General features: G+C 45.7%; 2 protein-coding genes across 3 annotated transcripts; both read right to left on the bottom strand.

Annotated features, from left to right (window-relative positions):
- Positions 1 to 13738: 13738 nt before the first annotated feature.
- itpripl2 (ITPRIP like 2) lies at positions 13739 to 16570 on the bottom strand. Its single transcript, XM_033040248.1, has 3 exons — positions 14958 to 16570; positions 14593 to 14902; positions 13739 to 14497 (listed from the first exon to the last, which is right to left on the bottom strand). Exons 1-3 carry the CDS (start codon positions 16265 to 16267, stop codon positions 13982 to 13984), a joined length of 2136 nt encoding a protein of 711 aa, XP_032896139.1. The 5' UTR covers positions 16268 to 16570; the 3' UTR covers positions 13739 to 13981.
- Positions 16571 to 23087: 6517 nt separating this feature from the next.
- LOC116986028 (carboxylesterase notum2-like) lies at positions 23088 to 48338 on the bottom strand. Of its 2 annotated transcripts, none has more exons than XM_033041224.1 (15): positions 48145 to 48338; positions 47008 to 47119; positions 46592 to 46933; positions 46293 to 46345; positions 44507 to 44602; positions 43345 to 43405; positions 39569 to 39627; positions 39384 to 39486; positions 35893 to 36081; positions 34207 to 34307; positions 33976 to 34123; positions 31744 to 31791; positions 24283 to 24619; positions 23564 to 23791; positions 23088 to 23254 (listed from the first exon to the last, which is right to left on the bottom strand). In XM_033041224.1, the coding sequence occupies exons 3-13, from the start codon at positions 46918 to 46920 to the stop codon at positions 24316 to 24318; spliced, it is 1491 nt and encodes a 496-aa protein (XP_032897115.1). In that variant the 5' UTR covers positions 46921 to 46933; positions 47008 to 47119; positions 48145 to 48338; the 3' UTR covers positions 23088 to 23254; positions 23564 to 23791; positions 24283 to 24315. The 2 variants fall into 2 exon arrangements, with proteins under 2 accessions (XP_032897115.1, XP_032897116.1); XM_033041225.1 differs by having other exon boundaries at positions 23564 to 23805; positions 24297 to 24619.
- Positions 48339 to 71235: the final 22897 nt, after the last annotated feature.

The following is a 71235-nucleotide window of genomic DNA, read 5'->3' as shown; positions in this document are numbered from 1 at the left end:
TTGAATGCTGCAATGTTTTCACAAACTCTATTTTACAAGTTGTAGCAGGAACAGTTACCTGGGCTTGAGGGCTTGAGTTGTCGGGAGGCTGGGACTTTATTTTGTGTAGGAGGCTGATGGGTGACCTGTTGAGGTGTACAAGATCGTGAGGGGCCTGGATAAAGTGAACGCTCAGACTTGCCCACGGTGGAGGATTCTAAAACTAGAGGGCATCAGCTTAAGGCGAGAGGAGGGAGATTGAAGAGATACATCAGGAGGAACTTTTTTCCCCGTCCATATCTGGAACAAATAAGGTATTGCAGTGGATACAATTACTAGTTTTAAAATACATTTGGACAGATATATGTCTGGGAAATGTTTAGAGAGATAAGGAGCAAATGCAGGCAAATGGGACTATCCCTGAATGGCAACTTGGTTGGTAGTACAAGGTGGGCCAAGGGGGCTGTTTCCCTGTTACTTGAGTCTAACGAGGTCTTGAAAGAGGAGGGAGGATACTGAGGTTTCCATTGGTCCTGAGCTATTTTCCCATGTCCATTTATTTGATTTGACGAGTGACCTCCTGGGAAGATTCCCGTCCCCAAAGGGTCAACAAAGCTGCTGCTCTAGTCTGAAGAAGGGTCTCGGCCCAAAACAGCACCCATTCCTTCACTTCATTGATGTTGCCTGTCCCGCTAAGATATTCCAGCATTTTGTGTCTATCTTCGGTTTAAACCAGCATCTGCAGTTCCTTCCTACACATTCCATCAGAACCAAGTTCCCAATTCATAACAACATTTGGACAGAGACATGTATAGAAAAAATTGGGAGGCATATGGGCCAAATGCTGCCAGATGTGACTACTGTAGATGGGGCCTCTTGGTCTGCATGGGAAAGTTGGGCTGATAGGCCTGTTTCTGTGATATATGAACCCAAAATCAGACCAGGTCAGTGATTAGCTCCAGGAAGGATTATTTCAAATTGCTGAAACCATTAGAGCAGCAGAGGGCAAACGGCATCTTTTGATTGAGGCTGGGCACTGTGGGGAAGCAGTGAAACTCCTCCAATGGAGATCATTCAGTTTGATGAAGGTAGAGGAACAAAGGGCAGAAAGTGGCCATTCCTCGTCACTGACCTCGAATGGGCAAAAGGGATGGAGAGAAATCAATGCTAATAGGACATGAGAAGAGGCCTCTTTCTAGGCTGCTCATCTTTAGACCATTATCCCATGAAACATTCAGTGGGAGACTTGAATGAAAATCAAATCTGTAAGCTGGCAGAAATACATGTACAATTTCCAGAGGCTAAAACTATCAACCAACTCAAATACCAACCAAATATCAGTCTGAAGAAGGGTTTCGGCTCGAAACGTTGCCTATTTCCTTCGCTCCATAGATGCTGCTGCACCCGCTGAGTTTCTCCAGCATTTTTGTCTACCTTCGATTTTCCAGCTTCTGCAGTTCCTTCTTAAACACAAATATTAACCATGTTGGTGGAGAGTCTGTCCGATACTATTATAATGGAATAGGTAACTGCGATACTGTCCCAACTTATGAGAAAAACATGAACAGCATAAAATCGTGAAAATCTTGCACTTCATCAGACTCTTGTGACCATTAATGAATAATGGACTCTAATTCCTGGGTGGAGGTGTCACCGATAATTGGTCCTGGTCTAACCACCTTGACACCATGGTCAATAAAGCACATTAAACCTCCACTTCTGCAGAATATTAAGAAAATTCAACATATTTCCAATAACTCTTGCCAATTTCCACAAATGCACCTTATAAAGCAGCTGATCGGCAACAGCTCTGACCAGGACTGAGTTGTGGTTACAGCCCAGTCCATCACAGCCACTGACCTTCTCACCATTTACACTTCTTGATGCCTTGGGAAAGAAGCCAACATGGTCAGTATAATATAATCATACTGCAGGAGGAGGTAGTTGAGCCAGGTACTACAAGACATGGATCAGAAAGATTTAGAGGGACATGGGCGACATCAGCAATTTGGGGCGAAGGACCTGTTTCCGTGCTGTACGACTCTATGGCCACTTACACCCAGGTCATCCCGCTCCTGCCCTCTCCCGCCAGGTTGAAGATAAAGAGGCTTGAACGTACGTGCCAGCAGTCAGAGCAGCTTCTTCCTCATGATTCACTGGACGATCCAGACACAGGCGAAAGCTGGAGGCCCTGCAGCAGCCTGGAACTCGCTTGGATTAGTCACTGCTTCAGATGACCCAGCACGTGGACCGGCGACTCTGGCATGCGATCTCCATGGGCTATTTCTGTACATGTTGCACTAATTGTATGGCAATATTTTACTGAACGGAATGTTAAATAATTACACTGTATGTCGGTACATGTAATAATAAAGACCTATTGACCATTGACTGTCATCAGACTGAGCGGTCCTTTTATGAACCAACACCGTAGCCTCAATCTTGCAGCCTACCTCATTGTGGCTCTTGCACTTTTTATACCTACACTTTCTCTGCTACAACACGTTAACACTCTACCCTGTATTTCCCTTTGCATCACCTGTCAATGAGCTCATGAATGCCATCATTTAACTGGAGCCCATGCAAAACAAGCTTTTTCACTGAATCTCGGTACACGTGACAATAATTAACTGGCAATAACTAGTTCTGACAAAAGCAACTGTGATTGTTGCCAGCTACATTTATTTTTAAATTAATAAAAATATGGAAATTATGTAATAATCCATCCACATGATTTGAAGGTTGAGTCAGGATACATTTCAAAAGTAAGACAATTCCACATAAGCGGCATCAATAATATTAACAGACAGCATTGTACATTGACAGCACGTCAGGCAGCAGCTGTGGAGAGGGAATCGGAGTCGGCATTGTGTGCAACAGAGCGATGGTTTATCTCTGCTGATACTATCTGACCAGAATACATCTTTGATTTCAGGTGGAGATGAGAAAGCTCAATATAAATTCAGCAAATGCAAGTGGAACAAACAGCATTTGGAAACATTCAGGTACTTTCATTGGAAGCCAGTCTTTGGCAGAGCTGAAGGGGAAAGAGAAACACAAGGCAGGCAACCAGGAAGCTGACTGTAATGGGACCAGGTCCAGGCCCAGTGCAACACTGGCCTCTCAGAGACGTGGCTGATCTCTGAGACAGCTCTGGAGCCTCACCCACAGGACATCAAGGAAACTCCCTGAGACAGAAACACTTGGCTCATTCAATCACAAACCTTAAGCTTTGTATCAATGGGATGAAGCTTCTCAATCACCCACTGGCTGCACAAGGATCTACCAGTGCAACAGACAGGGAAAACCAAATATCCCTCAGCACCACTGCCCCTAAAGCCCGGCTCACCACCTCTCTCCCCAGTTAATTCCTTTCTGTTAAAATACCAGCTTGATTCTTCCTCTGGATTCTAATTGGAACTAACTGGTGTAACAGTTGGACAGGAGACAGGTGGAAGGAGCTGACTGTTTTACCTTTATAACTTCAATCATTCACTTTATTTTTAAATGGTTATACTACATATACGAGCATGTTTAGCAGTCTTAACTGGACTCGATTATAAGCTCTTTTCTCGTTGCATCAGACTACAGATCGCAGTGTGGAACTGTGGCAGGAAAGTACAGGCCCTGCTTTCTCCTTCTTTCCCCTCCCCTTCCCAGCTCTCCCACAGCCCACTGTCTCTGCCTCTTCCTTTCTTCTTCCCGCTCCCACCCCCCCCCCCCCCCCCCCCCCCCCCACATCAGTCTGAAGAAACGTTGCCTATTCCTTCGCTCCATAGATGCTGCCTCACCCGCTGAGTTTCTCCAGCATTTTTGTCTACCGGCAATATTCACAGTAACTTTAGCCATTTCCTGTTTAGCTCTAAGTCTTATCTGCCTACATTTTTCTGTGTGATTTTAGCACCAGTTATTAGATCAGTTTGCGAGCAAATGGAGAATAGTTCTGTTGTAGGGAAGCTCTGTTTGAAATCAGCTGCACAATGTGAATAATTAATATATGGATTGTTTGCATTATCCAAGAATTAAAATGTACATTAATTCAGGAATCAAGACTTGGGTTAAGTTAGGATTGGCTTGCACGTTATTAACCAGTTATGCATTAATCAATAAATGCCAGCAACCAATAATGGGAATAATACATTAATAAGTTACATTAACTAGTGATGAATATGTTGATTATTGAACTTGCTCTTTGCTTGAACTAAAAGCCCATGAAAGACGAGTTCTGCTGCAATAATTAATCTTAAATGTCATTTGCAACACATTGCTAATGAGATGAACCACCCACCACATTACTCATGCCACGATTATGTGCAGATAATAATGATCTGCCATTAGGCTTTGTTGACACTCTAGCTGGGACTGGGAGCTCACTCACAGTGAAGGAAAGCACAAGTGAACAGTCTGGGGCAACGAGGCAGAGGTAGACAAATCCCACTACCCTGCAATGACACTTGTTTGCCCCTCTTGCTCTGGGATGTGAACCTAATTGCAGATCCGGACAGTGCGTCTAGTGTGTTGTCCACACTCCCTTCATGGTCGTAGCTCAGAATGAAGCATCGGCTTTGTGTGCCGCTCTAACTTCTGTAATCTATTTCCCAGTAACAGGTCTATTTCAGTGCAGTGGGCATCAACTGACATGCCATCTATACATCGTTGATGCTCTAACTCACTTGGAAGATCCTTGTAAGCCAGGAGTATGTTTGGTGTTATTTCACCAATGATTATCTGAATACCACAATATCGATAAGGAAAAAGGTGAAAGTGCATCGAGAAGAAGGCATTGGTTGGGTCATATCTTGGACAGCCATTCCAGCAGCTAATTCCTTTCTAAGTACCTCAGTAAATAAAACGCTGACAGCACTTCAGGTAAAACCATTATTCTGAAAAAAAGAGCTTCTGACATCAAGAGCTGCTGTCAAACTGATATTACGAAATAATCCCTTCAGTAGCAAAAGCAGTTGAAGGGATGAAACCCCAGTAAAGGAGACTTGTGAAGACAATAGTGGAGAGATATTGGAAAAAGAAATGAAGCAGAAAACTTGAAAGAGCAAAAGCCAATCATATTTCACTAAAACTTGGTAAACATCCAGGAAGCATTTCTTATTATTGGACATGATTGAATTCTGGAACAGATCACCAGACGATGAGCACAAATTGAATGCAGTTCCTAAAAGGGAATTACATTCTTGTAAGAAGATAGCTCCACTTTCTTAAGATTGGCTGGAGTCACAGAAATCGTGTATCCGTCTTTTAAGGCATGACCGACTTCAAGTGAGGAAATGCCCAGAATATTTGATCACTCTTAGAATTAGTCTAGTTTAAGCTATCACAAGGTCTTATTTGCAGTTTCTTTTGCATGTATCAGGAGATTATGCACTAGTGTAGAGCAAGTTGTGGAGGTGGCATACGAACTGGGCTGGGGCAGAATGCTTGGGCTACAGAACCATTTCAGAACACTTGCAGGCATCTGAGGAAACATTTTAAGATGAGTTAATATAACACAATAACAGGGCATCAACGACATCCGAGTATCATATGAACTCTCCTGTTCTCGGATTTATCATTTAAATAAAGTTATTTACAGAGGTTCAGCACCACTCCCACAGCCAGAGAGCAGCGTTGAACTACGAGCTACCTCTTTGATGACTCTCGGACTATCCTTGATCCGACTTTGCTGGCTTTACCTTGCACTAAATGTTATTCCCTTATCATGTAAATGGATTGATTGTAATCATGTATTGTCTTTCCACTGACTGGTTAGCACGCAACAAAAGCTTTTCACTGTACCTCGGTACACGTGACTATAAACTCAACTGAAGTGATCTTTTAAAGTACAGGCCATTCTCATATATTTTGTAATTTATGTTTACAGATGAATTAGATAATTAGACCTCCTTATAAAGACACATGAGACTGCAGATGCTGGGATCCTGAGTGATACAAAATGTACTGAAGGAACTCAAAGGGTCAGGCTGCATCTATAGAGGGAATGGACAGACGATGTTTCAGATCGGGACCCTTCTTCAGATCACCTTACAGATTTAGTTAAACACTCAATGTCTCTCATACATTGATGCCTGACGTGTTTGTTGCTCATCCGGTAGTAGTGACGGAGCTCATTGTCACACCTGGTTACTTGTTGGATAGCGGGTGATCAGCATAGTCCAAGTTAGAATATGTGGAAGATAATGTGGCCGGAAATGTATAGGTGTTGTTACATTCATAGTGCAACTTATTTCACAGTAACAGGGCATCAATGACATCTGAGTATCATATGAATACACTGCCAATTGAAACACAGTCTGTCAGGAAAAGCAGCCCAAAATATATTTAAATTGATGATAAGTTCAACACTGTGAGAGTGCTTTGTCCAGAGAGACTGTGGTGGATCAAAGCTGCTCAACATGACTACTGCCCTCAGTGGCAACGACTTCCATAAATGAGTTAATAAAATAAAATGAATAACATGAGTAAAGCAAACCTGCTTTTCATTCCATCTTCTTGGGGACTGTCTGGTCAGCTGGATATTTTTGTACACAAATGGTGCAATGTTTTAAGATATATCATTAGAGCATGCAGAGTGAGCTAGCACGATTACCACATGCATGGGACTAGCGACACTACGCTGGGTCTCCACATTACCACAGCAGTTAGAAGTCACAAATCTCCAATAAGTCAATCTGACGCAGGCTATCTTCAGCGCCAGGGCTGGCGATATATTTATTCATGAATTTCAACAGCAAATGCAATCTGCTTGCCAGCCTGTCTGAGTCCTCCTCCACTTTAAACTGTCTCAGTCACGGATACAGATACTGAATGTAAATCAATTGAATCTTTCCTGTTCCTTTCAACATCATTACATTTTATTCACGTGAATAAGTTAATTGTAAATAATAACCTCATTAAACTGCATATTAATAGTCCTGAATTCAGACAGACAGATATATGAAAATACATGGATTACAAGTTTACGGACCTGGTGCATGCAGAGGGGATGGGTCTGTGAAGATGTGGTCATCAAGACCTGTCCCATGTTCCATGTTCTATGTTCATGTTGAAACATTTCACACATGTGTAGAACACAATCGCTGTGAAACCTGATGGTGATGGCTCAGCTCCCAACTAATGATGTGGGGCTGCATTGGAGTTTAGACTGATCCCAGACGCTGCAGTTGGATCTGGAGGTTGCAGTGTAGGTTAGACCTGCCTGTTGCCATGCTGGGCATGTGGCTACTAATATTCAGTCTGCAAAATCAAAATAGTCAGCATTGACTATTCACCTCTGAATCCTTGTGCAAAAATCAGCATGATAAAACTCAGCACTGTTGCCCCAGTGACAGTGAAGGACAACTGATGTATTCGCAAGTCAGGACAGCGACCAGAGGCAGCAGGGCATGACATTCCCACGCCTTCTTCTCGCTGCAGGAGCTTGGATAAGTAACTGTGGAACATATTATGGACGTTACACATCACAGCCCATGTACACCAGTGTGAAAAGAATATTTAGCCCATCAAGCAGGCTGCTTTTCCTGAATGGTGTTGAGTATCTCAAGAGATGTTGGCATTGCACTTGTTCACAACAGTAGACATATTCCAACATACTGCCCTTATAGATGGTGGAACTCTGTCTGTCTGTCTCTCGGCAAGATACCAGCCCTCTGATGCCCTCTGGCGGCCACAGTAATGTTAATGAATATCCACTACAAATTAATTAAATCCTGATTGTGTTATCTGCCAATAATCACCAGTCTGGGGACCTTTGTCACAGACAGATCAATGATCAGAGTCACCAAATACCATCTGACAAGAATCACAGTGACTACAGCATGTACAGAGCTTCTCTCCCAGTCACAGATGTGGTTTAGTAACCAAACTATGAGCCTGGTGTACACTGAAATACTCTCCATCACCCCGACCCCACCGTCTTGTAGACGGTCTTTGAACTCATAAGGTCATAAGGAATAAGAGTAGAATTAGGCCATTCGGCCCATCAAGTCTACTCTGTCATTCAATCATGGCTGATCTATCTCTCCCTCCTAACCCCATTCTCCTGCCTTCTCCCCATAACCCCCGACACTTGTACTAATCAAGAATCTATCTATCTCTGATTTATAATCGCTGATAGTCAGAGCCAATTATAAACTATACAAATAGACATGTCATTTAGAAAGGGAAAAATATTAAAACAAATATAAAAAATGGAAACATCTTAAAATACTAGAAATTAATTAAATTAAGTAAATATCAGTAAAACACCTATCATTCAGATAGATGCGTAAATGGGACGTTTACTTCGTTGAAGCAGATGATATCTGGTCCCTGAAGCCCTGTCCAACTTCAGGACGTTTTCCCGACCTGCTCCTTCCCAGAGGGATGGACAGTGGGACCAGATAGTCAGCGGTTACGTACAGACCACCAGATAAATGCTGGCAAACTAAGTGTAGGAAGGCACAATGCTCTGTGACAGCTGTTCACCATTCATCTATGTTATCAAGGTGGAAACAACAGTTTACAACCCATCTGCAATCTGCAGGGAAAGGTTTTCTGTTTCAGTTTTCTGGAGCCATGGCATTGTTTAATTTAATATTAGGCACAGTCCCGATCACTAAGATTGTAATATATACAGAACACAAAGCTGAACCAGGGGAAATATCTGACATCTAAACTAAATAATTGTGGTCTATGGTTACAGTAAGTCATTCTCGTTCAGCGTATGTATTTGAAATAACAAGATGTCAAACAAAATGCAACACAAGTCAGCAGATAATCACATTGACTAATGTAAGAAGCATTATACTTCCGTAGATTGTATTGAGTCATGGAGTGATTCAGTGTGGAAATAGGCCCACCTGCCCGTGTTTGGTGGGGGTGGGGGTGGGGGTGGGGATGGGGTCTGGGAGTGGGGGTGGTGGGAAGTTGAAGGTTTATTGGAAGCTGAGGGGAAATGTCCTACAGGAAGAATGATCCAGTTGCTGGAATCTTCATGTCCAGATTGCTCAGGGTCCGGTCACTCTGGGCTCGTGTAATGCAGGAATCACCCCTCAGTCTCCTGTTAAGGCCTCAAAATAAAGAAAATGCAGATGCCAGAAATCTGGAATAAAAACGGGAAATGAGGAAACACTGGCAGGTCAGGCAGCATCTGTGGAAGGAGAAACATGGTTCAAGTTTCAAACCTGCTTCTGGGTTGTGGACGGATTCCAACATCGTCTGTTTTTTATATCAGCCACGGCTCGTCCCCCCAGCCACTTCTTCTCACAGAGAGTTGTGAGTCTGTGGAATTCTCTGCCTCAGAGGGCGGTGGAGGCTGGTTCTCTGGATGCTTTCAAGAGAGAGCTAGAATAGGACTCTTAAAAAAAGCGGAGTCAGGGGATATGGGGAGAAGGCAGGAACGGGGTACTGATTGTGGATGATCAGCCATGATCACATTGAATGGTGGTGCTGGCTCGAAGGGCCGAATGGCCTACTCTTGCACCTACTGTCTATTGTCTATTGTCACCTGACGTCAGTGGAGCGCTCTCACCACCCCAGACCCCACCCACACCTTGACCCCCACCCACACCTTGACCCCCACCTCTCCCAGCGTGGAGGCAGTCACTCCCCGGGGTAGAGATCAGGGTTTGGATCTCATGGAGTCGCCTGTGGGACCAAATGCTGCAGTGATCCCTCCCCTAGACCACGACTGACCCCTCCCCGCTCTCTCCCCCTGACCCCTCCCCATGACCTCTCCCCCTGACCCCTCCCCGCTCTCTCCCCATGACCCCTCCCCATGACCCCTCCCCGCTCTCTCCCCATGACCCCTCCCCATGACCTCTCCCCCTGACCCCTCCCTGCTCTCTCCCCCCTGACCCCTCCCCATGACCCCTCCCCGCTCTCTCCCCATGACCCCTCCCCATTACCTCTCCCCCTGACCCCTCCCCGCTCTCTCCCCCCTGACCCCTCCCCATGATCTCTCCCCCTGACCCCTCCCCGCTCTCTCCCCATGACCTCTCCCCCTGACCTCTCCCCCATGACCACTCCCCCCTGACCTCCCCCTCACCCCGCAGACTGCCCGGTCATTGAAGCTGTAAATGGACTTGAATGTTTGTGAATGTTTGAAAACTTTGAAGAATTATGAAACCAACGCAGGCAAAACCTTTAAAGACATTATTTTCCGACTAAACATTCAGCATCGTTCACACCCACATGTGAGAGACCCCTGGTAGACACACACCCCGGGTAGACACAGACCCCTGGTAGACACACACCCCTGGTAGACACACACCCCGGGTAGACACAGACCCCTGGTAGACACACACCCCAGGTAGACACAGACCTCTGGTAAACACACACCCCGGGTAGACACACACCCCGGGTAGACACACACCCCGGGTAGACACACACCCCGGGTAGACACAGACCCCGGGTAGACACAGACCCCGGGTAGACACACACCCCGGGTAGACACAAACCTCTGGTAGACACACACCCCGGGTAGACACACACCCCGGGTAGACACAGACCCCGGGTAGACACACACCCCGGGTAGACACAGACCCCGGGTAGACACAGACCCCAGGTAGACACAGACCCCGTGTAGACAGAGACTACTCCCCGAGCATGGTGACCGGGCGGGGACTGCGCTTACACCCGCGCTCGGGAACTGCCGGCTCCAGTTCCGTGTTCGCAACAGCGGGGTCACCACAGAGGGTGGTGGGTGTATGGAACAAGCTGCCAGAGGAGGTAGTTGTGGCTGGGACTATCCTATCATTTAAGAGACATTTAGACAGATACACGGATAGGACAGGTTTGGAAGGATATGGACCAAGCACAGGCAGGTGGGACTAGTGTAGCTGGGACATGTTGGCCAGTATGGGCAAGCTGGGCCGAAGGGCCTGTTTCCACACTGTATCACTCTGTGTAGTGTAGCTGGGACATGTTGGCCAGAATGGGCAAGCTGGGCCGAAGGGCCTGTTTCCACACTGTATCACTGTGACTAGTGTAGCTGGGACATGTTGGCCAGTATGGGCAAGCTGGGCCGAAGGGCCTGTTTCCACACTGTATCACTCTGTGTAGTGTAGCTGGGACATGTTGGCCAGAATGGGCAAGCTGGGCCGAAGGGCCTGTTTCCACACTGTATCACTGTGACTAGTGTAGCTGGGACATGTTGGCCAGTATGGGCAAGCTGGGCCAAAGGGCCTGTTTCCACACTGTATCACTCTATGACGGCTGTACTGTACCGTGGCCAATGTTTCTGAATTGTATCTCCTGGTTCCACCGCCCTTCAGTGGAATCTTTCCCTCGCCTGGTCAACATGAGCAAGCAGCCACGCTGGGACTTGGAGAAACGGGATGGAGTGGTTCGTCTGTCCAGCAAACGGCGGCTGTTCGGGAGATGAAGGGAGTTGTTTCTGAGCGAGGTGCCATGGAGATGCAGAGCCAAGGGGACAATGTCTTACAGCCCGCTGAGTTACTCCAGCATTTGGTGTCTATTTCCTGTCACATCGTGCCTCTCCCTCCACACCAGGCGACTGGATGCCTCAAACTGTGAGAAGGCAGAATCTCTACTGACACATTAAACAGTTATGCATGATTCACTATAAGTCTTGTCCTGCTGGAGAAAGATGTTTGTTTAATGACTGACCCACTTTTGTAGTCTCACATCACGATTTAGCAGTTATTAATTTGACAAACATAGGTTAATTATTTAAGCATAGTTTATCGTTGAGGCTGATGCAGTTTGACCATTTGCTGTAACTTCTCATTTACGTCTGCACTGTTGCAAAATATGATGAATTTGGAGAAATATGAAAGAAGATATATTTTTGTGTTGGCCTCTCTGTGATCACACTTGGTCTACTGACATCAACTGAACATTTCTGGCTCGCTGTGTCATAGGTCGCGGTTCCTCCTTTTACAAAAAGGGAACTAATGTGACGCCGCCTACTGAGAACACAACTGGCGGCTTCTAATTAACATTGTATATCATCTACTTACAACATAAATAACCATTATCCTAGCAGGAGGGAGTCTTCAATTGCACAGTGAGTGCACTTGGAACGCTTTCAACAATGCTGCTTCAGACAGTTTAGCTACACCAGACTTCAGACAGAGTGGTTAGAGCATAAATGGTGAGAGAGGATTTCCTGTTTTCAGCTGAAGGATAAAATCCCACTTCTCTTTAATAGGTTTTGGTTTCTAAAGTTCCTTTAATTTAACAGATAATCATGGAGTTGTTGATACATTTATAGGAGTCCATAATTCCTTCGCTCCATGGCCACTAATATACAATGGCTTTCAGTGAGAACGTCACAACTAGGGCGTTGCTTTCATTTGTGTTCCCAGCATCTGTCTCTCACTGCCACCCTCACCTTTATGGCACTAGTGTCCAGCATCAACCCATTGGTGTTCAAAAGATTTCTACTTTTTGTATTACCATGATCAAAGCCATTCAGTTATTAGTTTCAGAATTATACCTACTTTTGACGTACACAGACTTATTCTGCCTGAAAGAGATAGTGTCACAATCCATTATTGGATGAGATTTTACACTGAGGACCATCTGTTCTCGAGGTGACTGTAAAAGACAAGATGGAAAACTGCAGGGAAGTTATTAAAGTACCTAACTGGCTACAAAGTGTTTCAAATATCCTACGGTGATGAAAGATACAATATAAATAATAGTCTCTCTTTAGAAATTCACCTGAAGCTGTTTCAAACGGTGTATACGATGCAATGCCAGAACTGTAACATTGTCACTATTCTGCCTCAACAACCCTCCTCTACACCCACTTCTCCCGAGATCTTTAAAAAAAAATGTCATCCTCACTCAATTAAATCATTCGCCACATTTAATTCTTGCTCTTGTTGCCCTGTAAGGTTTGGGATCCCACCTGGTGATAACTTTCCCTCACTCTTGGCCCTCCTGCTCCCTGAAGCTTCAAGACACGGATACTGCCCGACCTGCTAAACACTCCTCATAATATTGGCTTTAAATTTATACTTTCATAATTCAAACTATGTATCTATGGTTGAATTTGATAGCATGGTAACATTTACAGAAGCTAATTAATCATGGGATGAAAGTTGGTTCATGGCTTCACATCCCTGCCCACTGTTACATAGTCATTTTAGTTATCTACTTGGTGAGCAAAGCTGATATAAATATGGAGACTGCAGAAATTAATCTGCTTACACACCTTGTACAAGAGAGAAAAGTCCAGGTTTGAATGGTGTCATTCTAAGAGTAGAGTAACAGTAACACAAAGTGCTGAAGATTATCTGGTGTGAAATGTTCTCAGTTTATAGAAACTGTCAAAAGGGAAAGAGTGGAAGACAAGAATGTAACCGTTGGAAGAATTAAAACGGAACTTAAAGCAATAGTTTGGAGCCCTGGCCTGCAATGGTGAAGGGGGAAGAAGCCCTCGTTACAGGGGAGACCAGGAGAGCATTGAGCAACAGGCAAGGGGAGGAGTCAGAGATAGACACAAAAAGCTGGAGTAACTCAGCGGGACAGACAGAATGTCTGGAGTGAAGGAATACGTGACGTTTCGGGTCGAGACCCTTCTGCAGGGTGATCTGTAACATCAACCATCTTGCAATGTCCCGTGATTTTGTGGATTCAATCATTCATCTCCCTGGTGCCAATTAAAACCTCACATGCCAGAACCCCACTGAATACTGAGCCAGTGAAACAAAGTCAACCACTCCTTGCAATGAGCTGAGGGAAGTCCTCAAAATTAGAAATTTAACATTATTATAATAAAGTTAAAAGCAATTCATTTAAATAAGTATTTATTAACAAAATAATAAATTAGCTAGAAATTAAAAATGTACAGAATAAAAGCTTTCAATATTAATTTGCATCTTAGACTGCTGCTTGGAACGAGAGCAACTAAATAATACTCTGTGACATTGTCGAAGCAGAAGCAAGAATTTCTGAAGATTGTGTCACTGAGGTTGAAATGTCCAGTCTACAGTCTGACAGATATGGATCTGATATCCACACACAGGACTTTGCCAGACTAGTGTTTCCTGAGCCAGTGTTTATGAGGATTTAACTTCATTATTACATGTGCTGAGTCCCATGTATTCAAGAGTTGGAAGGAGACCATGTCCAAGAGTACAGTGTCAAACCCAGCCAGGAGGTTTACTGGAGCCGCCTCCTTGATTTTCTTTGGCACTGTCAGAAAATCTGGCACATTTTTATTCCCCAGGAAAAAGTGCATCAGTTCCTGTTTCTGCAACCGTTCCCTCCAGAAAGTAACCAAATCCTCCAGTCGTTCCATCAGAAATTTCTCATCCCAAGCTTCCAGGGGGCCTTTCAGTAGCAAATGGAAAAGTGCTGTTTTCATGTTATAAGAGCTCAGTATTATGTTCCATTGATCAGAGAATTCCCGGCTGCAATCCTTGCAGCCCAAATCCCGAAGAGCTTTCAAAATCTGCAGGCACTTGAGATGGCAGGAGGTGGCTGGTGTTTGCATCTTCAGCCAGTTCAGAAACTTCTGCTCATGTTTGGGCAGGTAGATACACCAGAAGGCCTCTGGTTGCAGTGTCCGGAGAATGGGTGGCATGTCCGGCATGTCCTGGGTGCTGGGTGTGCACTGGGTGCTGGTCACAGACTGGGTGCTGGTCACAGACTGGGTGCTGGCCACAGACTGGGTGCTGGCCACAGACTGGGTGCTGGCCACAGACTGGGTGCTGGTTTGAACCTGGGAGTGGGGACAGCACTGTGAGCTGGGCCGGGACTGGGCGTCTCGATTGTCCTGGGTGCCCGGCCGGTGTTGAGAGCTGGTTCCACACTGGGTGCTGAGTCGGGACTGGGTGCTGAGTCGGGACTGGGTGCTGGTCCTGTTTTGCCTCGTGGTCCAAGGGTGGGTGGGCTTCCCAGACGGGGTGCCGGGTCTGTCCCGGGTGCCGGGCCCGTGTTGGGTGCTGTTGCCAGACTGGGTGCTGGGCCCGTGTTGGGTGCTGGTCCGGCTGTGGGTGCCGTTTGTAGACTGGGTGCTGTTGTCAGACTGGGTGCCGGGTAGGTGTTGGGTGCTGGTCCCGCTGTGGGTGCCGGGCAGGTGTTGGGTGCTGGTCCCGCTGTGGGTGCCGGGCCCGTGTTGGGTGCTGGTTTCGCTGTGGGTGCCGTGCCCGTGTTGGGTGCTGGTTTCGCTGTGGGTGCCGGGCCCGTGTTGGGTGCTGGTCCCGCTGTGGGTGCCGGGCAGGTGTTGGGTGCTGGTCCCGCTGTGGGTGCCGGGCAGGTGTTGGCTGCTGGTCCCGCTGTGGGTGCCGGGCAGGTGTTGGCTGCTGGTCCCGCTGTGGGTGCCGGGCAGGTGTTGGGGAACCACCAGGTACACTGAGTCTCCCACAAACAGGGCAGGGATGAGACGGACGGACATGGAGAGATGGCAACACATGTAGTCGGAGCGGGGCCGTAGACGGAGGACCAGATGCCCCCGGTTTGAGGACAGGGTGAGGTCGCAGCGCCGTTCACACTGGAATCGGATGACGGCCAGACAGCGGGTCACCTCATGCTGGAACCAGCGGCGAAGTAGCGACCACGACAGCGCAGCCTCGCCCCCTAGCCTGACACAGAAGGCGGCGTGGAAGCGGCGGGACATCGGGGCGCCGGTAGTGGAGCGGAGACGACATACGGCGGTTCCCGGGAAGACGGATCCCGGCTCCAGAGCAGCCTCGGCCCGCAGCAGCGGCGGCAGCTTCACCGGGATCAACAGGTCGAAGCAGTCGGGCCGGCGGATGCCGTGTTGTTCGCGGCTGCCGCCAACGGGCAGCGAATCCCCGCGGAGAGACAGTGAGTCGGGGCCGGGGTTGGATCGTCCGGCCCTCAGTAGCTCACACACAACTTTACTGACATGTGAACGGCTGTGACCCAGGACATGAGGTGACACCTTCAGCCTCGACTCGTAGTAGCTCAGCACCGCGGCTCGGCGATCAGTGGCCCGGGGAGGCGGCGACCGGCACCGGAGACCGGCCCGGCTCACACACAGGCAGAAGAGGAGGGCGAGGCAGAGGCCGAGCAGCGGGCAGGCGCCGTCCCCGGGACCCCCGGCTTCCTCCGGCCGCGACCCCCCGTCTCCCAACCCCGGCCCCCCGTCTCCCCCGTCTCCAACTGGCCCCGGACCCCCCTCTTCCAGCCCCGGACCCCCCGCCCCCAGCCCCCCCGCTCCACCCGGCTCCGCCTGCGGCCACCGCTCGCCGCTCAGGGCGTGAAGCAGGAAGAGGGCGGCGGTGCCGACAGCGGACAGCAGGAGCGCGGACACTCGGCCGCTGGGAGCCGCCGCTCGCATGGTCTCCGCCGGCATCAACCCATCGGCTGCCCCGGGGAACTGCGGCCCCGCACAGCCACCCAACTCCACTAACTGCCCGCTAACTTTCCGCTAACTTTCCACTAACTTTCCACTTACTTTTCGCTACCAGCTACAGTCCCGTGAACCGCTAATCTCCCGCCCGCACACCCGGCCCGGCCTCTCTCCGCTCACACCGTTACTTGGTTTGAAACTTCCTCTTCCGAGGGAAATGGATCCGCGTCACATCTGGCGGTGAGGGGGAAGCTCCGGGACTCTGCTCCAGCTGCGGCTCCTGTAAAACATCAGCCCGGACCCGCTCCACCGCGACAACCCCCACCCCACCCCCCAGGATCACAGCGGTACCCTGTGAGGCCACAACACCCCGGCCCGAGCCCTGTACAACAGTCCCTGGAAACTGGAGCAAAGTACAGAGTGCTGGAGTAACTCAGCGGGTCAGGCAGCATCTGTGGAGAACATGGATAGGTGACGTTCTTTAGACTGTGAAGGGTCTACTGACCACACTCCAGCACTTTGTGTCCTTTTGTGCATTAAACAGTATAGACCATTCTTTGTGTCTGCAGAAGCAGGCCCTTCGGCCCACCATGTCCGTGCTGGGTCCCATTTGCCAGCGCCCGGCCCTTGCCGGCAACGGCTTGGATTCCAGTTCGCATCCAGATGCCGCTTGTATGTCGAGAGGTCCCGTCTCCACTATCTCTCAGTCTCTACAGTCATTCTCGAGGTAAAATATTCTTCCTCAGACCCGCTCTAAACCTTACTGCTTCATTCATACCCATTGCCTCTGGTTTCAAACATCTCCACATACCTGCCCCTCCGCCACCTCTTGTGCGGCAAGGAAAACAGACCCAACATCTGCTTGTGACCTCGTCTCAACCTCATTTGCAAGAGTCAATTCGCACAAACGGGCCCTTTGGCCCAATGTGTCCTTGCCGACCAAGATGTCCCATCTAAGCTAGTCCCATTTGGCCCATATCCTTCAATCCCTTTCCTATCTATGCACATGATATGTTTGCATTCTGTTGTATAGAGAGGAGGGGATGCAGAATAATGTTTAATGTCTGTTTAAAGTCAACCCACTCTGTATGATTGTAAGAATGAAATGAACATATGTTATTCAAGTATTTCCTGTCTAGATGTAATTGCTCCTGATGCATATACACGACTTCCTCGCTCTCGGCGGACAGGGCTGTTTGCTCTGCACTGGGGACTGTTTGTACATTTCAGCATCATTAAATGCTCTACATGGTTGCAACCCGCAGCAATTAAGTGATTACGTACACAAACTGATCCAGACCTTCTCCAGAACTCCCAAACGTCCTCACAATTCCCCGACCAAATCTTTCATGTTCTAACAGTTTCCAGCAAGCAGCTCTGGTGCCGATCAGGTCGTCACCTCTTTAACCTAGTCATCTCATCACCATTCTTTAAAGACAACACCCTGAATCCCATCACTCACCCTGATGAATTTTACAAGAGGCTCCTCAAAACGTTTTGCAAAATATTTACTTAATTGCATCTATTTTTATTTATATTTAAAATAAGGAAACGATTTATTGTTCCTGCAGCCTGGGCCGAGTCAATCTTGCTGCCTCTGAGCAAGTGGCCTTAACTTGCTGCCTCTGAGCAAGTTCTTTCTTACCAAAGTTTGCTGCCCCCCCCCCCCCTCCCCCACCCACCCCGCGGTTCATTTATCCCAAGAAGCAGAGACCCTGTGAGTAGTGACCAGGAGTAGAAACAAAGAAACTCAGCGGGTGCAGCAGCATTTATGGAGCGAAGGAAAAAGGCAACATTTCGGGCCGAAACCCTTCTTCAGACTGATCGCTGGTGGGGGAATCTGAAGAAGGGTTTCGGCCCGAAACGTTGCCTTTTTCCTTCGCTCCATAGATGCTGCTGCACCCGCTGAGTTTCTCCAGCTTTTTTGTGTTCCTTCGATTTTCCAGCATCTGAAGTTCCTTCTTAAACAACAGTAGAAACAAAGAACTTGCTGGTTTATAACAAAGACAGATACAAAGTGCTGGAGTCACCTAGATTTTCGGAAATCTTTGATAAGGTGACACACGGAGGCTACTAAGGAAGATGAGAGACCACGGTATCAAGGGAGAGATTGCACGGGTATCAGGTTGGCTGGATGGCAGATGACAAAGAGTGGCAGTGACTAGTGGAGGGCTCTGCTGGGGCCCCAGCTCTTCACGTTGTATATTAATGATTTGGATGAGGAGATTGAAGGCTTTGTGGCCAAGTTTGCGGATGATACGGAATCAGGTGGAGGAGCAGGTAGTGTAGAGAAAGCAGGGACTCTGCAGAAGGACTTGGACAGGTTGGGAGAGTGGGCAGAGAAGTGGCATATGGAATATAGTGTAGCAAAGTGTGGAATTATGCATTTTGGTCGAAGGAATAAAGGCGTAGACTATTTTCTAAATGTGGAGATAATCCAGAAATCGAAGATGCCAAGGGACTTGGGAGCTGGTGCAGGATTCCCAAAAAGTTAATCTGCAAATCCAATCGGTAGTAAAAAAAAAACGCAACGCGAGCATTTATTTTGAGAGGGCTTGTATACACAAACAGGGATGTAATGCTGAGGCTCTATAAGGCGCTGGTCAGGCCACATTTGGAATATTACGAGCAATTTTGGGCACCATTTCTGAGGAAGGATGTGCTGGCTCTGGAGTGGGTCCAGAGGATGTTTACAAGAATTATCCCAGGAATGAGTCAGGGTGGTGAAACTGTGGAATTCTTTGCCACAGAAGGCTGTGGAGGCCAAGTCAGTGGCAGAGATAGATAGATTCTTGATTTGTATAGGTGTCAGAAGTTATGGGGAGAAGGCAGGAGAATGGGGTTAGGAGGGAGAGATAGATCAGCCATGACAGAATGGGGTGGACTTGATGGGCCGAATGGCCTAATTCTACTCCTGCCTCTTATGACCTTTGAGTTACTCCAGCATATTGTGTCCATCTTACATTTATGGGCAAATGCGGCCGTGTTTCATTAATTGTTCAAATTGGTCTTAAATGTAAATGTAAAGTAAAGATGTTCTTTAAAGGAAGATCACTGAGGATATGGTCATAGGCAGCTGAGTACAAATGCGATCGGCGCTTTATCTGTGGGACAGGCTTAGTCTGGGTCATGGGAAAGGTTATTCTCAGCCACAGTGTGGGAGGAAACCTTTCTGGATCACGAATCCCTCAGGATTCCTCATGTTACCCAGACTGGACAAAAGTACACAACTGTCTCTCTTCTCTCTTTCTTTGATATTTAAGATTACTCTCAAACACTGCGCGTCGAGGGGAAGTGCTCCGTCAAACTGCATTTCACTTGCTGCCATTATCACATCGAGTGATGTCGTTGATTACATTAGGGGGGGATTTTCACAAGTCTATGTTGAGAAACTCCTGGACCATGTGGTTCTGGATCATTTCAGATTCAGGTGGCAACGGGAGAGGTTGTGGAAGAGCAACGAGTAACTTCTGTTTTATCAATCGAGCTCGAACGACACCGTTTTCTGTTAGTGCTTAACTTTAACATTTAATAATAAATACATGACTTCCCCTTTTGTGTGATTAACTATTTAATTGCCAAGGAGTCTGCACACGAGTTTACTACAAGAGGCAGTAAATCCTAAATAGTTCTTTATGACCCCGAAAGGTCACTCACTACAACAGATCCTCAGTTTATCCTCAGAAGCCTTGACATCTCTCTGAAGATTTAGATACGAGCGACTACAGATTATATTATCAGGAGCTACAAACAAACTGCTGGAAGAACTCAGCCGGTCAGGCAGTATCTGTGGAGGCAGAGGGATAGTTGACGTTTGGGGTTAAGATGTTTCTGAATGTTTTGTGCACACTTTTTTTTTTACAAATTACACTTCCCAACTTCCCACGTTCGGCCCTAACCACCGGGCATTCTCTGCCTGCGCTATAGTCCATCTCAGTCCCTCTACATACACGACCAGTTAGTCTAACATCGGTAGTGGGGAAACTGCTAGAGTCAGTTATTAAAGATGGGATAGCAGCACATTTGGAAAGTGGTGAAATCATTGGACAAAGTCAGCATGGATTTACAAAAGGTAAATCATGTCTGACGAATCTCATAGAATTCTTCGAGGATGTAACTACTAGCGTGGATAGGGGAGAACCAGTGGATGTGGTGTATCTGGACTTCCAGAAGGCTTTCGACAAGGTCCCACATAAGAGATTAGTATACAAACTTAAAGCACACGGCATTGGGGGTTCAGTATTGATGTGGATAGAGAACTGGCTGGCAAGCAGGAAGCAAAGAGTAGGAGTAAACAGGTCCTTTTCACAATGGCAGGCAGTGACTAGTGGGGTACCGCAAGGCTCAGTGCTGGGACCCCAGCTATTTACAGTATATATTAATGATCTGGATGAGGGAATTGAAGGCAATATCTCCAAGTTTGCGGATGACACTAAGCTGGGGGGCAGGGTTAGCTGTGAGGAGGATGCTAGGAGACTGCAAGGTGACTTGGATAGGCTGGGTGAGTGGGCAAATGTTTGGCTGATGCAGTATAATGTGGATAAATGTGAGGTTATCTATTTTGGTGGCAAAAACAGGAAAGCAGACTATTATCTAAATGGTGGCCGATTAGGAAAAGGGGAGATGCAGCGAGACCTGGGTGTCATGGTACACCAGTCATTGAAAGTAGGCATGCAGGTGCAGCAGGCAGTGAAGAAAATAGAATGGTATGTTAGCTTTCATAGCAAAAGGATTTGAGTATAGGAGCAGGGAGGTTCTACTGCAGTTGTACAGGGTCTTGGTGAGACCACACCTGGAGTATTGCGTACAGTTTTGGTCTCCAAATCTGAGGAAGGACATTATTGCCATAGAGGGAGTGCAGAGAAGGTTCACCAGAATGATTCCTGGGATGTCAGGACTGTCTTATGAAGAAAGACTGGATAGACTTGGTTTATACTCTCTAGAATTTAGGAGATTGAGAGGGGATCTTATAGAAACTTACAAAATTCTTAAGGGGTTGGACAGGCTAGATGCAGGAAGATTGCTCCCGATGTTGGGGAGGTCCAGGACAAGGGGTCACAGCTTAAGGATAAGGGGGAAATCCTTTAAAACCGAGATGAGAAGAACATTTTTCACACAGAGAGTGGTGAATCTCTGGAACTCTCTGCCACAGAGGGTAGTCGAGGCCAGTTCATTGGCTATATTTAAGAGGGAGTTAGATGTGGCCCTTGTGGCTAAGGGGATCAGAGGGTATGGAGAGAAGGCAGGTACAGGATACTGAGTTGGATGATCAGCCATGATCATATTGAATGGCGGTGCAGGCTCGAAGGGCCGAATGGCCTACTCCTGCACCTAATTTCTATGTTTCTATGACACCTCTCATCTTTCACCAATGTTTCCAGTGTAACCTGCTGGTGGCCTGTGTTAGGCCAAACATCTGTGTTGTTCTGAAACCTCTGCCGTTTCCTGCTCCAACCAAATGCACCCAGCTTTCACAGACACAAGATGGCTTTAACCGTGTCCAGACACAATGTCCTTTATGCACATTAGCAAAGTATTCTTCAGACCGAGTGGGTTTCCGACCCGAAACGTCACCTATCCATGTTCTCCATAGATGCTGCCTGACCCGCTGAGTTACTCCAGCACTCTGCGAAACGTCACCTATCCATGTTCTCCACAGATGCTGCCTGACCCTCTACACTCTGTCCTTATCTTTTCTGTGAGAGAATGGTTAACACAATTAATATTTCCAGATGACATTTTATGTCTGAAACATTCGACACTAATAAAATATTACCTTTGCTGTTTTCCTCACAGACCCTGATAGACCTCAAAGAAACGACTCACCGCCAGCCATCGGTGCCCCACCTGTCCGCCCCTCCCCCACTCCCTCTCCCCACCCCCACCCATCCGCCTGCAAGCAGGAACGATGGCCCTTGTGTAGCGCGTCGCCGTGAGTCTGCCCAGACACAGTCATTGACACACCAACCCTCCCGGCTGCAGTAACTTTATTTGAAGTGATATCACAAGTAACAATTCAGACAATCACAGCAAGTTGTGAAACTATCTCGTTACATGTACTTCATCTGAAACAAGTCAGAAAAGTTACTGAATCACACATACGTAACATAGCTTGATAATAGTGAACATTACACTTATAATGCATGTTAATGGGAATATATGTTGTTAGTTTGAGTAATTAGCACATCATATTTGAAATAATTGGTTTGATGTTCGCACAATTATAGTATCATTATTCAAATCTATCACCTAAATTACTGTTGCCAAATGTAATTCTGAGATAGTGGTGAATGTAAAGAGTGAAAGATAGACACGGCCACAAAGAAGGCGACGTTTGAGGGACTCGAACGAACGTCTGGCCCTTATTTGTCTTTTCAACGTTTAATTAAAATCATTACCTGGGAAAAAATGCTGCTAATATGTGATTTTGGAAAATAGGGCGAGGCTTTATATGACTGCGATGCAAAGACTGGTTTATACGGGAGTGGACTTTCCCCCCTGCAGTAGAGACCAAAGATCCTATAGCGGCTATAAGATCTTTGGTAGAGACCTCTGTTCAACCGGCATATTTTGGTGGCGATGGACTGAGTGATTTGAGTTTAGTTTCGTTTCTGGATTATTGGATGTTTATTTGCCTTTTACACCCGGGGGGGGGGGGGGGAGACAACAGTTCTGACAGGTCGCTCGACCACGGGAAACAGCACCTGGCGAGTATAATGGGACGGCACCAAGCCGCGTGTAATTTGCCCGAACTCTCTGAGAAAACATGTTTCATTTTAGCTCTGCGGGCAGTTCATAAAAACAGTTAGAATTGTCCTTTTTCCCCGTAAATCTAAATGCAAACAGCAGCAACAAAAAGCTGGAAAGTATAAGTGATAACAATGGGTGTCTAAGTCGTCAACTGCCTGAGATAAAGATGTGGAGAGCGAGTCAAGCATTCCCACAAACACACACGCTGTTGTGTTGAAAGATACTAGAGCACTCTGATCTCTGGTAGACAAAAAAGCTGGAGAAACTCAGCGGGTGCAGCAGCATCTATGGAGCGAAGGAAATAGGCAACGTTTCGGGCCGAAACCCTTCTTCAGTCTGAAACATGTTTTCTCAGAGAGTTCGGGCAAGTTACACGCGGCTTGGTGCCGTCCCATTATACTCGCCAGGTACTCGCCAGTCTGTAGAAGGATTTCGGCCCTAAACGTCGCCTATTTCCTTCGCTCCATAGGTGATGCTGCACCCGCTGAGTTTCTCCAGCATTTTTGTGTACCAGAGATCTTCCAGCATCTGCAGTTCCTTCTTGAACACTCTGATCTCTGGTTGTGTTGGTGCCTGGGTGGAAATTATCGATAATAAACACTCTGTGATCAAAGGTTGACTGAAACAACAGGCGTGTGTGTGACAATGTGGTCGGGTGCCAAGTGAAACTCGCCACTCTCTGGGTGGGCAGCGAAGGAGTTGAACCGTGCCTGTGATGCTGGGTTAAACAAGCAATACTGTGACTGAAGTCCATTATTTTCACTGTACGGATCACACGGAGGGAGGGAGGGAAGGGAGGGAGGGAGGGGAAGGGAAGGGAGGGAGGGAGGGAGGGGAAGGGAAGGGAAGAGAGGGAGGGAGGGAGGGAAGGGAGGGAGGGAGGGAGGGAGGGAGGGAGGGAAGGGAGCAGGTGGGGAAGGGAGCAGGTGGGGAAGGGAGGGAGGGAGGGAGCAGGTGGGGAAGGGAGCAGGTGGGGGAGGGAGGGAGGGAGGGAAGGGAGGGAGCAGGTGGGGAAGGGAGCAGGTGGGGAAGGGAGGGAGGGAGGGAGGGAAGGGAGCAGGTGGGGAAGGGAGCAGGTGGGGAAGGGAGGGAGGGAAGGGAGCAGGTGGGGAAGGGAGGGAGGGAGGGAAGGGAGGGAGCAGGTGGGGAAGGGAGCAGGTGGGGAAGGGAGGGAGGGAGGGAGGGAGGGAGGGAAGGGAGCAGGTGGGGAAGGGAGCAGGTGGGGAAGGGAGGGGGAGGGAGGGGGAGGGAGGGAGGGGAGGAGGGAGGGAGGGAGGGAGGGGAGCAGGTGAGCGCTGGGTCTAACCCCCATTACTCAGCATCCCCAGGAGTTGGCGCGGCGCCACTCCAAGCTGCTCGGATATTCTCTGTACATCAAAGCCCATGTTCATCAGTAACTGGACCATGTTCACCTCCTGGCCCGTCACCTGGTCGCGCAGGGCTGGGCAGGTGGGGTTGCAGTGTGGCAGGCGGCACTGGTCTATAAGATGGAATGAACAATTCCTGGCTGCGGGCCGCGAGTTCTTGTTTTCCTGAAGACTCCGATCCCAACACTGTAGCGCTCGATTCAAGGAAGTTCCCCGCACCTGAAAGTCCAGCCAGTTGCTACAGAATATTGGAGAACAGTTAATATGAATGGACAACGTTGTTGTAATAGTTTCATTAATTTGGAAATATAACACAATTTTGAAAGCTTCTCATAAGCTAACTCCCAAACAACAATTATTCTGCACTTGGACCTTTCACCAGCTCAGTCCGCCAAGACTCAGTGAGTAGTTTGTTGTCTGAGTCAGAAATATACAAGCCTTGTGCGCACAAAGTGGGCAGTGGCGAGGCAGGATTACAGGTGAACGTGTTCCAGGTGAGAACCGACCTCTTTTCTCAGGTGATGCTAAACGTTTCATGTGGTGTTATTCTGAATAACTGTTTGTTCACGTTGTCCCACAGGCTCCAGTCCCTCAGTAATGTCTTTAAGACAGATTCTCAGTAATTATCTTAAAAATTGTACAAATTGGCTGCTATGTCTCCTAACGGTGATTATACTTTGCTCACTATATTCCTGGCTGGGAACCACTCAAGACAAGGGTTTTAATTCCTTCTGATAATGCATGGTGATTGGTGTCAGGAAGATGAACTATGGATTAGCCCTTCACCGAGTCTGAACCCACCTCATGCAGGGCCTGAGCTCCAGGGAGATTCCACCAATTAATCCTCCCAGTACATTGGGGGGTGTTTTGCAGACAACGTTGGTAATGTTATCCCAGCGACTGCTGTAGGTGATCCACATCTCAGAAGGGTATGGGCGGTCAGGAATCCCACCTGTCTGTGGGAGATGGGTATGGGCGGTCAGGAATCCCACCTGTCTGTGGGGTTTGAGTCAGGTCTGGTCTTAATCTTGGATTGACCAAAGGCAGTGTTGTCACATTGAAGGAAGTTGTGAATTGTGTCTCTGTTTTACCTTCCAGTATATGGTCATGAACATTTGTTGTTGAACTGTGGTGTGGAGCAGTGGGCAGCTTGTAAAATAACTTGTCTTGTGGATATTGAATGTCAAGATCATCCTCTTGCTTGGAGCATCCACTAACACAAGTGTTACCAGCGAACAGTGGCCTTGGTTCTGGAGTGTGGTCAACATGGGTTTACCTCAGAGAGGTACACCTGCCTTTTCTACCTTCCGGACATCCTCTAATGTCCAGCCATTTCCTTCAATATCCTGCTTTCACTACATCAAAGTAACTGTAAGTGTTGGGCAGTAGCTAAAGGGCACAAACTGCATTCCTCAACCCGTTACTCTCCCATCCACCCCAGGCAAGGCCCTGATGCGGTTCTGGAGACATAAGGTTTGTGGGCAATGTTTTATTCAAGAAAGAAACAAGGAACTGTAGATGCTGGAACTCTGAGCAAAGCACAAAGTGCCGGAGGACTCAGTGGTTTAACCTGCTGAGTAACTCCAACACTTAAAGTTATCTTCAAGATATCTGTGGCTAATATTAACTTGGCAATTAAGTGCCCTCCCCTGCAAACTTTATCAGCACCACTGCTGGAGATTAGCCAGGGGTAATTCCTGGCACCAACCACCATATTAAAGAACACTGATGCTCATTTCACAGCTGTCAGAAGAGATACAAATCAGTGATTTCTTCAGAGGCTTCCAGACAATGGCCAATTAAAACAAGACCATTCCTGGCACCTCTCTGGGTATTTCCCCATTGACCTACGTCTGATAATGTTAGAACAAGAACATCAGACAGGTTGCATGTTTCAGCTGGAATCAACTGTGTGATTTGGAAACAGTTTGGGAACAAAACAGTTAAAAATGTAACTGTTTGGGCCGTATTCACTGTGAATGACTGACATCTACAACTTGCAAAGCAATGTAAATTAACAAACTAATTATTACTATCATGAACCAATTATTACTATCATAAACCAATTATTACTATCATAAACCAATTATTACTATCACAAACTAATTATTACTATCATGAACTAATCATTACTATCATGAATTAAACAGAAATCAACATTTCTGTTTACAAACTCAAATGTCTTGGTATTGGTTGGTATATTGATGAAGTTAGGGTGGTTTTACATGAGGGGCTCGTTCCTGTGCAGTACTGTTCAACGTGTTATGTAAATGAGCAACATAGCTGTTGATAAAGCTGGCTGTATCAGGTATGTGTACACATGCATCATACACGGTCTGTGTACACACATCACACATACATGCTTCATACAAGCCCTGTGTACACATGCTTTCTTTCACAAGCTGTGTTGCTCTTCCCTTCCTTATGTTAACGTCAGTAGATTGGATGTTGAGGCTGATGAGTGGTGCCAGGGAGATTTTTCTTCACATTTACTATGATTCAGATTAAAATAATTAAGGCGCTCAGAGAAATAAAGAGCTGTCTGTGCCTTTTCTAAATCCGCTTACACCACAGACTACATTTATATCACACAGACTCTTCACATTGCACAAATCCCAGGCAATACTACATCTTTTGTATTGACAGAATTCTGAAATCACTTTGCAGCAGATCCGTCATATTTAACAATGGGCTTTTATGAGCAAGCAATTACATCAGTCCTGTTCACTCACAGCAGTCTTCTCCTGGCTGAGAAAACCAGTAGTTATTCCAAAGGGAAAGGCCTGAACTGGCTGGAAACTGACACCATTGCAAAGTTAAACTCAGATTAAAAACAGGCACAGAGTGCTGGAGTAACTCAGCGGGTCAGGCAGCATCTGTGGAGAACATGGATAGGTGACGTTTCACAGAGTGCTGGAGTAACTCAGTGGGTCAGGCAGCATCTGTGGAGAACATGGATAGGTGACGTTTCACAGAGTGCTGGAGTAACTCAGCGGGTCAGGCAACATCTGTGGTTGTAAACCACATCTGCAGTTCCTTGTGTTTAGATTCAGATTAAATTTGTCTGAATATTGCTTGTTTATAAATTTATAAAATAGTTTAAACTGTTAAATTGAGAGAGAATGGATTTGTGCATGACTACAATCAGTGTGTGAATGTCATGTTACAGGATGAGAAATACTGGGGAATATGCATCAATTTAGGTGAAGCTTATTGCATGGCTGGGTTCTGAAGTCGACCTAATGTCAATGAAGCATCTGAAATCTCCTGCACCTTGTTTAAAACTTGCAAAACAAATTATTGGTGGCTAAAATTCGATATGTTGTGTCATCAAAGAAGAGAAAGGACAATATTAAAAGTACTTTAATTGTTTAACCATGTTCAAATTGACCTTTAAAATTAAAAAGGACTAAATTGTTTTTTTAATGTTAACTGTCAATTTTGGCTAAAATCAATATTATTCACTAGAATTATTTGTTCCAACAGTCGACTGGTGAATATGAAAGAGATGTTCACGGTGTAAGTATTTAGCATATGTAGAAGAAACACAAATATTTGATGAGATGAAGTTTCTATTCAAGTGTAACGTAACACAGCCCTGGGCTCCACTAGCTCCACTGACCATGAGTCCAATCCCCGTCCTCAGTTCCAGGACAGTAACATACTGCTTGATCCTAACTGGTTCTTGTCTATATTACAAGAATTGTTTTTCTCCAGCCCTCATACTGCAGCCGACTCCATTACTTCCACTAATTCATGCTATCGTTCCCAGAGTCAGCTTCCTTTCGGTTGTCAATCCCGCAGAAATTAAACATTGTCCAGAAAACCACCGGTTTCAATGTCTTTTAGAAACATAGAAACCAAGTCCCTTACCTGCACGTCCCATCCTTGTCAAGCTTCACAGGGAGTACCTCACCCTGTGGGTAAAGAACCTGAAACTTAAACAGAGGGGCAGTGGTGGCTGGTGGAGTTGCGGCATGACCACACCACAGTCCCAGGTTCAATCCTCATGTCCGGTGCTGTCTATGGTGTCCTGTGAGTGCTCGGACATCCTCACAAAGCTGTGCGGATTGGTTGCTTAGCTGACCGCTGTAAATTACACCTCATATGGAGGCGAGTTGTAGATTTTGGGAACAGTCAATGAGAATGTTGGGAGAGTAAAAATGGGATTAACGTAGGATTCGTGTAAATAGGTGCCTGGCTGTCCCCAGAGTCACAGAAACTGAGACTGATTCTGCGAGGCATGTCTCTATCACTCCATGAAGCATTATCTGTGACTAGAACAGTACAGACAGTCCAGCAGTCTGCATCCACCGGCATCCTAGCCGAGAGAATCGAGATGAGAGAGCGTCAGGGTTAGTGAGCTGAGATTAGAGAGCGTCAGGGTTAGAGAGCCGGGATTAGAGAGCGTCAGGGTTAGAGAGCCGGGATTAGAGAGCGTCAGGGTTAGAGAGCATCAGGGTTAGAGAGCGCCAGGGTTAGAGAGCGTCAGGGTTAGAGAGCGTCAGGGTTAGAGAGCTGGGATTAGAGAGCGTCAGGGTTAGAGAGCCGGGATTAGAGAGCGTCAAGGTTAGAGAGCGTCAGGGTTAGAGAGCGTCAGGGTTAGAGAGCGTCAGGGTTAGAGAGCTGGGATTAGAGAGCGTCAGGGTTAGAGAGCGTCAGGGTTAGAGAGCGTCAGGGTTAGAGAGCGTCAGGGTTAGAGAGCCGGGATTAGAGAGCGTCAGGGTTAGAGAGCGTCAGGGTTAGAGAGCGTCAGGGTTAGAGAGCGCCAGGGTTAGAGAGTGTCAGGGTTAGAGAGCGCCAGGGTTAGAGAGTGTCAGGGTTAGAGAGCGCCAGGGTTAGAGAGCTGGGATTAGAGAGCGTCAGGGTTAGAGAGCGTCAGGGTTAGAGAGCGTCAGGGTTAGAGAGCATCAGGGTTAGAGAGCGCCAGGGTTAGAGAGCGCCAGGGTTAGAGAGTGTCAGGGTTAGAGAGAGCTGAGATGTTGAGTGGGCCCCAGGATGGAGTAAAGGTGCAATATTTCCCCAGATCTGATCTCCAGTGCGACCCATACCTCTGCGTACTTCAGTTAGATGGCAACTCTCTGCGGAACCTGCAGCTGCATGTTAGTGCACTGCTGCTCTCTGCAGAACCTGCAGCCAGCTATCTATCTGTCAGTATGATGCAGTTGTTACAGAGCAGTCGTTAGATATCAGTGCGATCAGACTATTTCTTTAACAGAACTAATTTCCTAAAATACATTTTCAGTGTGAAAGACCTGTCAGATTGACCGAATATTCAAGCCTATAAATCAGGAGCAAACTGCATGCTGACAAGAAACATCCCAAAGATCTGGAGGAAAACCAAAATCATCGCTCTTCTAAAACCCGGTGAAGATCCAGCATATGCAAAGAGCTTCCGCACAATCTCCCTGCTATGCCACCCGTACAAGCTGTTTGAGCGCCTGATCCTCAACAGGCTTGCCCCAGTCGCTGAACCAGCCATCATCCCTCAACAAGCTGGATTCCGACCTGGCAAATCCACAACAAGTCAACTTCTGAATCTCACACAGCACATTGAAGACGGGTTCCAGAAAGGACTGGTGACAGGAGCCGTCTTTGTTGATCTGTCTGCCGCGTATGACACTGTGAACCACCGCCTCCTCCTAAAAAAGATCTTGGAGAATACCAAAAACCTGGCACTCACGGACCTCATCGGAGCCCTCCTGAAAGATAGGCGCTTCTATGTTGTCCTTAACAACAAGCAAAGTCGCTGGCGACGACAACGGAATGGCTTGCCTCAAGGTAGTGTGCTGGCTCCACTACTATATAACATCTACACCAATGACCAGCCAATGGACCAGAACACTGAGCGGTTCATCTACGCCGACGACCTCTGTGTAACATCCCAAGAGAGTACGTTTGAAGCTGTAGAAGTGAATCTCACCTCAGCCCTAGATGAGCTACACCTCTACTACGAGCGCAACCACCTACACGCAAACCCTGCGAAGACCCAAGCCTGCTCGTTCCATCTCAGGAACCGGGAAGCAAACAGACCCCTTAACATCACATGGTCTGGAACACCTCTTGAGCACTGCACCAACCCTGCCTACCTCGGTGTAACACTGGATCGCACTCTCTCCTATAAGGAACACGTCAAAAACACCAAATTGAAAGTTAACTCCCGAAATAACATCCTCCGGAAGCTGACCAACTCCAAATGGGGAGCCACAGCACACACATTAAGATCTACTGCTCTGGCCCTGTGCTACTCCTCTGCGGAGTATGCGTGTCCTGTTTGGGAGAGATCATCCCATGCCAAGAAACTAGACCCAGCGTTGAATAACACCTGCCGCTCAATCACTGGCTGCTTGAAGCCCACCAACATAAACAACCTGCACCTCCTCGCTGGCATTGCCCCTGCTGATGTGAGACGGGAAGTCGCCAGCCGAGTAGAGATGACCAAGGCCACCAGTGATGAACGCCACCTCCTCTACGGACGTGTACCCCCGGCCCAACGGCTGAAGTCCAGGAGAAGCTTTCTCAGCCATGTCCAGCCCCTAATAGCATCACGGGAAGAAACCAGACTCCAACTATGGACAAAAAGGCTTGAGGACGACCCCCCTCCTACTGACATGGGTATCCCTCCTTCTGAAGCCCTCCCTCCGGGCTCAGAAGCACCATGGGTCCAGTGGAAGACGCTCAACCGCCTGAGAACAGGAACAGGGCGATCAAAAGCTGCCATGGCCAGATGGGGCTATGAAACTGGCCAAACCACCTGTGAATGTGGAGAAGAGGACCATACAATGCAGCACTGCCTTGTCTGCCCCCTACTACCCAACCAGTGCAGCCCAAAGGATCTTGCAGTGTTCAATAAAAACACAAAGGACTGTGTAAAGGAATGGGAAACTGTCATATAACCGACCAGCTTCAAAGACACGAAAAGAAGAAGAAGAAGAAGAAGGAGCAAACCAATAAATGTGCCGTAAATATCTGGCTGTGGGATTGTTCTCTGAGAAGGAAGAATTTATCATAATGTTACGTAATGTAGATTAATTTATGCTTCATAAGATCATTGGTTATCTAACTTTAATGAGATAATTATTCATAAAATTTAAAAATGACCCATATTCAAAAGATTTTAAAATAGCCGCACGACTGCTCCCTCTGTCCAGCAGCATCACTGGAAGCATGGCAGATGTGGGCAGAAGTGTACAGATGTGGTGGATGTGGGAAGAAGTGTGCAGATGTGGGCAGGCGGAACACACAAATGAAATGTGTAAACACTCGATGCATGGTTTAATGAGCTAATGCTCAAATGTGGAATACCAACCAATAACACTTTATAAAATATCTTTCAAATTGTTTAACATGTTAATACTTTACCTCTTGGAGATCAAGGTATGTGATAGACATGCTGGGGCAAACACCGCTCTGAAATGGAAATTAATTATCAACGACATTAAGCAATAAACTAAGGCATAATACCCACATTTATGAACCACATACTGATTTCTGAGCCGTCTTGTGTCATTTGAATATTGTGTATTCTATCTTCATCTTTTAACGTTAACTTATCCTTTTACTATTTTCTAGCTTGGGAACATTTTTCTTTCAAATCTCAGCAACAGCAAATAACAATTTAATAGGTGTTTGTTAAATGTTGTTTAGAATATTTTGTACTTGTTCATTGCTGTATGACTGAGTCTCAACAAGGACGCGATCAGTGTTAAACGTATAATCCAAGCTGACAATTCATCATCGCACCCGGTGCCTCATTGTTGAAGGAGACATTCTTCAGATGGGAATGTTAAACTGCCCTGACCTTCCTATTCTTTTGCTTTAAGTGGATGTAACAGGTCCCACGCCATCACACTAAAGGTCAACAGCTTCTTACAGTTTCCTGGATAACCTCTCCCTTTTAAAATATCTGTAAAAAACAGATTGGTTGATCATTTCTATGTCGCTGCTGGCACACAATGATCACCAATCAATGTCAGAATAACAGCAATCATTGTGCTTCACAATACGAAATGCTTTGGGAATTCACACTGAGAAAGGACAAGGTGAATGTAAATGTAATGTCTATTGTAGCTGGGACTGTGAATGTTTCATGCTGCGTACGTATCCTGGGGGTTTGGGAAGACTACAGTCGTATTTTAGATTTTAATGATGATGAAATAGTTCCCAGATTCTGCTGCCTCTTTGATGCAGATATTCTGACTGAAGTAAAGCATGGAAATGTAACAGATTGGGTTTTGATGTGTTACCTTTTGTTAACATGTTCTTTATTATTATTTCCAGTCGCTATAAATCTATTATTCACCGATACCTTTGAAATGTTTAATACATTTATGACATTTCTCTGTTTTCTTTTCAATAAATAGATTGAACAACTAATTAGGAGAGCAATAAGGCATGGACATCATAAACACTGCACCATTTTGTAGAATCTTTGGTTTTATCTCGGGGTTTTTTGTCTTATGCTTCTGCCTTGAAACCAATTTGATGAGAAGATTTATTTAGAGCAACGGAAGATGAAATTTGTACCAGCCACTTATCAACTCGTGAAACTTATAGCAGTCACAATTATATCTGTACTAAACAAGGACAAATGTGTTTAAAACTCCAAATGTTAAATTCTGACTTTTGTGTGTACTTTGAGAATGATGTTGATAATATGACCACCCCCTCCCCATATTATTATTTGTTAAGATTGAACACCAAATCATCTGTCGGTGCTGATAACGGTGTATTCTCAATCCATTTTGGGACATACTGCCGTTATATTTATTATTATTATTATTATTATTATTATTATTATTATTATTATTAAATCTTTGAAAATGTTGGCAACACAATGGTGCTGGTTTCTGACGGGCCATTATATAATGAGCAACAAACATGGTATTTTGGTCCAATCTGTTGGGTTGGTTTCTCTGATAAAATAATATTAATTTACACCATTACCAACCCTGTCTGCCTACGATGAGTTTGCCAATATCAATGTTGCCTTAATCTCAAGCAGATGAATCATGATCCAATAGTCTCAGACTGCAATTGCAGGAGGTTTAAGAGCCTTCCCTTTCTGAGTGAAGAGCTTATTGCCGTTTCTTTCTCAAAGAGAATTTCAGTTGCAAATTTCCAAAGAAATGCCAGAAGTGATACATAGATATTCTCAGTGAAAGGATTGTCACGATATGTCATCTGCGTTTCTGCTTGTTCAGTGTGTTTATGACTCTGCATTTGGCATTATATAAAGGTGCTGACATATTCTCGGGACACCAAGTTCATCAAACGAATGCAGGTCATTGTTCCAAGTGAAACTTAGCAATATTGATTTTCCAAAATTAAGGTATATAAGGGTCAGGAACTATAAAAAAACGTTCCTATTAACACTCAGCGGTGATTTGAGTCCCATCTGAGTGAAACTCTGCTGTCGATCACATTTGGTTTTGTGGAAGGAATTGCAAATTTAAACAGTAGCTCCTCCTAAAACAAAACATTGGCTTGCTTAGGTGGAGTATGTTGAAGGATTTGTCCCAGTAATAAAATATTTCCTCTCGCTCTTATTCCATCATGTACCAAGACAGTATTTTAAAATCATAATTCACTTACGATACATCTCGCAGAGAATTTCTGAGGTCTCTGCCCAAATTCTGGATGTAGTTCCACTGGCTCTCTGTCAGTGAATGGCTTCCCAGTTGAATATTCTCCATTTTCAGCTGTTCTTCATCAAAGAGCCACTGCACCACAAACACTGGGGCTGAAAGGGAAAACTCCACGTTAAGGTGCCTGACCTAAACATACAAGAATTCATAGATGCATTATGTTCACAGTTCTGTTTACATTTTAGGGTTGGATAAATCCGGTAGCCAAAGAAACACTGCCACTCATCGCCCCTTCGGAACAGTTGCCTGCATCGTTCAGGAATAACGGCGTTCCACAACCTGCACAGAAACCTTTCGTTAGCTCCACGTACATCACTTCACAATCTTATTCATATTTTGAACCAAACAGATTAAGCAATATTTGTTTCAACTATTTTAAACTTTTTTTCAAAAATAACATTTTCCTAAACAATTGTTATTCAAATGTCTCATAAATTTTAGACGTAAAATTGAAATTCCTCAACATTTCTGTGGTTAAAATCTCAAGACCAACAAAGTAGAAAGACATTGGTGTGTGATGTCCGTCAGAGATGCTGCTCCTCCAGCACTGACCACTGGGGAAGCCTGGCACTGCTACAATGCCCATTGCTGTGTACAATCAGGGGAAGGCCTGGTCTCCCTGCAGTAGGACGGGTGTCATGAAACTGCAAAAAGTGCACAAGGATGTCACTGATTTGTTGCCTTGCTGTTGAAGGAACCAATCACCTCACGCACCAGACGTCAGTTTTGGTGAGCAGCCACAAGCAGTTGGGCAGCTCATGTCTACACCAGACCAGTGGGCAGCTTGTGTCTACACCAGACCGGTGACCAGCTCATATCTACACCAGACCAGTGGGCAGCTTGTGTCTACACCAGACCGGTGACCAGCTCATGTCTACACTAGACCAGTGGGCAGCACCAGGCCAGTGGGCAGCTCGTGTCTACACCAGACCGGTGACCAGCTCATGTCTACACCAGACCAGTGGGCAGCACCAGACCAGTGGGCAGCTTGTGTCTGCATCAGACAGTGGATTAGAATGTGTTTCTGCTGCGTACCCCCCTAGTGAGGAATGAGCACAAGCTTGTTTCCTGCAAGAGTTGGTCCCTAGAGTAAAACAATTTCCAGACCCTTTCAATGTTAAAATGGACTATTCCACTGTCCCTATATTCTACTGAATAACATCTCATTCTGGATGACACTTGGCAATGGCGATACCCACATCCAAACAGTCTCTTTCTCCTGTGGTAAATTTCATTAATTCTCTTAACTAACTGTTTGAACATTGCATGTCCATTCCCTCCACAGATGCTGCCTGGACCCACAAGTTTATATTTTGCTCAGGTTTCCAGCATCTGCAGGCTTGTGTCTCCACTAGACGTTTGGTTCTCTCCCTCCTCTGCTCACAAACTTTCTTCTTGCTATTGCGAGCTCTGTCGTTCATTCTCCTTTCATTCTCATCAACACTGGCTGGGACAGAGGGCGGAGATCAGCTGTGATACCAGCAAGGACCTGGGATATTTGTTAGAAAGTTGTGTTTTTCTGGGTGAATTTAACGAACAAGAAGTCAAAGTGAGCTATGTTTCTATGTTTCTATGTATTAGAAATACCTAATGTGCCATCTTCATTTTCACTCTGCTTGCTTTAAAGCACAAAATTTGACTTGAGAAGCCTGCCCTGTGATCCAGTTCCCTCACCATATTAAACATGTAATTAACCATATACTTTCTGGAATCATTGTTACTTTAACTTGCTTGATTATAAAGTTTAAATAACACTCATAGTGCTAATTATATCACTATAATTCTCCTCCCCACCACCCAGTTTCACTAATACCAATGGGAGAGGTGGGAAGACAATACATGTTGCTGCAGTTTGTTGCTTTACCGGAGTCCTTTTTTAATGACGTAGTTGGGGCTGCAGGAGGTCACATCAGTGCATTCATTCTGCCGAGGCTGCTTATTGTCCAGGAACCAGCCAGAGTCCACCAGCCCTCGCACCTGAACATCAGCACCCAGATGTGTGAGAAGGTTGGCGATCCGTTCGATGTTCAGCATCACTCCTGTCCCACCAGCACTGAAACAAACACACTGTTAAGGCAGGCACTTTATACGTCACTGCTAATGGGTTCTGCCCTGACAATGCAAGGTCCAGATCTCTATTTTTGTCAATCTTCTTTCCATTAACACTGCTCAGTTAATAATTACATCAAGTGTACTGTGGAATCCTGCATACAATCTTGGCATCTACTAAATTTCACATTGATTCCAAAAGACCTTCAAACTGTCCAATTCAGGAAAATCTTCTGTTTATTTCCTCTTCAAATTCACAAAAAAAGTTTACAATTGTTTAAAATGCTACAAGCTGCAGCCATGGAATCAAAGAGTCTTGTGTGTGCGTTAATGAATCAGGAATCATCAAAGTTGGGCTAGACTTTGGGCACATGCTTGCAACCCCCTTCACACTGAGCAACAGGACCCATTGCACCAGAATAGCAAGACTTCACCTCCTGAGAAGCGAGGCTGGAGGAAAGCTTTGCTTGCATTGACAGAGGCAGGAGTGGGAGCAGATTGAGGGAATGTTGTCTTTACCGGAAACACAGATTCAAAACCCAGTAAATTTCAAGATGCTTGCCCAGAACTAACGCTGGAACTATGGATGTAAAAATAAAACATTTTGTGTTTTCATCAACTTGTCTGAAATAGCAGGAAATCTGGAGGGGGGGAAATCAAATTAATTAACCATCATAAATAGATTTGAGAACTTGGATTGTTACTTTTTCTAACTTTCCAAGTGAATAAGGTTGACTTCCAAAATGTCCCTCTAAGCATTAATTTATATTTAATGTTGCCATGAATGTATATTTAATTACAAATTAAAGCATATTTAGCATTTGTGATTCATTGGCATTTGCTGAGAGCAGGTAAGAGGGTTCATATGGGGGATATGTAGGGTCAGTCGTGGTACAGCATAGACGGGGTGGATGACTTCACTGCTACACGGCCCATCATTTTATTTTATCCTTATAACAAGTGATTGATCCTTCATTGTCTGCTTTGTACTCTGTCAAAGTTCATTTATTTCCCCGAGGATGTCCAGTCCAGACCTAAAGAGTGTTCGGTTGTTATACATCTGATAAAATGAAATCTGTGGCTAGACACAGATCCCCAGACTGCACAGTGACAGTGACTACAGTGTTGTACGGCAGATATCCAAAATAGGTTATAGGCCCAACAATTAAAATGTCAATTGCTGAAGTTTGATTTTATCCCAGCAAGTAATTGCATGTTTCATTCTACATCCCTTGCTCATATTTTTCCGATAACATTGTTCAGATCGCTGTGTGGAAGTAGATTAAACGAGGCACGTTGAGGATCAGGTCGCACAGCAGATTAGAACAAAAGATAGACACAAAAAGCTGGAGTAACTCAGCGGGACAGGTGTAAACCAGCATCTGCAGTTCCTTCCTACAGGGTAGAACTAAATCCTTTCCTCAGTCTACGAGCAGAGCAACACATTAGAGTCCAACTGTTGGACAGCAAAGTGATGCACATGTTCACCCTGAGGTGGGGAGACAGAGGCATGGGGTGCACTCACTCGGGTCACTCCACACGGCTCATTTACACTGACCAATTATGAAGCAAGATTGACAGTTTGAGGAGAACTGGTCTTTTCTACATCGCTCTTGTATTTTTTCTCATTAGACGGCAGAGAAAGAGAAAGATACTAACCTGCAGTGAATATCAGGGATTTCCAGCAACTTGTTCATGGCATATTTGATGCATTTGATGCTTGAACTTAGTATATGATAAGTTTGCATTTTATCACCATCATGATGATGAAATACTGGCATTCAAAAGATTCCACATTGATTATGCTTACTAATATACCCAGCTCTGATTAGTTTAGAGTTTAGTCTAGTTTAGTCTAGTTTAGTTTAGTTTAAAGATCAAGGTTTCAAAGTCAGTTTATGTCACATGTACCAATTAAGGTACAGTGAAATTAGAGTTTCCATACAGCCATACGAAGTGAAAAGCAACAAGCCACAGCCACATAAAACATAAACATCCATCACAGTGGACACTCATCAAATAGCCTTGCACATGATCAATGCCCACCACTCCCATCACCAGATGCCCACCACTCCCTACCACTACACTACAGGTCCCCCTCCTCTGCACCTCCTCAGATACTGTGGACATGGTTCAGTCTTCTATGGGCAGCGGCTCTGTTGTGCAATCTAACCCAGCTAATGGCTCCTCTCCCATCTGGGTGGTTGCTGAGTGGGGTACAGGCAGAAACAATACAAATGAAGTAAACTTGGCAGAGCTTCATTGCGCTGAGATCACCAAGTCATGGAGGCAGACTGCACTGGGGCCTTGTAGCTCAGAGACACACCCGTCATGGAGACAGGCTGCACTGGGGCCTTGTAGCTCAGACTCACCCGTCATGGAGACAGGTTGCACTGGGGCCTTGTAGCTCAGACTCACCCTGCTTCCTGCTTCCTAGCTTCAACACTGGGCCAATTATTTAAAAAAAAGCATGGAAAATTATGTCAGAACCAAAGAGAAAATGAAAGTAATCTTGTCGGTCTAGTTACAATGAATTTGAAAGATCATTAATAAAATAGAAATTGCCATATTTAGGTACTTTCAATGTGAATATCTGGTGGCTTTAGAGTGTATTACAAGGCGTGTTCAGGAACTGCCACTGTCCACAGCAGTGTTGCAGCCACTGTCCGCAGCAGTGTTGCAGCCACTGTCCGCAGCAGTGTTGCAGCCACTGTCCGCAGCAGTGTTGCAGCCACTGTCCGCAGCAGTGTTGCAGCCACTGTCCGCAGCAGTGTTGCAGCCACTGTCCGCAGCAGTGTTGCAGCCACTGTCCGCAGCAGTGTTGCAGCCACTGTCCGCAGCAGTGTTGCAGCCACTGTCCGCAGCAGTGTTGCAGCCACTGTCCGCAGCAGTGTTGCAGCCACTGTCCGCAGCAGTGTTGCAGCCACTGTCCTCAGCAGTGTTGCAGCAACTGTGACGGTGATGTCACCTCCTTTCAACTACATTGCTCTCTCTCCTCACTTTATGGAACAAGATGCGAGCTGGGGTTCCGCTCCCCCACATGGAGAACCTCAGGCACCGATCGCTCAGCAGATGGAGGAGACTCACTGAGAACCAATAGCAACATCTTTAACTTTTACAATAAAAGACCATAACTTGTTAATTGCCGATTCCACCTCATGTAATTCAGGAGCAGTGATGAAAATTGATCAAATTATTCATTTTAAATAAACACCATTACCTTCAGGAAATATATTCAAATATCTTCCTTTAATTTACTTTTTTAAATTAAAAATGACTTATAAACGATGAATGTATCGTACTGACCTGGTTCCAGCAAGCATGACAATCTTTGCCAACTTAATGCCCTTGGGGACTAAATCTTTAATTACTTCCCTCAGAATCAACGAGCCCATGAATGCATAGTCCGCTGGAAAGGAAATGCTCCAGTTAATGTACAGACATAATCACTTTCTCTTCCCAATGTGTTAAAGGAGGGCGTTGAGATGTACCTTGGCGGGCCTTTGGTGCTGTTCCACTCCATACGTCACTTGAACAGTAAGGTACAATGCTATTTCATGAAAGACAGAGATAAGCGAGTATGTTAAGAAGTATCATTTAGATTCATTCTTTCCACATCATATATAAAAGATCCCTATGTGCAGGTCACAGTTTCATGTTCCTGGATGTGTATACTGTAAACCGTGCATGCTGAGACCAAGCTCAAGTTGACTGGTGGCAAACAAACTGGACTAACAATAACTTGCATTTATATTGCAGCTAAAAAAGTACAAAGCATCAGAGAAAAGTCACCAACGCAAAACAAAAAAAAATAGCACAGATGTAGAATTAAATGGGAATTTTAAAGAGAGGGTGGAGGCGGAGAGCTTCATGGAGAGAAGTACAGAGACCAGAGGCCTGAAAAAAGACAGCAAGCTGGAGTAACTCAGCGGGTCAGGCACTGGAGAACATGGATAGGTGACGTTTCAGAGTGCTGGAGTAACTCAGCGGGACAGGCAGCATCTGTGGAGAACATGGATAGGTGACGTTTCACAGAGTGCTGGAGTAACTCAGCGGGTCAGGCAGCATCTGTGGAGAACATGGATAGGTGACCCATCTCTTAATCAAGAGCTAATGTACGTCAGTAAACACAAAAATAATAAATGAATGAAAGGTGGTGCAGAGTTTTGGATGGGCTTGTGTTTATGTTGGATAGAGTGAGAGGGGAATATCAGAACAACACTATAATTGTCCACAGACATGGGGAGTAGCCAGAACTTTCATTGGATGTTTATTCCTTCATAGGGGAGAAAGTGTGGATAAGCTCATCTCTAAGTTTCTTTACTTTTGCCATTTTTAAAATTCAAATAACCAATAACTATTTTCCCACTGAACTTGCCTTTACAGATAACCAATCTTCATGGAGTATTTCAGCAACCCCGCCCACACTTACAACAGGAACGTGCATCAGAGTATCTGCTGCTTGGACAAAGCTCATCAATAGGAGAGTCAGCTGATTCAAACTCTGACCTCATTGCCTCACAAATGTGCTAAATGCAAAAGTGTCTGTTTTTCAGAAATGTCGATATAAAGGTTTTCAGGATGTGAACCATTTGCAGAGAGATCGATGGTCACACGGAAACTAGGAAACTATTGGAGTTGGCAATTTGCTGCATAAAATAAACCAAACCATCCCATGTAGGGCACGGCAATTATTTAAAGCTGGGTGCCTATGATGAAGACATTTAACTAATAATAAGTCTGAGGGGTAACCTTTTCATGGGTGTATGGAACGAGCTGCCAGAGGTAGTTGAGGCTGGGACTATCCCAATGTTTAAGAAACAGTTAGACAGGTACATGTATAGAGCATGTTTGGAGGGATATGGACCAAGCGCAGGCAGGTGGGACTAGTGTAGATGGGACATGTTGGCCGGTGTGGGCAAGTTGGACCGAAGGGCCCGTTTCCACACTGTATCACTCTATGACTCTATGAAGGGCCCGTTTCCACACTGTATCACTCTATGACTCTATGAAGGGCCTGTTTCCACACTGCATCACTCTGTGACTATGAAGGGCCTGTTTCCACACTGTATCACTCTATGACTCTAAGTCCAAGAGGGAAAAAAAAAATCACAGCCTGAAAATCAGCAAGTTGACAACTTTGGTCATTATGAATTAGCCCTGGTCCAGTAACCATGGGGGCCGTGCTTTATTCACCCTTATTATTACTTCCACGTACACAGCCATCAGGGACCACATTTTGCATTTCCTGTTGTACAGTCTCTTGTTTAGATTCAGGAACATTAATCTCCTCACTTTATTAATACAAACAGAACTCTGCTCAGTTTATGAACCAAGATATTGCATTTGCAGCAAGAGTTTTAAATATATTCACTTTGTGCAGCACAATAATCACATCTTATTGCCGCTCTTATTCTCCTTCACTTTGTGCAGCCTCTACCGAGACGTGTTGAACTCTGACACGTGACTAAGGAGCAAGTACAGGGACAAGACACTGGCCCCTCATCTCCCAGTGTGTTGTTGGGCACATGGGGGTGGGGGCCGTGTCCGTGTGATGCGGCCGTGTGATGGGGGCGTGTGATGGGGGCGTGTCCGTGTGATGGGGCCGTGTGATGGGGGCGTGTCCGTGTGATGGGGCCGTGTGATGGGGCCGTGTGGTGGGGGCGTGTGATGGGGCCGTGTGGTGGGGCCGTGTGGTGGGGACGTGTGGTGGGGCCGTGTCCGTGTGATGGGGCCATGTGGTGGGGGCGTGTCCGTGTGGTGGGGCCGTGTGGTGGGGCCGTGTCTGTGTGATGGGGCCGTGTCCGTGTGATGGGGGCGTGTGATGGGGGCGTGTGATGGGGGCGTGTGATGGGGCCGTGTGATGGGGGCGTGTCCGTGTGATGGGGCCGTGTGATGGGGGCGTGTCCGTGTGATGGGGCCGTGTGATGGGGGCGTGTCCGTGTGGTGGGGCCGTGTGGTGGGGGCGTGTCCGTGTGGTGGGGCCGTGTGGTGGGGGCGTGTGATGGGGCTGTGTCCGTGTGATGGGGCCGTGTGATGGGGGCGTGTCCGTGTGATGGGGGCGTGTGATGGGGGCGTGTCCGTGTGATGGGGGCGTGTCCGTGTGATGGGGGCGTGTGATGGGGGTGTGTGATGGGGGCGTGTGATGGGGGCGTGTCCGTGTGATGGGGCCGTGTGGTGGGGGCGTGTGATGGGGGCGTGTGATGGGGGCGTGTGATGGGGGCGTTTCCGTGTGATGGGGCCGTGTGATGGGGGCGTGTGATGGGGCCGTGTGATGGGGGCGTGTCCGTGTGATGGGGCCGTGTGATGGGGCCGTGTGATGGGGGCGTGTGATGGGGCCGTGTGATGGGGGCGTGTCCGTGTGATGGGGCCGTGTGATGGGGCCGTGTGATGGGGGCGTGTCCGTGTGATGGGGCCGTGTGATGGGGGCGTGTCCGTGTGATGGGGGCGTGTGATGGGGGCGTGTCCGTGTGATGGGGCCGTGTGATGGGGGCGTGTGATGGGGCCGTGTGATGGGGGCGTGTCCGTGTGATGGGGGCGTGTGATGGGGGCGTGTCCGTGTGATGGGGGCATGTGATGGGCCCGTGTGGTGGGGGCGTGTGGTGGGGCCGTGTGTTGGGGCCGTGTGATGGGGGCGTGTCCGTGTGATGGGGGCGTGTGATGGGGGCGTGTCCGTGTGATGGGGCCATGTGATGGGGGCGTGTGATGGGGGCATGTCCGTGTGATGGGGGCGTGTGATGGGGGCGTGTCCGTGTGATGGGGGCGTGTCCGTGTGATGGGGCCATGTGATGGGGGCGTGTGATGGGCCCGTGTGGTGGGGGCGTGTCCGTGTGATGGGCCCGTGTGATGGGGGCGTGTCCGTGTGGTGGGGCCGTGTCCGTGTTGTTGGGCACTTGGGGGTGGGGGCGTCTCAGGCAGCATCTCTGGAGAGAAGGAATAGGTGACGTTTATGGTCGAGACCCTTCTTCAGACCGAGGTTGGTCGCCCGAAACGTCACCTATTCCTTTTCTCCAGAGATGTTGTCTGACCCACTGAGTTACTCTAGCTCCAGCTGAGTTACATTTGTGTCTATCTTCGGTTTAAACCAGCATCTGCAGTTCCTTTCAACACATGAGTAGACTCGATGGGCTGAATGGCATAATTCTGCTCCTTTGATTTATTAAAATGAAAACATTGAACAGAAACATTGCCCCTTTATCTTCATGCAATTGGTGAGTTATGTCTTGGTGATTGTTAAATATGCTGCCCTGCACGTACAGAAACTCACACAATGTTAGCGTTCCACCACTGAGGGTTTTCTTCAGGATCCGCAGAGAGAATTCCAGAACCTGATACATTGAACAAACAAACAAGGTGAGACAATTCTTCATTATCTACAAAAATAAACCACCGCAGCTGGGCGTAGTTGTTATGGAGGAAAGAGGATCTGACGAGATAGTGAGCGGGTTTGTACAACGTGAATAAACTGTTCTCAACAGAGGAAGCACAGATATTATCTGAATGGTGGCCGATTAGGAAAGGGGGAGATGCAACGAGACCTGGGTGTCATGGTACACCAGTCATTAAAAGTAGGCATGCAGGTGCAGCAGGCAGTGAAGAAGGCGAATTGTATGTTAGCATTCATAGCAAAAGGATTTGAGTATAGGAGCAGGGAGGTTCTACTGCAGTTGTACAGGGTCTTGGTGAGACCACACCTGGAGTATTGCGTACAGTTTTGGTCTCCTAATCTGAGGAAAGACATTCTTGCCATAGAGGGAGTACAGAGAAGGTTCACCAGACTGATTCCTGGGATGTCAGGACTTTCATATGAAGAAAGACTGGATAGACTCGGCTTGTACACGCTAGAATTTAGAAGATTGAGGGGGGATCTTATAGAAACTTACAAAATTCTTAAGGGGTTGGACAGGCTAGATGCAGGAAGATTGTTAACGATGTTGGGGAAGTACAGAACAAGGGGTCACAGTTTAAGAATAAGGGGAAAATCTTTTAGGACCGAGATGAGGAAAACTTTTTTCACACAGAGAGTGGTGAATCTCTGGAATTCTCTCCCGCAGAAGGTAGTTGAGGCCAGTTCATGGGCTATATTTAAGAGGGAGTTAGATGTGGCCCTTGTGGCTAAAGGGATCAGGGGGTATGGAGAGAAGGCAGGTACAGGATACTGAGTTGGATGATCAGCCATGATCATATTGAATGGCGGTGCAGGCTCGATGGGCCGAATGGCCTACTCCTGCACCTATTTTCTATGTTTCTATGTTTCTAACTTGTACAGAAAGTTCAAGACCCTGAGGTGTTGGCATTGCCCCGGGACATTAACTCTGCTTCATCCCCCAGATGCTGCCCGACCTGCTAACTATTCCTCGTAGCTCCTGGCTTCACAACTCCAGTGATGGGCACCACCCCCTCGCTCTGACCCAATACTGGATAGTCACCTTTCTGTGTCAGTGGCCAATCGGTAGAACTCATGAGGCGTGGGATTGATCTGTATCTTGCATCACAGCTTTCCTTGTTGTAACAGCACCAGCCACCTTTGTTCATTCACAAAAGAAAAAGATTCATTACACTTGCTTTGCCATTAGTCTCGGGCAACTCATTCAAAACAAAATATATTTATATGTGTCATCTCATTCAACTAATTAATAAGTTGAGTAAGTTTTGATTTTATTATTGATAATGATTAAAAAGTACTAATTTAATATTTTTTCTTTTACAGAGCAGTTAATTACTGCAAACCCAGTGTACAAACACAGGTACATAATCAGGTTAAAGTTCCGACAAATTCCTGACATCGATATTGTTGAAGAAAGAAAGTATGAACATTGACTTCTCCAATTTCAGGTAGTCCTTGTTTTCTCCCTCCTACCCCTCCCCTTCCCAGCTCTCCCACAGCCCACTGTCTCCGCCTCTTCCTTTATTTTTCCCACCCCCCCTGACATCAGTCTGAAGAAGGGTCTCGACTCAAAACGTCGCCTATTCCTTCTCTCCATAGATGCTGCCTGACCTGCTGAGTTTTTCCAGCATTTTTGTCTACCTTCGTTATTGTTGAGATCAGTTTTCATCTTTAACTTCTCTCAACAATAACATTATGTTTAATTCATATGGAGTAACAGAATGCAGAACTGAAACAATCATCTCTGAAACTTTTGATCACAATTATGTTCCATTTTAACAAACATTTGTTTCAGATTGGTGATGTGACAATTTTGTCCTGTTGGACAGGGAAATATAAAGTTACAAATTCCCTTAATACTTCACAATCACTGTGTAGTCTTTTCTCCAGAGATGCTGTCTGACCCGCTGAGTTACTGCAGCTTTTACTGTCTGCCTGTGGTTTACACCAGCATCTGCAGTTTGCCAGGGCTTGCCTCGGGTATCAGCCATTCAATCTTTTAATGATCATACTGAGGAGTGAATATTGGGCTCAACAGATTGAGTACTTTCCTGGATTTCTCTGAACTGTCTGAAGATCTTTTATATCAGCCAAGGGGCACATCAGACTTTCTTTAACAACTTATCCAAGTCGTTCTGAAGATGAATTGAAATGTCAGCAGGGATTATGTGAGGGGGCCACATGACCTCCTGCCCCAGAGGTGAGCCGTTCACCCACTGAGCAACGTCAGACACTGGTCAACTTGTCAAACACTGTCCAGTCTGACGTTACCCTGGCAACACTCCCAAAGCGCTGAGAATAGTGCCTGCAATTACTGCAAGAACAAAACGACCTCTGCCCTTTCATGTTTCCAATCATCTTTGTTGGTGACTCTTGAAAGTCTACTCTTAAATTAGTCCAAAGCAGAGTTGTGCTCAAATCAGAATGAAATTCCACAGACTCCACCACACATGCACTGAGCAACTGAATGGCAGAAATCCTGGTTGTAAACTTTGCTTACAAATGTAACAGACTGCAATCCTCTTCATATTCTATCTATTCTGGATTGACCAGTATGGCTTGGGCTTTGTATGGCGTGTTTCTATGTAACATACCAATTTGAAATTACAACTCTAATCTTACTCGTTATTTATTCAGATAGTTGTGCAATTATTTAAAATGTAAAAAAGTCTCAAATTCCAAAGCTGGCATTGATTATGGAAAGAAAATGAAACTTATTTCTATTTAAAGAGGTTAATTTTCAATAATTCCTTCAATAATCAGAATATTTCACTCTAACGTTAATAAAAGCACTTTGAATCCCTGCATGATTTCGGAATGTCTCTTACCTTCCAGAAATATTAGCCATCGGCGACTCCCTTTGGACGCCCGCAGATAATATCTGTAAAGTAACAAGTCACAAGGCGACAGAAATCAAATCAAACACACAACCATTGCAACAGATGTTCTGGAAATTAGATTCTAAACTAAATGTCATAGAAATGATCACATTGAATGGCGGTGCTGGCTCGAATGGCCGAATGGCCTGCACCTATTGTCTATTGATATACTATTTGTATCTTTGAGCAGGCACAAACAATAACCAATGAGTTTTTGCCTGTTTACTAAATTTAACAAGGTTTGTTACCCAGCTGGAGTTCCATCGTTGCAAGTCACTGTGGTGCTTTTCAAGAAGTTAAGTTTCATTTCTTCTGCACTCGTTGATTTTGAACATTGGTGCAGGGTCTGTGCCAGAGTCCTGACATTGGACACCAGGTTGTCATTGTCTTCTGCGGCGGTGAGGTTACCGAGGGCTAGTTGTGGGTGAGCGGCAGGTGGCACAGATTCCCCACTCGAGGGGCTGGGTGTCCTTCTGTTGGGACCAGTATTCCTGGAAGCCACCTTAGATTGTGGCCTGGTTAGCGCCACAGCGACTCCGAACATGGTGCAGAAAGCGAGGGTGATGGGGAACCTCATCACAAAGCGGGATCTGCAAAAAATTAACACTTGTTAAAACAATCAATGATGACAATTTGAGAATAAAAAGTTTCAAATGATGCTTACCTTTGTAAATACGGTGAAGGAAACGTCTGCGGTGATATTCAGCAAGATGCAGAAGCGTTTTGATCCTAACAACATTCGTGCTATGAACAGATACGTCCTGAAGCCCAGCCTACTGCAAAGAAATATTGAATCTACTCAAATCTCGGATGTGAGTTTGATTTTATATTATCCACATATGGATCACATTTCTCAATCTTCAATTTGCTTTGAATTGATGCCAAGGAGTGAAGATTGCATTTATTTGACGAGAAAGATAACACATCGAGCCCCGACTGTGAAAAATATAAATCTTGGCTTAGACTTGGCACCTGTTAGTTATAACTTCATTGCTTTACCTTTCTGGGGGTGCTCAGTTTTGGAACTATTTTTGTTAAGATGCATTCTTGTAAGGAATTAGCTCAGCAAATTTAACAAAAACAAATTAGCAAAGAGAAAGTCTAACTGTAAAATCCTTCTGTTTTTTTCTCTCTAAATCTACCTCTGCCACAGCTTCTCAGGGTGGGAGATTGCAACCTTCACGTGGTCCACCCTGTTTCGACTCGACGTGCACAAACAAAAGATCAAATAGAACAAGTCGACCTACAACTTTAGGCTGTGTATGCCAGCAGAAAAAGTAGCTTCTCATCTCCTGCACAATCTTTTATTTATTTCTCAATGCCTAGTAAAATTAAGGCAATCATTTAAAACAAACTTCATTTAACAGTCTATAACATATGACATAATGTAACATATGACAGTATATGACATAGAAACATAGAAAGTAGGTGCGAGAGTAGACCACCAGGTCCGTCGAGCCCGCACCGCCACTCGCTCATGGCTGAACACTAAACAGACACACTTACCCACAAACAGTAGACACAAGACACAGAACACAAGACACTACCCTCCCCTTTATACCGCTATCACCCCTCTCCACCCCAAAAACTATATACAATATAATTAATTGTTCGCAGCTAACTTCTTGCAACAAACAGATAAGTAATCCAGTGTCATTATATGATAATCACTAACAATAGATAAGAAAGAACATCACATTAAACTTTGTTCTAAAATCACATTTAGCACCAACAGGGGATCGATGATTGTCCAGATACATTCAGTCTAGGCTCAGCATTGAAGCAGACTTCATAACTTTACCTTTTGGATTCAGTTGCAGTTTGTCTCTCCAGAGAGACCAAAGTAAATAGTCATCACCAAGTTTCAATTGAACACTGAAAGAAAGCACTGACTATTTGAAGCTGCCCTGCATATCCTCTGCATAGCTGGAGGGTGACGTCTGGTCATTAACAGGGCTCATGAGGGCTGTGCTCTAACTCAACACCCATCAATGACATGCAGGACATCCACATTCATCAAGCATACTAATTGAGCCTGTGCATGATCCATCATGAGAACCGGTCCCTTGTTACATCAAAGATTGACAGGGCCTGTCATTGCAAGAAAGCAGCGTCTTTATGGGTGTTAACTGCATTCCATTGTCCCATATCTTTCAAGTGATTATTCAATGTTGACAGAGTTTTTTTATGCCAATATATAGCACAATTTCTCATGGAGTGTTAAGCAGTCACTAACGACGTTGAAATTTGCATGCCTTTAAAGTTACTGAGATCTCAGTGTGAATGGCAGGTCATCACGAGGTGACAATTGTGCATTCATATTTTCAATCATTAAAGGGTAACCCTTGTAAGGTGCTTTTCAGTTTGAGACTTGAATCCCCAGAATGGCTGCAAATAGCTCACCCTTAAAATTCAACGTGAAGTTGCAGTTCCAACAATGAGTGTTCATGCCGCAAGGGAGGAAGAAACTGTAATGTTATATTAATAATGCAGATGTATATTGAGGATGAATGGTCCAACAATAGCAACAATTATGTCATTGAACATAGGTTTGAATTAGTTCTCAATAAAGGGACTACTGTTAGTTTATTGTTATGCTACTTAGTCCCTATCAGATTACTCACCAATGCATAAAATAAATCTGCATATCAAAACATTGAATTCATGATTACTGTACCACAGCTAAATCACAGAATTATGATCTATGCTGTTGAAGTTTCAGTGATACAAGCCCTATGGCCAATGAGATCTGTTCAGATTGCAAGAGGTTTTATTTTCCCTCATTTACAATCCTGCATCAAATATTCTTTATTGAATGTGTTCAGTAATTTATCTCAGATAACCAACGTTTGCCAATGGCTGGAAAATGTCAGCATCACCTCGAGTGGCACAAACACCAGGGGAGGAGGTGGCAATTTAAATCTGCAAGTTTGATAAAATCTTGAAGTGGATTATCTGTCCCAGTAAATATTGCAGACAGCACATTCCAAGGTGCGGGGCTGAGCTGATGCACTGAAGCTTGGTCTGCCCATTGACCAGGCTCTAAGGGAAAGACCACTGCATGATGTCCTCCTGGGACCTGTGTCCGAACCTCTCCACTTACTGCTGAGAGAATGTTTGGGAATGAAAAACTGTTGATGATTTAACATTCTAAACAATATTTACCGTGAATGATGATGAAACAAGGTGTCATATTGTGGAACTACACATTTTATCAATAAAGATTATTGGTTACAAAATTTGTTGCTGGTAAACCACTCTTGAAGAGACCGCAGAGGAGCCAGGAGAGACTGCAGGTGCTGGAATCTGGAGCAAGAAACAATTGCTGGGGGAGTTGGCAGGTCAAGCAGCATCTGTGGGGGGAATGGACAGATGTTTCAGGCCAGGATCCTGCACCAGGGCTGGCTATAGTGTGACCTTCTTACTGGCCATCTGTAATAACACGTGACTTGGTTTCATCTAATCGCAGTTAAGCTTTAGAATTGAGACTTAAAGATTCAGCACGGAAACAGAAACATGGTCCTTCAGCCCACCGTGTCCGCACCAACATGGCCCTTCCTTCAGCCCACCGTGTCCGTACCAACCAGCGATTACCCTGTACACTAACACTATCCTACACACTAGGGACAATTTACAACTTTACTGAAGCCTACAAAACTGCATAGTTTGGTATTTGTGCATTAGATGTCAACACTTACACAATACCTTGTATTCAGGTTCAGAATATTCCATGGATGTTTTGCAAAATTGATGCTAACATCATTGTCACCACATTTTAAAATGTGCTTGGCTTTCAGACAAGGAGACCAGATTTCCAACTAGCAGCTGGGGAATTAACACAAGGTTTGCAAATCAGTCAGTAATTACAGAAGTCACCAAAACATTTTTCACTGAAGAGTTTGAAGACTAATTCAGACTTGGTCAGTAGATCTGCATTGGCATTTTTGTCTCTCTGCAGCGAGTTGAAAACATTTGGAGTGAATACGGAAAAATAATTAGTCATTTTGTTTCATTTATGTTATTGTAAAGTCCTTGTCTTTCAGCTCAATCAAGCTGAAATCTCCAAAACCAGAGTAAAAGATGGAGTGCACTCAGTCACAAATCACGTCTCTTAGAATGCACTGTTGAAGGAATCAGGCCTGCCAATGTAATTTATTACCAAGGTACCTGTCTATTGATTGCATCTTTGTGGGTGTTCAAATAGGGACAATGATATTCAATCGCATCTTACAAAGACTTTATTTAAATTTGTTTGATTACTTTACTAAGGTACCAAGTATTCTGTGGCAGGAACTACTAAAAGGTGTTGCTTAGTCACTAAAATCATTCGCAGATATTTTGCAACAGCTTTCCTTCACAGTGAACTTACCACTCTGATTACAAATATTCTCAGCCCATTTTCAGTTCCAATTACTCCCAAGTTATTTCATTTATCTAGAGAGATGTCTTTAAACATATTCAAAAACAATTGAAGGTACACAAAAATGCTGGAGAAACTCAGCGGGTGCAGTGCTGGCTCATGAAAGACACTACTTCATTAATTTATAAATCAGCTTGTGTGGAAACATACAAAAATGATTTCTGGGAACTGGGGCAGTTTTGAGCACAGTTTGTGTCCAAGGCAGGCACTCTCAGTCGGCAAGTGCAGTTTAAAATAAAAACTGATTTTACAAACATCTAAAATCATGAAATACTTTACAGGAGTGATGTCAGGTTTGTTCACACGTTGTCCTTTCAAGTGACATTTTGGAAGGTGCAGTAAGAGAGGGAAGCACGTTGTATATTTATGAGCCTTTAGCTGAAAGAGGAACTTCAGCCAAATGTTACGATACTGCACCAGTCGCAGTATCCTGCTGATGGAAATGATTGAATAGTTTTTAAACAGTATCATCCATCCACACCACAGGAGGGCACACATCAGCAGTCTGGGTTCAGGCAGCTTCGAGCTTGAACACTGGGTCGACATGCTCGCTCGCCCGCCCTCCCGGAGACAAGCTGCCTGTCCATTAAGGTGTCAATGTGCCACGCATGTACTGGACACCACAGAGGGTCTGATGTTTTCCTTATGACCACTATAAGAAAATTCCCTCTTCTCACAACACACTGAAATATAAGCATGCAAATATAGATTAGGGTACCTCTACTGCCGAGATATGCAGTCTGCTATTATTTCAATAGTTTTACGATACGATACGCTACGATAAAACGTTATTCATCCCCGGCATCAATATCCCTCCAGCACCAATATCCCTCTGCGGATGAATAAAGTGTTATCGTAGCGTATCGTAGAATCTACATGCTAAGAAATATAAACATTTATATAAGATAACCAATAAATAATAAACTTTGTGTAGGAAGGAACAGCAGATGTTGGTTTAAACTGAAGATAGACAGAAAGTGCTGGAGTAACTCAGCAGGTCAGGCATCATCTGTGTAAGAACATGGATAGGTGACGTTTCACAGAGTGCTGGAGTAACTCAGTGGGTCAGGCTGCATCTGTGGAGAACATGGATAGGTGACGTTTCACAGAGTGCTGGAGTAACTCAGTGGGTCAGGCAGCATCTGTGGAGAACATGGATAGGTGACGTTTCACAGAGTGCTGGAGTAACTCAGCGGGTCAGGCAGCATCTGTGGAGAACATGGATAGGTGACGTTTCACAGAGTGCTGGAGTAACTCAGTGGGTCAGGCAGCATCTGTGGAGAACATGGATAGGTGACGTTTCACAGAGTGCTGGAGTAACTCAGTGAGTCAGGCAGCATCTGTGGAGAGAAGGATTGGGTGCCGTTGCCAGTGTTGGCATCAGTTCACCATGAAAACATTGAGCCAAATGCCCTCACAACAATGAAACCCAGAAGATCCACCATTGACCTGTATGCACAGCAGGCACAATGATGGAGCTCGGAGAGCTTTTGAAGCATTTGGAAAACATGAGGCTTAGCATCCCATTTTCAGGTTGACAAAATCACCAGTTGGACAAAAACCATGCTGATGCGTTTGAGGTCTTTCTGAAATGATGGGTAATAATAACAGGCTTTATTCTGCATCAGCTACCAAAGGCTTGGAGTGAGCCACCAATCCATCAATCTGTACACATGACAGATTCCACATGTTAAAGCAACTGCAAATGGATTGTTTTAAGACCTAGTTTTGACAGTCACCTCTGTGTGAGCTGTGTTCAAGTCTATATTTGACAGTTCGCTCATTCAGCTTTGAAGGACTCATCTGTGGAATTGCAACCTCATTATTTATTCTCCTTACTTACATATATTTAAGTGGTAGTAAATAATTTACAAGTATTTTTAACAGTGGCTCATTCTTAAATAACAAATAACTTCCATGTGTTTAAGAAATTGCATTAGTGATGATGCTACTATATATTAATGTGACAATAACACATTTTCTACTTTTAAAACTATAAAATATGTGCTTCACAAGACTCTGAAAATGAGGTATGAGGGGACCCAAGAGTGTACCCAACACTGATGATAGCAGAGAGTTTGGGTTGACACAGGGAAGTGTGCGGAGGTGGGGACATGCAGGGTTGGTCGATGAGTAGAGAAGTTCCTGTAAAGATGATGGAGGTGCTGATCAGTCTGAAGAAGGGTCCTGACCCGAAACGTCACCCATTCCTTCTATCCAGTGACCACTGCCCAGTCCATCACCGGCTCCGACCTCCCCACCATCAAAGGGATTTACCGGAGTCGCTGCCTCAAAAAGGCAGCCAGCATCATCAGAGACCCACACCACCCTGGCCACACACTCATTTCACCTCTGCCATCGGGAAGGTGGTACAAGGGCCTGAAAACTGTAACGCCCAGGTTCAGGAACTGTCAGGTCTCGCGTTTGATCTAGTTTCTGTTTCTTATTGGTTTTTAGTATTAGAGTTTGCATTCTTGTTTTATTTTGGTGTCTCACATCTCCTCTCGTTTCAGGTCCCATTTCCTGTCAGGTCGTTTACCCTCATGTGATTGTTGGCCACGCCCTGATGTGTTTCACCTGTGTCTCGTTATCCCCTGCTAGTCTGTTGGCCACGCCCTGATGTGTTTCACCTGTGTCTCGTTATCCCCTGCTAGTCTGTATTTAAGCCTTTTGTGTTTTAGTTCCCATTGCCAGTTCGTTGTGTATGCTACTTGGTATCACCTCGTTCCAGCTCTCGAAATCTTGTGACCTCGACCTTTGCCTGTATTTTCGACCACTGGTTCTTGCCTGCTCCTATATGGTACTGTTGCCTCTGTTTTGCCTACCTGTGTACTGACTTGGACCGATTAAACGCCGAAGACTGATCTGCCCTGTGTCTGAGCCTGCATTTGTGTCCTCCTCCTCGTTCAGTTCTGACATTACGAACTGGCCCACAATGGACTCAGCGGGCTCTGATCCTTTTCGTGCAGCGCTCCAGAAGCAAGAGGAGCGCATCTCGCATTACGAGGTTCAACTCTCCTCGATCGTCGCCGGGTTCCGGAATCTCGGCGAGCGTCAGCAGGGGTTCCAGGCAGACATCGGTTCACAGGTGAACACTTTAAGTTCTCGGTTTGAAGACCTGGTTACTCGGGTGAATTCTTTGTTTCCTGCTGCGGCTCCCGTGCCTGCCGAGTCTGTTTCCTTGTCTGTGTCTCCAGGAGCTCCGATGGCCGCGGCTGCTGCAGCATCTCCATTCGTCCACCTGGCAAGACCGGAACACTTTTCGGGGGAATCGGAGAAATGTAGACCTTTTTTGATTCAGTGTGGACTGCATTTCGAACTTCAAGCGGCTTCCTTTTCATCAGAACGCTCAAGGGTAGCCTTTATCATCACGCACCTGTCGGGTAGGGCGGAGGCTTGGGCCACGGCGGAGTGGTCTCGGAATTCTCCTGTTTGCCAGACATCGGTCCTGTTCATGGAAGCTCTGTCCCGCACGTTTGATCACTCCAATCCTGGCCGAGAGGCTTCACAGAACCTGGTCTCCATGAAACAAGGTAATCGCTCTGTTATGGATTTTGCTATTGACTTTCGAACTGTTGCTGCTAAGGGTGGATGGAATGAGGCTGCTTTGTTGGATGCTTTTCGCAATGGATTGTCTGAAGCTATCAAAGATCAATTGGCTCCTCTAACCCTGCCTTCCGATGTCGAGTCTATGATTTCCCTGGCTATCCAAATTGACGCTAGGCTCAGAGAAAGAGATCGAGAGAGGAGATCGGCTGCAGTTCGGTCCTCCTCCCAGCAGTGGCGGCAGCGTCGCCCTTCACCTTCCAGTCGGGACTTCTTCCCTCTCGGCCGGTCCAGTCAGCCTACAGCGCCACCTGCATCTTCGGAGGAGCCCATGCAGGTGGGACGAGCCAAACTCCGTCCGGAGGAACGGCAGCGCCGCCTAAGGGAGGGGAGGTGTTTTTACTGTGGTGAACTGGGACATTTGTTGAACAGCTGTTCAGTAAAAGACAAAGCTCACCAATGAAAGAGAGGACATTGGTGAGTTGTACCACTCCTATGAGCCGTTCCTCTCGTCCATTGTCGACGGTGCAATTGTTGGTGCATTCCCAGTGGCACTCCCTGCAGGCTTTGGTTGATTCTGGGGCAGATGAGAACTTCATGGACATTCGCTTGGCTGATGAATTGAAGCTGGAACATGAACAGCTTCAAGATCCTATGGAGGCTAGTGCACTGGATGGGCGCCTACTGTACAGGGTAATTCACCGAACTCAACCTGTTCAACTCATCGTGGCAGGTAATCACCTTGAGACCATCAGTTTTCATCTCCTCGACTGTCCTCTTCATCCTCTGGTTTTGGGGCTCCCTTGGCTGTCTTACCATAATCCTCACATGAACTGGGGTACTGGGGAAGTAATTTCTTGGGGGAATAACTGTAAACTCATCTATCTGCATGATTCTTCTCCTGAGTCTATGAAGGATCCGTCAAGGAGCAGTTTGCTGGGATCTTCCAGGACCACCCTCCGGCAGCCTCCCCGTTCCAGGGAGGAGGATTTTCCAGATCTCACCAAGGTTCCCTCATATTATCTAGACCTAAAGGAGGTGTTCAACAAGGCCAAGGCCACATCTCTTCCGCCGCATAGACCGTATGACTGCTGCATCGACCTTCTGCCAGGTACAGCGCCTCCTAAGGGCCACCTCTACTCCTTGTCTTCACCGGAGCGGCTCGCCATGGAAAAGTACATTGACGATGCCCTTGCTGCTGGGATCATCAGACCTTCTTCTTCACCTGCAGGAGCTGGATTCTTCTTTGTGGATAAGAAGGATGGAACACTTCGGCCCTGCATTGACTACAGAGGACTCAATGACATTACTGTTAAGAACAGATACCCTCTTCCTCTTATCTCCTCTGCATTTGAACTGTTAAAAGACGCTGCAGTATTCACTAAGTTAGATCTTAGAAATGCGTATCATCTGGTGAGGATAAGGGACGGGGATGAATGGAAAACTGCGTTTAACACACCCAGTGGTCATTATGAATATCTGGTCATGCCGTTTGGTCTTACTAATGCTCCAGCAGTTTTTCAAGGCATGGTTAATGATGTATTACGGGACATGCTGAACCGATTTGTGTTTGTGTACCTTGATGACATTTTGATTTTTTCTCCAGACGAGACTTCCCATGTGCAGCATGTACACCAGGTGCTAGAACGTTTGCTCCTGAATGATCTGTTTGTGAAAGCTGAGAAATGTGAATTTCATGTTAACACTGTTCAATTCCTTGGTTTTGTTGTATCACCTGCTGGTATACAGATGGACCCGAGCAAGGTCAGTGCTGTGGCCACCTGGCCTACACCCTCCAGTCGTAAGCGACTTCAGGGGTTCCTTGGGTTTGCTAATTTTTATAGGAAGTTTATCCGGAACTTTAGTGTCACTGCTGCACCACTCCATGCTCTTACCTCACCCCATGTGCCTTTCTCTTGGTCCTCTCAAGCAGAAACTGCATTTATGAGACTCAAGAGGAGCTTCTCCTCAGCCCCCATCCTGGTTCACCCTGACCCGTCACTCCAGTTCGTGGTTGAGGTGGACGCCTCGGGTGTGGGCATCGGGGCCGTACTCTCACAGAAATCCCCCACAGATGGTCGATTACATCCCTGCGCTTTCCTCTCAAAGAAGCTTTCTCCTGCTGAGAGAAATTACGATGTGGGTAACCGTGAACTGTTAGCGGTTAAAACAGCCTTGGAGGAATGGAGACATTGGTTGGAGGGTACCAAGCAGCCGTTTCTAGTTTGGACAGACCAAAAAAATCTGGAATACATCAGGTCAGCCAAACGCCTCAACTCGTGCCAAGCAAGGTGGGCTCTCTTCTTTAATCGATTTGATTTTGTACTGTCTTACCGCCCTGGTGCCAAGAATGGCAAACCTGATGCTCTCTCCAGACAGTTTGATCCTGACCCATCCCCTAAGGTTTCAACTCCCATTCTGCCTGCTTCCTGTTTTGTTGGGGCGGTTACTTGGGAGATTGAGAAGAGAGTTTCCGAGGCAACTGCTGGTGTTCAGTCTCCGCTAGGGTGTCCTTCTAATCGTCTGTTTGTTCCCGAGTCTCTTCGTTCACAGGTGATTCACTGGGCTCATACGTCTCGGATCTCCTGTCATCCCGGTGTCCGCCGAACCCTGTTTGTGGCCAAACAGCGGTTTTGGTGGCCTTCCATGGAGAGGGGGATTAAGGAGTACGTCGCCGCCTGCAGTATTTGTGCTCAGAACAAGACCTCCCGTCGGGCCGCCTTTGGTCTCCTGAATCCGCTGCCTGTCCCCTCACGCCCCTGGTCAGACATCTCCATGGACTTTGTCACGGGCTTGCCCTCTTCTGAAGGTAACACCTCAGTCATGACTGTAGTGGACAGATTTTCGAAGATGGTCCATTTCATTCCGTTGCACAAGCTTCCCTCCGCCAAGAAGACGGCAGAGGTCATGCTGTCTCATGTTTTTCGCATTCATGGATTTCCCAGAGACATTGTGTCTGACCGGGGGCCTCAGTTCGTGTCCAGGTTTTGGAAGGAGTTTTGTTCTCTGTTGGACGCCACGGTCAGCCTTACATCTGGTTATCACCCGGAATCCAATGGACAGACTGAACGCCTTAACCAGGAATTGGAGACAGGACTGCGGTGCTTGGTGGCACAGAACCCTTCAACTTGGAGCAAACACCTTATTTGGGTGGAGTATGCACACAACACACTTCCTTGCTCATCCTCTGGTCTCTCTCCATTCCAGTGTGCCTATGGTTATCAACCGCCATTGTTCCCTGCTGTGGAGAAGGAGTCCAGTGTGCCCTCCGCTCAGGCTCTCGTCCGTCGCTGTCGCAAGGTTTGGAATGGGGCTCGTCAGATGCTGTTGCACAGTTCTGCGCGTTAAAAGAGGATGGCTGACCGTGGAAGAACGCCGGCTCCAGTATACTTGCCTGGTCAAAGGGTGTGGCTCTCCACTCGAGACTTACCGCTGAGGGTGGAATCCCGGAAGCTGGCTCCTCGTTTTGTTGGTCCTTTCCCCATATCGAAGGTCATCAATCCTGTGGTGGTTCGTCTCAAACTCCCCCGTGCCATGAGGGTCCACCCTACTTTCCATGTCTCCCGTCTGAAGCCATTTAAGGAGAGTCCTCTGGTCCCTGCCTCCACACCCCCTCCGCCCCCCGGTTCCTTGATGGGGGTCCAGTGTTTACGGTCAGCCGGTTGCTGGGGATGCGCCGGCGTGGTTGTGGTTGTCAGTATCTTGTGGATTGGGAGGGGTATGGACCTGAGGAGCGGTCTTGGGTGCCAGCTCGCAACATATGCGACCCGGAACTTATCAGGGACTATCGGCGCCAACATCCTGAAGATCCTGGGCCATCAGGAGCCGGCCGTGGAGGGGGGGGGTACTGTCAGGTCTCGCGTTTGATCTAGTTTCTGTTTCTTATTGGTTTTTAGTATTAGAGTTTGCATTCTTGTTTTATTTTGGTGTCTCATCTCCTCTTGTTTCAGGTCCCATTTCCTGTCAGGTCGTTTACCCTCATGTGATTGTTGGCCACGCCCTGATGTGTTTCACCTGTGTCTCGTTATCCCCTGCTAGTCTGTTGGCCACGCCCTGATGTGTTTCACCTGTGTCTCGTTATCCCCTGCTAGTCTGTATTTAAGCCTTTTGTGTTTTAGTTCCCATTGCCAGTTCGTTGTGTATGCTACTTGGTATCACCTCGTTCCAGCTCTCGAAATCTTGTGACCTTGTGATCTCGACCTTTGCCTGTATTTTCGACCACTGGTTGTTGCCTGCTCCTATATGGTACTGTTGCCTCTGTTTTGCCGACCTGTGTACTGACTTGGACCGATTAAACGCCGAAGACTGATCTGCCCTGTGTCTGAGCCTGCATTTGTGTCCTCCTCCTCGTTCAGTTCTGACAGGAACAGCTTCTTCCCTACACCCATTCGGTTATTAAATACTACAACCTCAAATAAGCTCTGAACTACATAAGACTATTATTGTTATTAATGCACTATTATTGTTTGTCCGTTTTAATGTGTACTTATGTGTGTGTGTGCATGTGTGTGTGTACGTATGCGCGCGCGTGTGTGTGTATATATGTGTGTGTGTGTATGTGTGTGTGTGTGTACGTATGCGCGTGTGTGCTAGTGTATACGTATGCATGTTTGCGTGTGTGTGCGCGTGTGTGTGTGCATGTGTGTACGTATGCCTGTGCGTGTGTGTACGTGTGTGTGTGTGTACGTATGCATGTGTGTGTGGTGTGTGTGTACCTATGCGCGTGTGTGTGTGTGTGGTGTGTGTGTACGTATGCGCGCGTGTGTGTGTGTGTATGTGTGTGTGTGGTGTGCGTATACACACACACTGAGCCTTTTTTCTTGTTTATTATATTGTTTCCAGTGCATTATGTTTACATATTGTGCTGTGCTGCAGCAAGTAAGAATGTCATTGTTCTATCTGGGACACATGACAATAAAACTCTCTTGAATGTGGACCAGCGCTACGCGTGCCTGTTCCTGGGGAGTAAATTACATGTTGCTGAATTGTATTTCATGACTCGGGCATGCAGCCAGTAAATGTGACACACACATCAGCTGTAGTCTGAATCGGGTAGATGCTTGCCTCATTGCATGTACATGACAGAGATGCTGATCATAGTTGTGAAAGTAAAGGTTCCACTTGGGAGACTGGCCCAATAGCAATTGGAGCCAAAAGTGGCTTGGACTAAAAGACAGAGGGTGATGGTAGAAGTTTGTTTTTGTGATTGGATGCCTGAGCTGAGGGTTCCACAGTGTTTGCAATGTATGTGGATAAGTTGGACGTGGATGTAGTGATTGGGAGCAAGAGCAGGGAGGTTGTGCACCATCTTTATAAAACATTGCTCAGACCTCAGCCAGAGCCATGGTATGGCAACTGCTCTGTCTCCGACCGGAAAGCACTGCAGAGGGTGGTGAAAATTGCCCAACGCATCACCGGTTCCTCGCTCCCCTCCATTGAGTCTGTCCAAAGCAAGCGTTGTCTGCGAAGGGCACTCAGCATCGCCAAGGACTGCTCTCACCCCAACCATGGACTGTTTACATTCCTACCATCCGGGAGGCGCTACAGGTCTCTCCGTTGCCAGACCAGCAGGTCCAGGAACAGCTTCTTCCCTGTGGCTGTCACACTACTCAACAACGTACCTCGGTGACTGCCAATCACCCACTCCACCCACAGGAAAAACACTATGACTGTATGCATGTAAATAGATTTATTTATTGAAATCATATTCTATGTCGCTCTTCCAGGGAGATGCTAACTGCATTTCGTTGTCTCTGTACTGCACACTGACAATGACAATTAAAGTTGAATCTGAATCTGAATCTGAGTTCTACGTACAGTTCTGGTCACCGCAGTACAGGAAGGATGCGATTATGATGGAGAAGGTGCAGAGGAGACTCACCAGGATGTTGCCTGCATGGATTGTTTCAGTGCTGAGAAGAAACTGGAGAGGCTTGGTCTGTTGTCCCTGGAGAAGAAGGGATTAAGACATCTAGAACTCCCCATTTAAAAGTGTTTTGTTTATAGCATGAGACATATTCTACATTGATGGTAGACAAAAATGCTGGAGAAACTCAGCGGGTGAGTTTCGGGTCGAGAACCTTCTTCAGACTGTTCTACATTGATGGTGTGAATTCAGTGCAAATTGTTGCCCACTTTAGAATGCCTCTCCCAAAGTAGGGCAGACCCATCACAGCAATTGTTCTTCAGTTACGTGAGAATGCAGCCTCCATCATAGGCCCAGGTGCCAACAACATATCACTTTGTCTTTTAACACATCTGTTCCTCATCTGGTTGTAGATGGAACTTGATTTGGGAGATTGTGTCTGGGAGAGTGAGGGGAACAGTTGGGACTGGTCATGACTGGCCATGGGTGATGCATCCTAGTTGTTGGCTGCTTGCTCCAAACCTCAGCTGGAGCAGCATCGCTTGTGGCTGAAGAGTTTGTTGGGACTAACAAACAATATAATTGCAACTGACAAACAAACTGCAATTGATGTTAGATTGTTTTCAACGTGCATTCAAGCTGAATGTGAGCAACAATTTCATCAAACGTACTATATGTTCACATAAATAAAAAGAGAGTTTGAATTTATTAGATATTATATCATACTTATTTAAAAGTAATAATTATTATAAACTACCTGAAACAAACAAGCAGCTTTTCTCATCCATACGTGAAGATAAATCAGGCTGCGGCCTTGCCGAGATGCATGGCGTATCTGAGTCGGGCACCGTGCATTTGATCGGCGACTCTGCACTTATTTCTGAAGTGCTGCCAAACTCCAACCTGATCTTTACAAGTTCCAGTAAGCAAATACCCAATTACCTAACCAGAACAAAAGCAAATCACATACCATTGTGTAGCTTGGACTCGCAAAATATTTAACATTGGCATTGCAATAAATTAGCTTTTCATTTTTCTTAACCATGAACTGAGATCTCAGACAAACATCCCATCCGTCTTCCAGCAAGATCGCCTTGCAATGTGCTTAACAGATTCAAATATCTAAGAAATGAACGAATTGTTGTAAATCGTTTTTGATATTTTTCAAATGTAGACATGGCCAATAATTCACTAGATTTGTGGCTGAAATAAAACAAAACAAGGCAAAGGATCACTGACACGGAAAGTGGAACCACATGGAAATGATCAAAGTGAAACTGCTTCAAAATGTGGACAGTGTCTCTGAAACCATGAAGTGGTTAAACTCCAGGCTCAATTGAGAGCAAACTTCACTTCAAATGTCATACATTGTATCTTAAAATAATTTGCAATGTGCATTAACAAGTTAGATATGTTGTTACATTTTTGCACCAAATTTGAGAAGATGCATCCAGACATGAAGGATCCAACTGGTGAATCTACTCCCTCTCCTTACAAGGTTTTCCTCAGTCACTCCTTGAGGGAGGTCATGCAGACCAGAACACTGTTACAGGAACACTGACTCAACCCCATGGAGCACGGCACTTGGAGACAGCTGTCTCAATGATATATTCAACCCTCTGGTTGCAAGCTGTCAGTCCGGGGTGGTTATCTGGTCAGTGGGGTTAAGGTGTTGGCCAATGGAGTATCACCACCAATGGACTACCACCTGGTTGAGTTTCTGAGCGGACACTCTTGATGTGGGTTCAAACTGCATTCAGAGCTAAATAACATTTGTTCAACATTGGGTTAGGGTTAGGTCTGGCTGAGATCTGAGCAATGTTTTATAAAGATGGTGCACAACCTTGCACCCAATGACTACATCCATGTCCAACTCATCCACATACATTGCAAACAACAAGATCCCCTTAGTCCTTGATGTTAGCAAGGTACAAAATTCAATAAAAAGTACGAAGCATAGAATAAAACAAAAACTGCTCTCCAACAATTTATGCAATAGCAGTCGTTGATTCTGAGAGTTGTCATTGCAACAATGCAGTGTTGCTAAGCTCCATGCGATAATGCAAGGTGGCATTGCAATAAATGAATGTAGGCATCTGAACCTGAGCCCGACTCTTCCATTAAATTGTCTGTTGATTGTTGATTTTGAAGAAGGAATACAGCAGAGTAAAGTGTGTAGTCAAGGATTTTGTTAGTAGGAATAAAGGCAGAGATTATTTCTAAATGAGGAGAGAATTCAAAGGGACTTGAGAGTTCGACTATAGCTGAATCCCAGGGACAGTGTCAAAAAGACTTTAATGCTGATACCCGCGGTCTAGGTATAAGCTCAGGGACGACCGCACTTTTGCGGTTGCAGCACCTAGACTGTGGAACAGCATCCCTCTTCTCATCAGAACTGCCCCCTCCATCGACTTCTTTAAGTCTAGACTTAAAACCTATTTCTACTCACAAGCGTTTCTTGAGGTCCTCTGAGGAAGCGCTGTATGTATGTATTTATGCATGTATTGTTGATCTATGTACCATTGTATGTAGCACGTTAGTACTTGCACTGATGTAAAGCACTTTGGTCAATGAGAGTTGTTTTTAAATGTGCTATAGAAATAAAATTGACTTGACTTGACTTGACACTAAATCCCATAACTAATTCTTTCTTTTTATAATAAAAAATATGTTAGTTATATACAAAGTGATGCCATCAATGCTGATTTCATCTGAAGTTTTTCTATTCACTTTAACCATAGCTTTGGCAGAATGAAGGATACATATTTAATAATGAAAACCACCAACTTCAAAGCTGTCAGGTTACAGATTAGTCAGTGTGCCCGGCTAGAGTGGATGTGTCTGTTTCATGTAGATTTGACTGCAAGGAAATTGTCGTTACTTTAATCTTATTGAAGACTTCGCTCTTCATAAACTTTCTTTGAAAATGCTGACACAAATATCTAGATTTAATTTTGAGTTTTAGAGAGTCAAAGAATGATAGAGCAACCTCATGGAAACAGGCCCTTCGGCCCACCTTGTCAAGAGTCAAGTCAAGAGTGTTTTATTGTCATATGTCCCGGACGGGACAATGAAATTCTTACTTGCTGCAGCACAACAGAATATGTAAACATTGTATATAACGGGAAAAAAAGAAAAAGTTCAACAAATAACAAATATAGTGCAAATAACAAATAATCTTTTGCAGTTCAGAGCTCAGAGCTTATTCGATATCGTGTTTAATAGCCTGATGGCTGTGGGGAAGAAGCTGTTCCTGAACCTGGACGTTACAATTTTCAGACTCCTGTACCTTCTTCCTGATGGCAATGGTGAGATGAGTGTGTGGCCAGGATGGTGTGGGTCCTTGACGATTTTGGCTGCCTTTTTGAGGCAGCGATTACGATAGATCCCTTCGACGGTGGGGAGGTCAAAGCCGGTGATGGACTGGGCAGTGGTCACAACTTTTTGTAGTCTTTTTCGCCAAACCAGGCCACGATGCAACCAGTCAGAATGCTCTCTACCATGCACCTGTGGAAGTTCAGGAGAATCCTCTTCGACATGCCGAACCTCCGTAAACTTCTCAGGAAGTAGAGTCGCTGATGTGCCTTCTTTACAATTGCATCGGTGTGCTGGGTCCAGGAAAGATCTTCTGATATATGCACGCCCATGAATTTGAAGTTACTGATCCTCTCCACCATCGTCCCATTGATATAAACAGGATTGTGGGTCCTCATCCTTCCCCTACTAAAGTCCACAATCAGTTCCTTGGTCTTACTGATGTTGAGAGCCAGGTTGTTGTGCTGGCACCATTTGGTCAGTCGGTCCATCTCACTTCTATACTCTGACTCGTCCCCATCTGTGATTCGTCCAACCACAGTGGTGTCGTCAGCAAACTTGATGATGGAGTTCGCATTATGCCCGGCTACGCAGTCATGGGTATAGAGTGAGTAAAGCAGGGGGCTGAGCACGCAGCCTTGAGGTGCTCCCGTCCTAATTGTTACTGAGGATGAAGTGGTTCCTCCGATTCAAACAGACTGTGGTCTGTGGATGAGGAAGTTGAGGATCCAATTGCAGAGGGATGTGTAGAGGCCCAGTTCCGTGAGCTTGGTAACCAGCTTGGAAGGGATGATGGTATTAAATGCCGAGCTGTAGTCGCTAAACAACAGCCTAATGTAGGTGTTTTTATTGTCCAAGTGGCCCAGTGCAGAGTGGAGAGCCAGTGAAATGGCATCCTCCGTTGACCTGTTGTGGCAGTATGCGAACTGTAGTGGGTTGAGGTTCTTGTCGAGGTAGGAGTTGATGTGCATCATAACCAACCTTTCAAAGCACTTCATCACCACAGACGTTAGTGCCACTGGTCGATAGTCATTGAGGCACGTCACCTTGCTGTTCTTGGGCACCGGTATTATTGATGTTTACCATGCTAAACAAGTTGGTACACTGTGCTGGTCTCTCTTGCCTGTGTTTGGCCCTTCCTATCCATATATCTGTCCACATGTCTGTTAACATTCATAATTGTATCTGGTTCCATATCTCCTGCTGGCAGCTCATTCCAGATATGGACAACATCTGAGTGAAAACATTGCCCCCAAGGTCTCACCTTATTCCCATCCACTGTTAGCATCCTCTGTCCTGAGAAAAAAACTGTCAGCATTGACTTTATGATCGTGTAGAATTCAACGGGGTCACCCCTCAGCTTCTTACACCACAAAGAATAAACTCCTAGCCCATGCAACCTCTCTCTACAGTTCAAGCCCACAGGCTAGCCCAGGTAACATCCTGGTGAATCTCTTCTGCACCCTTTCCAACTTAATGACACCATTCCCTTTACTGGGAGACTAGAACCGCACACAATACTCCCAGTGTTATCTCATCGACAACTTGTACAGCTTCATCATTATGTCCCAACCTTTGTGGTCAATACCCTCCAACGAAGGCCAGGCTAGCATATTCCTTCTTCACCTTCCCACCCACCTGAATTGCCACTTTCAGGTAACCAAACCACTTGTAATACCCATGTCTCTCTGTTCTGAAACACTGTCCAGTAAACATGTACCCCCCAGTAAACATGTACCCCCAGTAAACATGTACCCCCAGTAAACATGTACCCCCAGTAAACATGTACCCCCAGTAAACACGTACCCCCCAGTAAACATGTACCCCCAGTAAACATGTACCCCCAGTAAACATGTACCCCCAGTAAACCCGTACCCCCCAGTAAACATGTACCCCCCAGTAAACATGTACCCCCAGTAAACATGTACCCCCAGTAAACATGTACCCCCAGTAAACACGTACCCCCCAGTAAACATGTACCCCCAGTAAACATGTACCCCCAGTAAACACGTACCCAGTAAACATGTACCCAGTAAACACGTACCCCCCAGTAAACATGTACCCCCAGTAAACATGTACCCCCAGTAAACATGTACCCCCAGTAAACATGTACCCCCAGTAAACATGTACCCAGTAAACATGTACCCCCCAGTAAACATGTACCCCCAGTAAACATGTACCCCCAGTAAACATGTACCCCCAGTAAACATGTACCCAGTAAACATGTACCCAGTAAACATGTACCCCCAGTAAACATGTACCCCCAGTAAACATGTACCCCCAGTAAACATGTACCCCCAGTAAACATGTACCCCCAGTAAACATGTACCCCCAGTAAACATGTACCCCCAGTAAACATGTACCCCCAGTAAACATGTACCCCAGTAAACATGTACCCCCCAGTAAACATGTACCCCCAGTAAACATGTACCCAGTAAACATGTACCCCCCAGTAAACATGTACCCCCCAGTAAACATGTACCCAAGTAAACATGTACCCCCCAGTAAACATGTACCCCCCAGTAAACATGTACCCCCAGTAAACACGTACCCAGTAAACATGTACCCCCAGTAAACATGTACCCCAGTAAACATGTACCCCCAGTAAACATGTACCCCCAGTAAACACGTACCCAGTAAACATGTACCCCCAGTAAACATGTACCCCCAGTAAACATGTACCCCCCAGTAAACATGTACCCCCAGTAAACATGTACCCAGTAAACATGTACCCCCCAGTAAACATGTACCCCCAGTAAACATGTACCCCCCAGTAAACATGTACCCCCAGTAAACATGTACTCCCAGTAAACACATACCCAGTAAACATGTACCCCCGCAGTAAACATGTACCCCCAGTAAACATGTACCCCCCAGTAAACATGTACCCCCAGTAAACACGTACCCAGTAAACATGTACCCCCCCCCAGTAAACATGTACTGCCCATGTCTCTCTGTTCTGTAACACTCCCCAGGTTCTCCCATTTACTGGGTAAGTCCTGCCCTGGTTTGACATATCACTATTAACATGGACTACATTCTCATCCAAATCATTAATATAGATCACAAACCACAATGGACTCAGCTCTGCCCCCTGCAAGAACTCCACTGGGCATATACCCTGGGTAGATTGATAAGTACATATCTTTCAATATGCTTTTTTAAGGTAGATTTCTTGTCAATTAGCTTTTTACAAAATCTATCGAATTTAATTAGGCCAATCAAGAAAAGGAATGTTCTTGTGTCCAATGCATGGGGGCAACAAATGGATACTGTGATAAAATGTCCCTTTACACATTCCTGATATGCTTTGCAATCTTACACGGTTCTTAAAACAGAACAGGCATTGTTATTCTCAGACATGCTGCATCATGGCAGCTTGCAGTAAGTGAAGGGAAGGCAGTATCTTTATGTCATGTCTATTTAAGTTGAGATATTTATTACTGTTAGTGTAAAGAATAGAATAAGTTGAACTGAGTGATGACAGTTTTATGACAATAACGACATTGAAGAGCAAACTTTGTCACTTAGTAAAAATAATAATATGACACACTTCGGAAGTCTCTCCCATCTCTCCCACCGCAGGGAGCATTTTATGGGCCACGGGTTTGGGTATATTTCACGCCAAATAATACAATTGTTGTAGTTTAATAAAAATCTCAGATAACGACGACCAAGAGGTTCATCTCTCTGTAGATTCTTCCACCCGATTTCAGAAGAAAATAAAACATCAATAAGATTACAGCCAAAATATGGCAGGGATTAGTTTGCTGGAGCAGTAAACACCACTGGGACATTTCCTCCACAACAGTTAGTAATGTGGACAGACGGGATTGTTTAAGTCAATGTAATAATGAACGTGGCTAAGTTAGATTCTCCCATTATCTCACCTCTTAGCAGAACGAAAAGGAAAGAGCACACTTTGAACACAAAGTTGAAAAGACACAGAGTACTGGAGTAACTCAGCGGGTCAGGCGGCATGGACTTACCATCACCCCTGGAGGGGAGCTTCGACCGCCGGCCCTGCAGTCTACGGTGCTTCTGGCTGCGGCAGGGACTTTAAATCTCGACCGCCGGCCTGCGGCCTACAACAATCTAAAGCCGCGGTCTCCGGTGAGGAAGAGCCGATCCTGGACTGACTGGACTCTGGTCCTGTACACGGGGGGGGAAATGGAGGAGGACTGGCCAAATTTTTGTGCCTTCCACCACAGTGATGAATGCTGTGGTGGATGTTTGTGTTACAGTTTTATTGTGTGTTCTTTATTATTGTACTGCTGCTGACAACCCAAATTTCCACCAACCCTGGTTGTGTGGCAAATAAATTATATCTATCTATCTATCTATCTATCTATCTATCTATCTATCTATCTATCTATCTATCTATCTGTGAGGAACATGGATAGGTGACGTTTCAGAGTGCTGGAGTAACTCAGCGGGTCAGGCAGCATCTGTGGAGAACATGGATAGGTGACTTTTCACAGAGTGCTGGAGTAACTCAGCGGGTCAGGCAGCATCTGTGGAGAACATGGATAGGTGACATTTCACAGAGTGCTGGAGTAACTCAGCGGGTCAGGCAGCATCTGTGGAGAACATGGATAGGTGATGGTGCTGGTCGGGACTCCTCCAGACAGATTGTGGGGGGGGGGAAGAAAGCTGGAAGAGAGAAAGCGGCAGGGCTAGTCTGGCAAGTGATAGGTGAAGAATGGCGAGTAGCATTATTGATAGGCAGATGATCGGACAAAGAGCAGAGATCGAAAGGCAAAAGGTGTGAGGTGGAGATAGAAGATGTGTTAATTGTGAAGCCAGACGAGCGAATATAGGAGAGGGGGGGGGGGGGGGGGGGGGAGGGGCGGAATGGGTGCAAGTCCATGGGAAGAGATGGAGGAAACAGGTGGGGAGAAGGAGGGTTTTTTTGTAGGTTAGTTAGTTACCTGAAACTGGAGAACACAATGTTGATCTACACATTTTGCTTGTTACATTAATGTAGTGTGTTGAGGTTTATCCAAGGCCTGTTCAATATTAAGTTCATTCTAATTGTTACTGAGGAATTTTTATAAAACATTGTTTACCACTTGGATAATTTGGCCAACTTTTCAACCTTTATTTCAGATAGATGGCTACACGGGAATCATTTAAAGTGCCTTATTATTGTGGTGAGTAATATCGCTGTCTCTCATTTCAACAAATTAGCGTTGATGAGTTTCTAAATCATGCCACTGAAGCTTATTTATTAGTCATGAGGTTTGATTAGAAACTCATAATTACTTACCATGCAAATATGACTGTAGGCCGAGTCTAAATATCAATGCATCTTCTAAATTTATATTTTACAGTATAATTCACTTTACATTCCATACAGAAATCTCTCAACTTGAGATTCAAACTTTGGAAACTTAGCAAGAAAAAAAGTCATGGCTGTTGTATTGCTGAGATCCCCAGGTTCAATCCTGACCTCGGGTGCTGTCTGTTTGGAGTCTGCATGTTCCCTCTGAGACTAAATAAGGGCCTGTCCCACTTGGCAATTTTTTCAGCGAGTACCGGCATCATTGACTGACGTATCAGGTCACTGAAAAATTTGCGCGTGATGCTGTGAGTCGCGGCGTGATGATGTAAGATGTATGGTGTTTTTTCAAGTGTCGCAACATTTTCTTTGTTGCCGGTGGATTTTGAAATGTTCAAAATCTTTTGGCGACACTGATATGACGCGGGCAGTCGCTGAAGAAATCGCCAAGTGGGAAAGGCCCTTTACCTTTCAGCTGGAAAGAGTGCTAAGATTTAAGAGGATGTTGCCAGGACTCGAGGGCCTGAGCTACAGGGAGAGGTTGGGCAGGCTGGGACTTTATTTGTGGAGTGCAGGTGGCTGAGCGATGATCTTATCGAGGTGTATAGATCATAAGGGGAATAGATAGGAAGAGTGCACAGAGGCTTTTCATAGGAAGAGTGGTGGGTATGTGGAACAAGCTGCCAGAGAAATAGTTGAGGCAGGAACAATAACAACATTTAAAAGACATTTGGGCAGATACACGGATAGGACAGGTTTGACAATAGACAATAGGTGCAGGAGTAGGCCATTCGGCATTTCGAGCCATTTCAATGTGATCATGGCTGATCATCCACAATCAGTGCCCCGTTCCTGCCTTCTCCCCATATCCCCTGACTCCGCTATCTTTAAGAGCCCTATCCAGCTCTCTCTTGAATGTATCCAGAGAACCGGCTTCCTTCTGAGGCAGAGAATTCCACAGACTCACAACTCTTTGTGAGAAAAAGTGTTTCCTCATCTCTGTTCTAAATGGCTTATATGGGTCAAATGTGGGCAGGTGGGGCGAGCATAGATGGGGCATCTTGGTTGGCATGGACATGTTGGACCAAAGGGCCTGTTTCAATGCTGTCACACTCTATTATTGTTTAGGTTTCCTTCAGCTGCTCCCATTTGGACCTGTATCCCAAAGCTGGAGGATCAATTGGATGGTGTGAATTATGTGTGGTGTAAGTGGGTGACAATTGGTGGGCACGTGAGAGAGAATTGGTGGAATAGGACTGATGGGAATGTTTATTGCAGCCTCCATGGACTGAGCAGTTTCATTCTCTGGTGTATGAAAAGTTGAAAAATGGAGCAACCGATCATGTGGTTCGCATTTGAGCTCTTGTGAGGATTTATGTACATATATTTTATTAAAAATTTCATAGAGTTTTAATAAGACACTGCATTACATTTTACTAACATTCCGCTTGTGGTTATATAAGTTATTAAAGAAACAGAGTGATAAGATGGTTATTAAGATTGTGTAGAAATATAAGAATTCTGGAAAAGCAGTGAAACGTGTAAAAGGATGAAGGTGTCCTCTCCACAAGGAAGCTGGTGTGAATCATGCATTCTATATATACACACAGAGATCTGACCTTTACTGAGAGGTGAAGCTGGTCATTCCACCAGATGACTTCATGCTGGAGCCAGCAATCAATTAGGAAAAGGAATCTGACCAGAAGGATAGATATTAAATGAAGCCTTTACTTCATCAGTGCTGAAATGTGCTCTTTTCCATTATTAATGCATACTCATAACTTTAATCATTTTAAATACAATTTTGTCAATTTAAGTTCAGCATTTTGGCTTTGTTAAAAATTATACGTGCAATATAATGAATTTATTCTGTCCTAGTTCCTTTATTTTTCTTACTTTTCATGGTAATGTGTGAGCAAAGCCTGGTAGTGTAACCTTACGTCCATTGAAGGTTGTTTCAAAGATCAGGGCTAGTTCTATTTATTTCGTAAAGGAGGTTGTTGGGGTGAAATGAGCTCACTGTGTAGATGAATCGCCAACCTTTACTAAAAGGATTTGGTAACACCAAAAGCAATTATACAGAGAATTTTTCATCATTATTGTTTTCAAAAACTTGCATTGGGTTTATCCTTTAAAAAATAAATTCAAATGTTATAAATAAGTTGACTGGATATGTTTGCCTTCCAGTCCTTGCAGATTGGTCACCTCCTGTTTTGTAAAGGGCCTGTTTTCAATTGGAGGAATGTTTAATGAAAAGTACTGCTTTGTGTTCTCATTTCTCTATCTGCCTCTTTTCAAACCAGAGGTCAACTCTGGGAATTATTTATTTGTGGTCTGTGATCTGTTTTATTTCTACCACCTGCAATCTATCACCTTGTCGTAAATTTGCTTGTAATTAATGGGACTGCAAATGAAATATATCGTACATTAGAATAATCAGACAATTTTTGAGAAGAACTACAAA

This window comes from Amblyraja radiata, chromosome 22, assembly GCF_010909765.2.
Source record: "Amblyraja radiata isolate CabotCenter1 chromosome 22, sAmbRad1.1.pri, whole genome shotgun sequence".
Taxonomy (NCBI): Eukaryota; Metazoa; Chordata; class Chondrichthyes; order Rajiformes; family Rajidae; genus Amblyraja; species Amblyraja radiata.
Note: the sequence above shows the minus strand (reverse complement) of the source record. Positions and strands in the feature narration are given on the sequence as shown.

Excerpts from the sequence above, each read along its gene's own strand:
- LOC116986028 (XM_033041224.1), bottom strand. The coding sequence starts at position 46,920 with ATGAGGTTCCCCATCACCCTCGCTTTCTGCACCATGTTCGGAGTCGCT. Across the intron at positions 36,082-39,383 it reads GTCATGCTTGCTGGAACCAG|TGCTGGTGGGACAGGAGTGA; the intron begins GTCAGTACGATA and ends TGTTTGTTTCAG. Across the intron at positions 24,620-31,743 it reads CATACCTTGATCTCCAAGAG|CAACTGGCTGGACTTTCAGG; the intron begins GTAAAGTATTAA and ends AATATTCTGTAG.
- itpripl2 (XM_033040248.1), bottom strand. The coding sequence starts at position 16,267 with ATGCCGGCGGAGACCATGCGAGCGGCGGCTCCCAGCGGCCGAGTGTCC. Across the intron at positions 14,903-14,957 it reads CAGTCTGACAACAGCACCCA|TCTGGCAACAGCACCCAACA; the intron begins GTCTACAAACGG and ends CCCAGCACCCAG. Across the intron at positions 14,498-14,592 it reads TGTGGCCAGCACCCAGTCTG|GCCTTCTGGTGTATCTACCT; the intron begins TGACCAGCACCC and ends CTGCAACCAGAG.